Source organism: Nuphar pumila, chromosome 12, assembly GCF_984573655.1.
Source record: "Nuphar pumila chromosome 12, dmNupPumi1.hap1.1, whole genome shotgun sequence".
Taxonomy (NCBI): Eukaryota; Viridiplantae; Streptophyta; class Magnoliopsida; order Nymphaeales; family Nymphaeaceae; genus Nuphar; species Nuphar pumila.
The window spans coordinates 97,837,363-97,909,451 of NC_143260.1; the positions used below are offsets into that span (position 1 = coordinate 97,837,363).

At 36.7% G+C, this 72,089-nt stretch overlaps 2 protein-coding genes across 2 annotated transcripts; one reads left to right on the forward strand and one right to left on the reverse strand.

Annotated features, from left to right (window-relative positions):
• Positions 1-18,931: 18,931 nt before the first annotated feature.
• On the forward strand, positions 18,932-25,295 carry LOC149821266 (cation/H(+) antiporter 20-like). The gene is made up of 4 exons (XM_089982640.1): positions 18,932-19,120; positions 19,536-20,537; positions 21,265-21,826; positions 24,512-25,295. Exons 1-4 carry the CDS (start codon positions 18,941-18,943, stop codon positions 25,126-25,128), a joined length of 2,361 nt encoding a protein of 786 aa, XP_089838766.1. The 5' UTR covers positions 18,932-18,940; the 3' UTR covers positions 25,129-25,295.
• Positions 25,296-31,105: 5,810 nt separating this feature from the next.
• Positions 31,106-38,816, reverse strand: LOC149821267 (putative ADP-ribosylation factor GTPase-activating protein AGD6). Its single transcript, XM_089981692.1, has 3 exons — positions 37,660-38,816; positions 34,373-34,462; positions 31,106-31,799 (listed from the first exon to the last, which is right to left on the reverse strand). The coding sequence occupies exons 1-3, from the start codon at positions 38,431-38,433 to the stop codon at positions 31,302-31,304; spliced, it is 1,362 nt and encodes a 453-aa protein (XP_089837818.1). The 5' UTR covers positions 38,434-38,816; the 3' UTR covers positions 31,106-31,301.
• Positions 38,817-72,089: the final 33,273 nt, after the last annotated feature.

The following is a 72,089-nucleotide window of genomic DNA, read 5'->3' on the forward strand; positions in this document are numbered from 1 at the left end:
CGTTCTCTGGTGGACAATGATGAAGAAAGGTGTTTCTCTCAAGTACATTAGTATAATTAAGGATATGTATGAAGGAGTAGTAACTAATGTTCGCACTTGTGGAGGGGTGACAACCAATTTTCCTATAACGGTTAGGTTACATCAAGGATCTGCTTTAAGCCCTTTCCTATTTGCTATAGTGATGGATGAGCTTACAAGATCAATTCAAGAAAATGTACCGTGGTGTATGTTGTTTGCTGATGATATTGTTTTGATTGATGAGTCTAGAGCTGGGGTTAATGCTAAGTTAGAATTATGGAGACAGACATTGGAAGCAAGAGTTTTTAAGTTGAGTAAGTGTAAGACAGAATATATGGAATGTCGGTTTAGTAAGCAACGAAGTAGTGATGGGAGTGTAGTAAAGCTTGGTGAGCAAGAAATACCGATGGATGATTGTTTCAAATATTTGGGATATATCATTCAAAAGTATGGAGAAATTGATGGAGATGTAAATCATAGGATAAAGGTTGGGTGGATGAAATGGAAAAGTGCAACTGGAGTGTTGTGCGATCGTAGAATGCCATTGCGGTTGAAGGAAAAGTTTTATAGGACGACTATTAGGCCCGCTTTACTATATGGTACGGAATGTTGGGCTACCAAGAGACATCATATTCAAAAAATGAGTGTAGCTGAGATGCGTATGCTTAGATGGATGTGTGAAAATACAATAAAAGATAAGATTCGGAACGAGGAGATACGTAAGAAGGTAGGCGTTACACACAAGATGTGAGAGAATCGTTTACAGTGGTTTGGACATATTCGGTGAAGGCCTAATGATGCCCCAGTTAGAAGGATGGAGAAATGGGAAAATATATTAGTTAAAAGAGGTCGGGTAGGCCTAGGAAGACTTGGATGGAGATGATAGGAAAGAATATAAAGGCTTTGAACCTCACCGAGGACATGGCATTGGATAGAAATGATTGGAGGAGAAGGATTCATGTGGAAGACCCAGAATGATTTTCTTTGTTGGTTCATATCGCCGACTCCAATTGTTTTGGGATGAACGCGTAGTTTTTGTTGTTGTTGTTGCTTTATTTTATTCATGATTTGCTAAGTTTTTTGTTGGATAAAAGCGCGCACACACACACATATAATGCAATGGCTCTCCAGGAGCACCTACTAAAATTCATAGTTGTAGGTTGCATCTTCTCAATTAGACCTTATAGATGTACTTAACAGAGTTTATTTGATACGAATAATGCTTTTTATAATATTTTTTGGACATCAAAATAGGTTTTTTAGGTCATGAAATTTTGGTACATTGTAAGCTGTTGGTTTTTGAAGATCTTAAAAAACCTTGTTTTCCATTAAATAATTATTGTAGATCATATCTATAAGGTCTCATCAATGAAAAAAGCATTCAAATTTTGAAAATTTGAAGCTTCTATTATGTGGGAGTAGGGTCGTGGGAGCACTATATATATATATATATATATATATATATATATATATATATATATATAGAGAGAGAGAGAGAGAGAGAGAGAGTATTGGGTCCGTGCTAAATGGGGTTTTCAGCTTCTCTGGTGCTTTTTATGCTGTTTCGGCCTTATAAATGTGTTGGGCATGGTGAATTTTTTAAGAATCCACACCTGGATCATGTGTTTTGGATGAAAAAAATGATATTTGGAGCCTTGAAAATTTATAAAGATCCTGGACAGTTGATTTTTCAAACTTTATAACAACCCACCCATGTATTAAAATCAAATGCTTCAAGAGTTGATCCCTATAAAATAAGTACATTTGTACGATCAGAATTTAAAATAAAATGAAAAAGTCTGAAAAACCTATTTGGCGCACGGTTTAGCACCTACCCATTACTCTCTCCATATGTATAGACAGGTGTATATATATAGAGATAGAAATTGGTAGCTGCTCACACGTTAGCTGCAAAAAATGATACTTGCTAAATGAGTTTTTCTGCTCTATTTAGTGTTTTTTTTTTCAGTTTTGATCCCATAAATGTGTCAGCCATGATCGATTTAAGAGAAATCCACACCTACATCTTGTGTTTTTGATGAAAAAATTGATATTTGGAGCCTCAAAATTTTACAAAGATTTTAGATAGTTGATTTTTTTGAACCTTATAAAAACCCAGCCATCTGTAGGAATTGAATGCTTCAAGAGCTGATCCCTATAAAATCAAGTACATAGATCACATTTGTACGGTCAAAATTTAAAAATAAAATAAAATAAGATTGAAAAACCCATTTAGCACCTAACATGTGAGCAACTACCAATCTCTCTCTCTCTCTATATATATATATATATAGAGAGAGAGAGAGAGAGACTCAATATGCTCTTTCTTGTCAGCCTTTTCCTTAGTCTTTTGCTCTTCTGAAGTCTAGTACAGACTGAAACAAAATGGTGTTAATGAAACATGAGAGGCTTGGTTAGATGATCAGGCCCGAGTAGGGCCAAACAAAACACAGATACTCAAGTGAATCATTCTGGATCGGCCAGAAAATAATTAAAAAATATTATGTGTCAATCAGAACGACATGTGTTAAAGCCATTAAAAATAATATTAAAATAATATTAAAAGATAATTTTAAGTACTTTTACATTTATTAAAAGATAGCCGATTCAGGAGTGAAGCCTATCGATTTTCTGCCCGCTACAGACCAATACTGACAACACTGCACAAAACATGGAAAATTGCTTCCGTGTAGCAATTTTGTGTGTAAAACACAAAACACAGCGTTTTGTGTGTCCCGAGTATTTTGTTCAAGTACTCGGGCCGATCACTGGATCTGCTCCCTAAATATGAGACACTCTTATTTAAATATTGATCTTGTCCCTTGCTCTCAATAATGTTCACATATTCGATTCAACCTGTAGCAGCGCTAGAATTTCCATGAATCATATGGCTATTTTGTTGATGTTTTTGAAAATTTTGAAGCCATACGCATACCTCAGCACTTGACATAAAACAAATTAATGTCTATAATATGTATACCATATCTATAATACTTATTTAATTAATTTCCCGGTGTACTTACTAGGGGTATTGACTTTTTGATGTTAATAAATGCCCTAATAGTTGATTGTTTTATATCAATAATCACATGTTTGTGTATTTATTCAATATAAGAAAATGGTTACCTGCTTGATGACCTATTATGTTTGAAAAACATGACCCAAAGTTTTTTCCAAAATCTCCTTTCTTTTATTGTTAATTCCAGAAAGCATATTCCCTAAAAAAAAACTAGCATAGGTGACACAATATATTGTCAGCTCTTGCGCAAGCGGAAGCATAGCGACTCTCCAGGGGAAAGGGGTAAGCAGTCCATAGAGTTTTACGCTGCCAGGCCAGTGACCGTAAGTATGGTAGGCAAAGCCAGCACAGCTAGGTCTATGATCTTGGGAGTGGTTTCTCCGTATAAATATCAAAATTGTACTCTACATGTAGTAGACTTATCAAGAAGCACATTTTTTCCCCTTTTTCTGGCTAAGACAAGAGAAAAACCTTCCATCACAAACCACATGTTTGATCTCGAATTGGATCTAAATACCAAAAAATATTTAAAATTTAGGTAATTTGAGAAAAAAATAAGAATTGATATTTTTATATATAAATGCTTTAATTGGACCTAATTATGAAAGTCTATCAAAAACTTATGAATTTTAGCCCCAAATATGTATCTCAAACTATATCTAAGTGCCAAAAAATGTTTAGATTTTGAGTAATTAATTTGAAAAAACAGAATTCATATTTTTTTTATATACAAAAGTAAAAACCATAAGTAAATCATAAAACCCTAAGATGCAAAAAAATAAATCATAAATAAACCAAAAATCCTAAACAAAAGGAAAAACAAACCATAAATAAATCATAAATCAAAGAAACCATAAATAAACCATAAAATTAAATATAAAAAGTCTTAATTCTAACCCTTATAAAAAAATATAAGAAAAGAAACCCTAATCAAATACAAGAAAAACTCTAATCAAATTAACTATAAGAAGCTCTAATTAAAGAAATTTGATTTAAAACCCTAATCAAAGAAAAGAAGAAGAAGCTCAAAAGCCCTAGTTAAAGATATTTGATTCAAAACCCTAATCAAAGAAAAAATCCTAATCAAATCAAAGTAAAACCCTGATCAAATTAAATATCAAAAACTCTAATTAAATATATTTGATTCAAAGCCCCAATCAATGAAATTTAAAGAAAGAAAAAAACTAAACAAAGAAAAAAGCCTTAATCAAATTAAAGAAAAAACCTAATCAAACTAAATATAAAAAATCTTAATTAAAGAAATTTGATTCAAATCTCTAATCAATTTTTTTTTTATTCATAGCCTTAATCAGAGAAGAAGAAAGAAGGAAAGGAGAGACAAAGAGAAAGAAAGAGAGAGAAAAAGCTTTTTTGCAGCTGGCCTCTCGCTGCCCAGCCCACTGTATAGAGGAGAGAGAGAAAGGGTGGGGGAGAATGAAAGAGGGTTGGGGGTAGAACCCCCCGGCCCAGCTTTTTTTTTAAGTTGTGTACCTTGCATCTCTATTCCCAGGCAAACACACATCCAAGGTTTGATTGTGACGCCATTCTGCGTGTCTACAGTATCCCACGCAATGCGCTATCAAACACCCCCTAAATGAACATACATGAACACTTGGACCCATAAGCATGTAGGTGACAAAGGTAGCTAGTCACAAAGATACATGGACATAAGGAGAAGGGATGCGGGTTCAACTGACATACATGAATTTTTTTTATTGTTATTCAATAAAGACTATTTTTTATATTTTAATATTTAAAATTGTTTGTATTTAGATATTATTAAAAATAATAAAAAAATTTATTAAAATATTGAAATAATGGCCATACGAATCTGGGTCTACTCGAGTCACTAAGGACACCTATCCAAAATGGTTTGTCCCCGTGGGCTACTCTAAAATATGCATGTGAAACTTTTCTTCAAGTTTTTTTTTTAAATCTTCTCTAAAGGGTGGGGCCTCCTGTTGGGTCCAGCCCTATCCCTCATTAATGGTGTGGAGAAGTGGAATAGCCACCCACTACTTCCCATTAATGAAAGAGAAGTTGAGGGTGAGCCCTATCCCTCCATTAATGATGTTGGGAAGTGGAATAGTCACTCACTTTCAATTAATGCAGGAAGTTGAAGGGTCAAAACCCCTTTGGTTTTTGGAATGAGTCTAGAAGACTCTATGCCATCTATAAATAGGGGTGCAGAGGCTGTGTGTTGGTGGGAGAAGAGCAGAGTGTTGTGAGCAGAGTGGCTGTGTGCAGCGTGCAGAGATAGAAGAAGTAAGAGAGAGAGTAGAGAGAAGAAGAGGAAGGAAGAAGGTTCGTCACCACGCATTGATCCTCATAGAGAGGTATTGGTTGTGGTGTGGGTTTTGACTCGGGTTGTGCACCCGAGAGGTAATCTTGTATCTCTCTCTTACAGTGATTCCTTTGTTGTTATTCTCTTTAGCTTTGGGCAAGCTATTTGACATTGTACTCTCTACTCTTATTATAGTGAATTATTCTCTCTGTGCCCCATAGATGTAGGTCGTGTTGACCAAACCACGTAAACCCTTGTGTTGTGATTTGATTGTGCCTTTATTAGATCCTATATTGCTTTCGCGTGAATATTTTTGTTATCTTCATTTCTCTACACCTCCCCTATTTAAAGGATAGAATGAAGCACATGAAATTGAAATCATTAATCAAAGGATTACAAGACAAAGCACATGAAAATGAACGCATTAATCTTCCCTCAAAAAAACAAAGAAAATGAAACCATTAATCACACTGCCAAAAGATGCTATGACCTGATTGGTTTTCCTCAATCAATATAGGTTTCCCTAAACCTGGTGCAAATTTATAAAGTGAAAGGGTTGTCTTGTCAGTGACGTTCAGTGTTTCTGCTTTAGCCTTAATTATCACTACTTTGTGTTACTAGGAAATTATTATAATTTAAGGAGCCTCATGTATTTCTCCTTCAAGTAGGCAATCAAGATGACCTCATGTTGCACAAAATGTTGGGCTTTAGTTAACGGGTTGGATGTAACCTGACATCTGACCTAAATCCGATTAGTCGGTTTTATAACCAATCCAGGTTTGGTGTTGAATTTTACATTCAAACCCAAACCTCAATCCGACTAAAGACTCAAATCAATTAAGTATAAATATTGGGTTTTAAGCTAGTCGGATCCTGGTCTAGCTTTATCCTTTTCTATTTGAATCTGAATCTTAATCCAATTAGGTCAAACCCGATTAAGTTAGACTTGGTAATGCCTAGATCCAACCCGTTTACATCCCTATCTTTGGTACATCATAAGGAAGCTTTGCATTGATTATCTGCTAGTTTTTATTTACAATTGGACTTGGTATGCGTCTCACTTTTAAAATCCATGCTTACGTTTAGTGGTTGCAAGTCTTGTTCTTTTGTTTGATTTGATGGTTTATCACTCATATTTTGACTTTCACGTTTTCAAGGTAAGCATTCTGTGTTTGTTTCATATGTAAATTCAGGATGACTTAGGCCTAGAAAGCACCGCACACCTAGTTAGGTGGGTTGGCGTAAGCGTTCAAGTTGAAGGACCTCGCAAGTTCGATACCTGAGATGCACATTCCTTGGCCAAAACTAGCAAAAACCTATCCTCTATCAGTAGGGTACAGTATTCATAGAGTTTTATATTGCATACACCAAAACATGGCTACGGTCAACGTGGAACCTCTTGGTCTACAATGAGATATTCAAACCATGTCACTCATTTCTCCTTGTTGTGAAAAGGAAAAAATCCAGGATGACTTTTTTTTTTATAATCAAGTTGGGGTTAGTCAGATCCCCTACCAGTGTATTAAGAATACTTGTGCAATTACAAAAACCCCTCCATGAGGGGGTTCTAGTTAGGGGGGTGATCCTTCCACGCTAGGGATCGACCCCCTCTCGCTATTCTAACCAAAATTTTATACAAAAACTGAACTTTACAGTATAAATACCTGATTTGAAGATATTTGAAATTGTAACAATCTATCCAGGAGCTCCTTCTTTAAGCAACTCTTTTGTTGCCTGCCTTCCAAAGCCCGCTTCACTTTCACCACTACATCCACCCTCCCTGCTTTGATAATCACTCTTTCTTTCAGTCCTGCTCTCACTAACACATCTGCTCAAACTGTCCACTCACCTTCCTCTACACTCCCTATTGCAGGAAATCACCCTGCTTCTTTAATATCCCCAGTTGACCCTCTCACTGAGTACCCCACATGTCACCCCTTAGCATACATTGTGTTGTTATTCAGCTTTACACAGCCCCTCAGAGGAGGGGACCACTCCTGAAGAAATCGACACCACACTGTCACTTTCTTCTTTGAGTTCTGCAACACATCGCCCTCTCTCTCACCGTCCACAACACCTCTTGCATTAGTTGTTGTTTGTTAACTTCCTTTCCTTTGAATACTACTTCATTCCTCTTCTACCACACTACCCGGACTATTATATGGAATGCTAGATTCCAGCTCGTTTGCTCTTCCTTGAACTTGAATTTCCTGCCACACCAACGAATCAGATCATGCCTAACATTCATCCCAACCCCTCCACTTTACACCAAAGAATTGAGCTACTGATTGTCAAAGCTGCCTCACATACTTATAGGAAAGGAACAAGTGGCCAGTAAGTTCATCTGCTTCTTTACATAACTCACACATGCTAGGGAAATAAAACCCCAACGGATACAGCCTCTCCTGCATAAGTAGCTTGTTTTCTATCAAAAACCGCACAATGATGTTTGCCCTGGGAAGAGCTTTGCCATACCATGCCATCTTGTATACTCGATCCTCCTGACCCTTCTTTCTGCTCCTTTCCCGTGCACTCCGCATGGTAAATCCCTTCTCACCATACCACTGTCGTGCATCTGCCTTGGTCAGACCCTATTCCTACTCTTCAAGTTCTTCAGTTAGAACTGGAGGCAACTTTATTCGAGTATCAACTAGATGTATTCTCGACCATGTGGACTGCTTTAGCATCTCGCACACCCTTGACAGTGTCATATAGCACTTAAGGGAGTTAAATGGCAGTTGACTAATAATCGGTCTCCTCTCCATCCACAGATCAAACCAGAAATCAGTGTCTTTTTCCATTGCCCATAGCCCATTCTACTATGTCCAATATCGTTGTTATCCCCACTTGCATACAGGAACCATACCGATACTAAACTCAGGATTCATGCCCAATTCTAGCCTGGATTATCTTATCCTAGTTAAGAGGTTGTTTAAGGTGGTTCGTGTCAAGGTTATCGGTCTCACCTAATGCAGGGTGTGGACCAATTTTTTGTGAGTAGGAGAAAGCTCGGTTGTATCCTGAAAGCATAGTTGCACAAGTACCCATTACACCAAGGACTAGATCTTAAGTGGGGCAACTATCACTTGAAAGATAGTGCGTGTACATGTGTGCCTCTAAGAGTACTTGGTTCAAGCTTAGTTGCCTGACCCACTAAGTGAAGCATATTTTCCAATAATTTTCAAGAGATAGACCTATATATGGCGATTGTGAATGTAGGAAACCAGAAGCTGCCCAAGTTGTCCCAGTTCGATGACATCAATTTCAAAAGGTAACAACACAAGTTTCTCATTAGTACATGCTCATGGAAGAGTTTCCTGAAGAACGGGATGACGAAACCACTACTGAAAACTAAAAGAGATGAAAGTATATGCTAAATAACTTTGTGTGTCATAAACATATATTGAATGCTCTCTCAGACACCTTGTTCAACCTTTACTCGAAAGTCAGTATGACAAAAAAGTTATGGGAAACCCTTGAAAGCAAGTACAAAATAAAGGATGTAGAAAATCGAAGTTTTTGGTTAATAAGTATATGAATTTTAAATTCTTTGATGATAAGCCATTGTTGCCACAAGTCTATAAGATGCAGATCTTGGCTAATCAGATCAAGTTTGAAGGTATGAACCTTTATGAATCATTCAAAGTTGTTGCAATCATTGATAGATTATCTCCATCTTGAAAAGATTGTAGAAATAAGTTAAAACATAAGAATAAAGAGTTTATCATAGAATAACTTCTTCAACATCTTAATCGAGGAGGAAGCTCAATCTCGAGACAAGAAAGATGGAGTAAAAGAAGTTTGTGCTAAGGTAAACATGGTTGAATGAAAACCAATGTTCAAACTCGAACACAGGAACAAGAATAAGAAATTCAAATTCATTGCTAAGAAGCAGGATTTTGTTTCTTGCTATACTTACGATAAACTGGGTTACTATGGGAGAGAATGTTGATACAAGAAGAAATTTCAAAGCAATAAAGCTAGTAAACCCAATGATGACTTGGTTGTTGTAGTTAGTAAGATATTCATGATTAATTCGGATAAAGGGTGGTATATGAATTTTAGATCAACGATTCATTTTTGCAATGATAGAAGAATGTTCAAAATATATAAAACTATGAGGAAAGACTATAAGATTTATGTGGGAGATAAACATGAAGCTAAGGTTTATGAAAAAGGAATTGTAGAGCTTCACTTTACCTCTAAGAAATGTTTAACCCTTCAAAATATGTATCATGTACCTACCATCATGAAAAATCTTGTATTTGCTTAATTGCTTACAACTCATGGTTTCAAAGTTCTAATAAAATCTAACAGTATTATAATGTAGAAGATCTATAAGTTTGTAGGCAAATGTTACTCCACCAATAGATTTTTTAAACTTAATATGATTAATAGAGTTGATTTTGCTTCTGTTTATATGTTTGACTTGTATGATTTATGGCATGATAGATTAGAACATGTTAGTTATAAGTCTTTGAGAAGCATGGGTAACTTATGACGTATTCCTAAATACAAAACTAAGCAAATGTGATGTTTGTATTCAAGTAAAGTTTTTGAAAAAAAAAAATCTTAGTACTGAAAGAACTTCCAAACTACTAGATTCAAAATACATAGTAATATATGGGATTTGAAAAATATTTCAATTTATAGGGATAATAAATATTTTATAACTTTTATTGACAATTTTTCAAAATATGCTTATATTTATCTCATAAAAATAAAAGATAAATCATTTGAAAATTTGAAGATTTTCAAAGCAGAAGTTGAAATTTTTCATAATTGCAAAGTCCTTTAGATCTGATTGAGGTGGTGAATACCTTTTAAATGAGTTCATTGAATTTTGTGAGATTCATGAAATACATAAACAAAATATTGGTCCATATACTCCTCAACATAATGGTGTAATCCAACCATGTGGATGTGCTTGGCATGATGAATTTGCTAGGAATCAACAACTAAATCATGTATTTTTGATAAAAGAATATGATTTTTGAACGCTTGAATATTTATGAAGAATATGGGCTGTTGATTTTAAAGCCTTAAAAATTCTCATTTATGCATCAAAATCTGATGATTCAAGAGTGTGTTAGTATAAAACCAAGCATGAAGATCACATCTGCATGGTTAGATTCAAGAGAAAAGAATAAAAAATTCATGAAAATTGCAGTTCACATGTTAGTTCTCATATTTTCAGTTCTCATATTCTAGTGACTATATATATATATTTGAGAAGTGTATGTTTTGATTTCTAAACTCTTTACTACAATTACTATAATTAAATTTTGATTTATGTGAATATTAGAAGTGTATATGTTTGTTGAAGGCTTGGAGAGGATATAGGGAGTGTAAAGGGTTTGTATTTGAAGTGTATATTGCAGATTTGGAAATAATATAGTGGGTTTGTATTTTTGAAGTGTGTTTATTTTTTGAAGTGTATATTTGAAGTTGTTATTGAATGTATGTCAATAGTTTAAAGTGTGTTGAATGTTTAAGGATGTATGTTTGAGGTGAATGTTTGTGGATGTACGTGTAAAGTGAATGTTTGAGGTTAAATGTTTGATGATGTATGTTTGAAGTTGAATGTTATTCAGTCTCAGTTTGAGGATTTATGTTTGAAGTTGAATGCTAGAGGATGTATGTTTGAAGTGTATATTTGAAGTATATTTAAAGTTTTTGTTGAATGTATGTTTCAGTTGCAAGTTTTTTAATGTAAAAATAATTTTTTAAAACTAATTTTTAGTTTTCAATTTGTAAGTTTATAACCCATAAATATGACATTCTCGTCTCACAGTTATAGGTGAGATCTCTGTCTCATTATTATAGCCAGCCCATAACTATGAGTTAATTCTCTCTGTTATAGCCTACAACAGCGAGCTAATGCTCGCCGTTATAGGCTATAATGGCGAGATAGAAATGTTATAACTTATAAGTAGCCTATAATGATGAACCAGAAATGTCATTGTTATAGGGTATCTCGTCGTTAAACAACCGCACCATTATAGGCTACTTCGCCGCTATTAATGTTCCCAATTCCCGTAACCTATCTCGCTAGTGTTGGGTCACCGTTTAACGATGACCTATAAATATCGTTGTTATTTGTCAACAAAAGTTATTTCTCAACGGTGACTTATTGACGAGAAATATCCCTCTTATAGGCCAATAGCGGTGATAAATAGAACAATAGCAGCGAAAAAATTGCCGATATTGACTTGCATCCTTGTAGTGTCTAGTTCTCATATTCTAGTGACTATATATATATATAGAGAGAGAGAGAGAGAGGATATCGTCAAACTCAAAATCAGACTCTCATTATGAGGATCACCACTAAAGGGAGTAAACATATTAACAATGCATGATCAGCAATGTACACATGTTTAAAGTAGTGTCAAACTTTTTGTAAGTTTGACACTACGCCCCTCTAGAGAGAGAGAGAGAGAGAGAGTGTGGTGGTTGCCTACTACCTCAGCAAGACATGAGTGGACACATGCTCGTGCAATGCCCATCCCTTGTGTCATTAATTTTTTTTCCAAGATGCCTTTAGCGATAAAGGCTATTTTCATGACTTTTGAGCACATGTGCATTGCTGAGAAGGTGATAGTCATCTCTCTCTCTCTCTCTCTCTCTCTCTCTCTCTCTCTCTCTCTCTCTATATATATATATATATATATATATATATATATATATATATATATGAGATTCGCTAGAATATGAGAAGTACCATGTGAACTGGGCATTTCTAACACTTTTTTGCAAATCCAACTATATATGTGTTAGGCTGGTTAATTTGCTAGGAATTATATGTTGGATTGTGTATTTTTGATAAAAAAATAAAAAAAAAAATTGGATGCTTGAATATTTATGAAGATTATGAGCCATTAATTTTAAAATCTTAAAAAATCTTTTTTATGCATTATAATTGGATGATTCAAGAGCTAATCCTTATAAGACCACGCTTGTGCATCACATCCTTATAAAAATAATACAAAATCCATAAAAATTATGGTTCATATGATAGTTCTCATATCGAAAAATGATCGTACTATACGATCAAAATGATGCATTTTCTGAAATACCCTACACTTTTTTAAATCTACATGATGTCCAAATTTACAATTTTTGACATTAAAAGACTTTTTTACCCTTCACACAAGCAAATTTTTTCAAATTTGCACGATATATTGGTACACTCTTCGGGTATTGCAAACTCTCACTAAAAGGAAGATTGACATGTTTTTTTAGATGTTCACGTAACCAAACTTGCGAACTTTATGTAACCAAAACATGTCGTAACTTTGCAAGTATTTTACTAAATTCACATATATTATATGAAGTTCGCATGACCAAATATGCAAACTTTCTCTAATTAAAACCTCTCAAAACTTCACATACATAGTACAAAATTCACATAACCAAATATATAAACTTCCAGTAACTTAAACCTAAAAACTTCATAAATTTTCTACTAAATTTGCATATATAGTAGTTTTGTACATCAAACACGTGCATCTTCTCAGTTTCGCAACACTTATGTGAATTTTCTCTCCTAAAAATGTTGTATAATGCTTTGTATCTTCTCTGTTTCTCAACCTCCATGCGAAAGGGGTTGAAGACCACAAACAAAGCCCTAAAATGTGAACTGTCATGTTTTAAATATCAAAGAGTCATATTTAATGCATAGTATGAAGTTCACATAATTAAATTTGCAAACTTCTTGTAACTAAAATCTGTCAAAACTTTACAAATATTCTATTAAATTCATATACATAGTACGAAGTTTACATAGAATTATGAAGATCTCTTTAAAGTAATTGATCCTCAAAGAAATATACAAATATATGGCTATTTGCCTAAATTTTTTTAACATTTGTGTGCTTGCTGAATGATGTATATAATTGTTTTTGTTTATTTTGTTTATTTTTCTCGTTTGTTTCTCGAAATAACTCTAACCCTTTTCCTATAGAATTCTCAGTATTTTTTCTCTCCCTTGTGACACTTTTCATGAAAGTTATTTGTTGCATTCCAACGGGATTGTTGTATCTTTCACATAGACTTTCTAGGTTAGGTCAAAAGGTTAGTTTCATACAAACTATATATATTATTTTATTTTATTCCAAACTTTTTCCTTTGTTTGTAGGGATAAGCATTTATGATATCTCATGCATATTTGTGTTTGGTTTTTGTTGTGAATGTTTTTTTAATGTTTTTCTATATTTTATTTAATATTTGCCATTGAATTTACTGTTTATGGTTTACTATGTTTATGGTTTTTTATAGATATATATTTATTGATGTTGTAACATATTTATGTTTGTTCGTTTGTCTAATGTCTTGTCTTCTATGTGTATCTTCTGGATGCTCCTACTTGTACTCAGCTAGTGTTCATTTTTTGATATTTTTTTGTCGAAGTTTGATAGATATGACATATAAAAAAACTTCTTGTTTTTTTTTATTATTATTCTTTCTTGCCCTCACTCAAGGGACCTCTTCATCTTCTGGATGCTCTTACATGTACTCAGTTGTTACCCTTTTTATTTTTTATTTTTTATTTTTTCTTTCAAGTTTGATAAATCTGAAATAAAAAAGAAAATAAAAAAACCTTTTTTGGTTAGGCCTTTTTTATTTATTCTTCTTTTTTGTTTTTTTCTTGAATTCACACAGTTTTGGGATTTAAAGAGATGGATGGTTATGTTATTTTGGGATTTAATTGGTGAGAGTTATGCTGTTTTGGGCTTTAACTGAAGGGACAATAATTTTGGCTTAAAAGATGAGTATTTTTTTTTATATTTACACGGAGAAACCACCCTTAGGACCTGGGACCTAGCCATGCTGGCTCTGCCTGCCATACTTACGATCACTGTCCTGGCAACGTAAAACTCTGTGGGCTTATCCCTTGCCCTCGGAGAGTCGCTGCGCTTTGGCTTTCGAAATGAGAGTATTTTAGTAATTCTATTTTTGAAGGGAGAAAATCAGAGGCAGGAGAGGTGGTGCAATTATGGTAGAATCCAAATATGAAGACATTGGGCGCATGTTGACATTTGAATACCATTTATGTCAATGCATCTGAAAAGGGCCCAAATGGCAGTTGGATCTGAATATGGTAAGGGGTTTTTCTATCCATGTTTGGTTCCAATTCGACTGTAGTGAATCAAGTGGCACTCGAATCTACCTCTCCAACACTTTGAACAAGTTAGATATAGGTTTGATCCAATTGGGTTCCAGATCCCCATCCAACCACTAGCAAAGCCTTTTGGATCTTGGGGAGATTGGATCATATCCAGAAGATTAAACCATAGATTGATTGACCTCTCTAATAAACTATTTGGCTAAATTAACCACTCATGGACTTTGTGTCTGGCTTGTAAAGAGCTCATTGAAACTCTCTTTTACAGAGAAAGTTGGGGTTAGGCAGACCCCTACCATTTATACAACCATATACCATCGGGATTCAACTTGCAATGTCCCGACACAAGGTGACATGCACTAACTGCTCCTGCCAGGCAAGCTGAGTAGCTCATTCAAACTCTTGGAATATGCTTAGTAAGCCAAACACAAACTCCTCGGCTAGGCTCAACTCGTATAAACTCCTTAATTAATAATATATATATATAGAGAGAGAGAGAGAGAGCTGCGCAACCCTTAGCTATGCAACTACCAGCGAAATCATACTGGCTATCCATACGGCCAACACAAAAAACATGAAAAAATGCTGGAAAACAGCATTTTTTGCTTTTTTTAGGCTTTAGTGGCGCTCAAAAGCATCAGTAAAACACTTAAAGGACACATGACTTTTTTAAAAAGCATTTTAACGACGCTTTTGAGCACGCTAAAGCCTAAAAAGCGGGAAAAAAACTCATTTTTTAGCGAGTAGCAAGTTTTTTCACGTTTTTTGCGCTAGCTCTCTCTCTCTCTCTCTCTCTCTCTCTCTCTCTCTCTCTCTCTCTATATATATATATATATATATATATATATATATATATAGAGAGAGAGAGAGAGAGAGAGATAGATATAGATATATGGAGTGTAGATGGTTGAATTGTTTGGCTTTCAATATATACGTTTAGAGTTAAAATCCTATTGCTTACCGCATTGAAACAATGTATTTATTTTGTAAACGATAGTTTGAGCTTGGGTCAATATAGGTATGGTGACCACATTTTATTATTTTCAGTTTTGAAAATTGTATTTTTTTATAAACAAGCTAACTCAAACTCGATCGTTTAAGCACTAATGTGCAGTTCATTTTAGACGATTAACCAGCCTTACTCCACTGAGATTGGATAAAAGAAGAGTCTACACTTTGTCGTAGGCCAAATCTAGGCGAAGTGCTAGGCGGAGCGCTGTTCCCCTAGTTAGGGGTGTCAATCCGTAGGGTTTACCTGGACCCGACCCGGACCAAACATATAGGGTCCGGGTATGGTGATAAATAAAAAGACCCGATTATGACCTGGGTCTGGACCCAAAGGTCTGATTAATGAATGAATCAAGGTATAGTTTGTGAAATTTTATACCAGACCCGGGTCCGACCTGCAATTATTTTTCAATGTAAAAATGATAAAAGTAGTATTTTATAGTGTATGATCCGAATCTGGTTCATGTAGGTCTTATCGGGTCTAGGTATGGTTTCTCTTATAGTGGACCAGATTAGACCTGGGTCCAGACCCGATACTCTGAGTCCGAACTAAACCCCAGCCGTTAACACTCCTACCCCTAGTTGAATTAATCATTAAACCCCCAAAGAGGCGAGGCATTCATGGAACAGGTCTGTCTGTTGTAAATATCGAGCTCATTTTGGCCCATTAGTTAAATACCTGTCTGAAGAGTAGGGAAGCAAACGGTTCAGATTGGGGTCAGTATGGTCAATCCTAGATCCAACCAATTCGTTATTGGCTAAACAGATTCAGATTGGAATGATGAAAAACACATATCAAATCCATTTTTTTACATGCAATAGGATTGAATATCTTTCAAATCTGGATATCAGTTGCATTCAGTAGCTAAAAAACAAAACTACATCAGCATCCAGTTATAATCAGATAAAGCTTTGGCTTACTAAATCCACCTGAACAGAGTTGGATTCAGTTGAATATTGGATAAAATCCAATCCATTGACATCTCTAGTGAAAAGTTTCCTCTTCATTGAAGAACCTTCTTGCATGTATTGAGTCTGAATATTTGTTTTGATATTTTCATGGAGAAACCGCTCATAGGATTAGGGGTGTAAACGGGTCGGTTTAGTTTGGACCCAGGTGGAACCAGACCTGGCCCCGATTTTGGGGTATGGTATCAGGTGTGGACCTAAGTTTAATCGGACCCACCATAAAAGAATCCATACCGATACCCGATAAGAACCACATAAACCAGACCCAGATCATACTCGGTAAAACAATATCATTTTTACATTGAAAATTTATGGGTCTTAATCGTAACTCAGGTCAGGCCTGAGTTTGGTATAAAATTTCACAAATTATACTCAGTTCATGTATTAATCGGACCTTCGAGTCTGGACCTAGGGCTTAATCGGGTCTTCTTATTTATCACCATACCCGGACCCTATAGAGTTTGGTTAGGGTCAGGTCTGGGTAAACCTGACCCATTGACACCCCTACATAGGACCAGAGACCTGCGCTGACTCTGCCTGCTGTACTTATGGGTCACTGTCCAGGCAGCGTAAAACTTTGGAGGCTTACCCTTTGCCCCCAAGGCGTCACCACCCTTCAGCTTGCACAAAGGGTGGCATTCATGGGATTTGAACCTAAATGGCCCACCTAGCAGTCTAGGCCCCATCCCACTAAGCTATATATATATATATATATATATATATATATATATATATATATATATATATATATATATATATTGGTAGAATACAAAATGTGCAAATGACTCCGGCACCCTCACAAACCACCTCTAAGCCCATCAAAGTCAAAGGCATGTCAATCTCAAGCTAGTGGCAATCTCAAGCTATTTGATAGATGAACTCAAACATTGAAGAAAATTGAGTCTTGAAAGGCCACTTAAGGAAGGGTCAGCTATGAAAGTTTATGGTCCATGTGATCCTTGACTGCTTTTATATTTTTTGAGGCTTCCTTTTCATTATGGGCCTCTCTTTCTTGATCCAATTGAATATAAAGTAATTGGGAATCTCGTGAACCAAGATGGATCTTGATCTCAGAAGACATTGACACGGGTTTAATATGAGCCTTCTCTCGTAGTTTGGCCCTATGGATAAAATGCTTACTACCTAAAAGGGCACTTTACACTAACACTTGTAGACTTTTCATTAATGCTACCTACCTCCCTAGTTTTACTATCAGCCTCACATTTATCATTCATTTGTTAAATGCATGAATAAATATTGTTTTCATCTTGGATATAGGAATCAGACCTGTATTGTTTGGCTAACCATTCAGGTGAATTGGCCGATACTGATTCTCAAGTGAATCGGCTAAAAAAACAATTAAAAAATATTATGTGTCAATCAAAAGTTATTAAACTAATATTAAAAAATTAAATTTAAGTTATTTTTATATTTATTAAAAAGTAGTCAGGTCAGTATTGTATTGATTTTATGATGATAAGATGTTTATCTGTCGATTAGGCTGATATGCACCGATAACATTAGTTTTTTCCATTACCTACCACTTTTTATGTGCAAATTTTTCAATACCTCATGAAAACCATTTCACAGAAAAACTATTCAGACTGGATTTTTTTTTAAGAAATCTATGCTCATCGCTGTCAAAGCCCTTCCCTTCCATGGGAATGAAACAAATGGGTTAAGGCCAGTTTGTTGCAAGGGAAAATCATGCAATGTTGGATTTCCTATGAAATTCGTTCTCAGAGGGAAAGGTGTGAATGGGCTTTCACGCGAAAGATCGGAAAAGCTGGGCCGCCATTTTGAAAAGACTTCACAATATATGCAGCATCGCTGCATGGTGGGCATGCAGCAAGCTTCCTGACAGCCATCTGGCATTTCTCGAGATGGGTGTGGTGTCCATCTCCAAAAATGCTAGTCAGCGGTAGTGGAGCTGCATGCAGCATCGTTGCATAAAAGACGACCTCATATTATTTATAAACTTGTCCGGGAAAATTTTTTCTTTTGAAAAAGTTGGTCAGGAAAATATCCTTTACATTGTAGAGTACCATACTCTCTAGAAAAACTCGCAGTGCATTTGGATCAAGTTGTTTGGATGTGAAAACCTGATCCCTTTTTGAAATTCTAGACCATTGATTCTTGAAGCTTTAAAAAATATACTTAAAACAAGCAGTCACGATCTAAAACATGTTTCTGACTCAATAAACCTTGTAAATCATGTTCATAGAATTTAATAAAAAAATGAAGAGAATGTGAAAAAATAGGCCATTTTTCACTAGAGGGTACGGTACAGCCGAGTATAGCCAATAAATTTTCCAGTGTTATTGTTTGATTTGCTATTCTCAAGCATTTTGCAGTTTGAATAGAATGAAACTTCATACGGCAGTTAACTGCTCTTCCATGTCAACATCTCCCTTTTCATCATCACCACCATCCACCACCAATACCGCCACCACAATCTCCTCTTATAAATTCATAGTTTTTCCTATCATTTCAGAGAAAACACAAAAGAGAGAGAGAGATGGGGATCAATGTCACCTCTGTCCATACCTCATCCAATGGTGTATGGCAAGGTGATAACCCACTCCACTTCTCATTCCCTCTCCTCATTGTCCAAAGTATACTCGTCTTGTGTGTCACTCGATTTTTTGCTTTCCTGCTCAAACCTATGCGCCAGCCCAAAGTCATAGCAGAAATTCTGGTTAGTATTTATGATTTTTATTTTTTCGTTTATTACATGAAGAATCTGCACCTAGGATCAAGACCTTGCCGCCCTGGTCTTAGTCTGCCATACCAATGGTTATCATAAAAAAAACTTGGGGTAAGTGGAGACCTTCCTATCCACAGGATCAAGATCATGTGTACGACACCTTAGGGTCACTGGTTAGTACTTAATTTCTCCTGCTTACCTAAAATGGCTGTCTCATCACTTGAAATATGAGCAAGTTCTTGAACTCTAATTTTCCAAAAACTTGAAATGCCTTTCAGTTCATAAACATGGTCACAAAGTTGTTAAAGTTTATGAATTAGATTGCTCTTCATAAGTTTAAAGTGTATCAATATTGTTTACTGATGACCCTCTTTGTTGTTTGAATTTCTCTTTGCTTCTTTTTTAGGGAGGAATTGTATTAGGACCCTCTGCGCTAGGCCGCAACCATGCATATCTCAAGACTATATTCCCAACATGGAGCACCCCAACTCTTGAGACTATTGCCAACATTGGTCTCCTCTTCTTCCTCTTCCTTGTAGGCCTTGAGCTGGACCTGGCCTCGATTCGCCGGAGTGGACGGAAGGCGCTTGCCGTTGCTGCTGCCGGCATTTCCCTTCCTTTCATCCTCGGCATAGGCGTCGCCTACGTGCTCCGCCGTGCTGTATACCCGACTGTAGCCTTTGGACAGTTTGTCATCTTTATTGGAGTTGCACTCTCCATTACCGCCTTTCCTGTCTTGGCACGCATCCTTGCCGAGCTAAAGCTCCTAACCACAACTGTAGGCGAGACCGCCATGGCTGCAGCTGCCTTCAATGATGTCGCTGCATGGATCCTTCTCGCGCTCGCAGTCGCGCTCTCCGGCAACCACAAGTCACCAATTGTATCTATATGGATTCTCCTATCAGGCATGGCCTTTGTGGCACTCATGATGCTTGTCATGAAGCCATGCATGGAATGGATCTCAAACAGATCACCTAAGGACTCACCTGTTAGAGAGATCTACATAGGCCTCACACTCGCCGGCGTCTTCGCTGCTGGGTTTTGTACGGACCTAATCGGAATCCATGCCATATTTGGTGCATTTGTGTTTGGACTGACAGTGCCCAAGGATGGAGAGCTTGCAAGGATGCTGATAGAGAGGATAGAGGACTTTGTTGGTGGCCTGATGCTGCCTCTTTACTTTGCCTCTAGTGGTTTGAAGACTAATGTGGCTGCCATTCATGGAGGGAAGTCTTGGGCCTTGTTGGTGTTGGTGATAGCCACAGCCTGCACTGGGAAGATAGTTGGGACCTTTGTAGTTGCTGTGATCAACAAGGTTCCTGTGAGAGAGGCAGTCACTCTGGGTTTCCTGATGAATACCAAAGGGTTGGTAGAGCTCATAGTGTTGAATATTGGCAGAGAAAGAAGGGTAAATATTCCACTTTGGGTTGCTAACGATATGGAAGGAATGATTGATTAACATCCCTTTGTGTTTCAAAAACAAGCCATCAATTGGTCTGCTGCCATGTGGGGCAACATTTTTTTTATCTAATTTTGTGGTATTTATATTGTTAGCTCTTGAAGCAACACATGGAAGCAAGCAATGTGGTATTCTGGCTCAAGTTCTATCAATGGTCACCATATCCTTGGAAAAATAATAGTGATAAGGTGACAGAGAATAGAACATGGAAACCAGACCTGCATCTGCAGGGTGTCATATCAATAGGTGCTCTAGAATTTAACAAAAGATGGAGACGGTGGGAAAAAAGTTAGTGTACTTTTTCTAAAGGGCAGTAAACTTGTCATGGCTTGTTTTCCAAATCAAACAACTGGGTCATTAAAAAAAAATCAACTGAAAAAAATTGTTGGTGACAGCATTGTTTCACTCTAAGATCAAGCCATCATTCCTTGCCAACTAAAACTTTGGGGCAGCAGCTGCTTTTCCAATGTATCTTGCATACTAGCTTCAAAAGTTGTACATGCTCTTATGCAGTTGGCAGCTTGCTTTTAAATTGAATTGGTTTTCATGTATATATCATTGACCTAACAAATTTTGCTGCCACAAACTTTATCTCTCATCAAATTACATTGCACAAGTTTAGCTTGGTAATTTATTATATATCATTCTCAACATGAGACTTGGTGTTTACTCTCAGGTCTTGAATGATGAATCGTTTGCAATTTTAGTTGTGATGGCACTCTTCACTACTTTCATAACAACACCAGTGGTGATGGCACTCTATAGACCAGCCAGAAGATCAACTCCGTACAAACATAGGAAGATTGAGCGTGATGAACCAAGTAAAGATGACCAACTAAGGGTTATAGCATGTTTGTATGGCTCTCAAAACATACCCTCCATCATCACCATCATAGAGGCAACCAGAGGGGCCAAGCAATCCCCCATGAAGCTGTACATCATGCACCTTGAGGAGCTCTCTGAGAGATCCTCTTCCATCATGGCTGTCCTGAGAGCTCGAAAGAACGGCATCCCGTTTCGGAACCGGAATAGCCGCGAGACCGATGGGGTTGTCGTCGCCTTTGAAGCTTATGAGCAGTTAAGCCATGTCTCTGTGAGGGCCATGAGGGCAATCTCTTCTCTGTCTACAATGGATGAGGATATATGTGGAGTTGCTAGAGCCAAGCGGGCAAGTTTGATCATTCTTCCATTTCACAAGCAGCACAGGTCAAATGGAGTTTTTGAGTCACTAGGCCAAGGTAAGCTTCTTCCTTCTTTTTTTATGACAAGGAATCCTCGCATAAGCGAGGAAAACCCCAGGTGGGGCACAACTTCCCTGCCTTGCTTAGCCCACCTCTGAAAGCTAAGGATACACCTTGCAGCAGTGAGGTTTGATCTGGTGCCTTCTCAGCACCCTCACAACCAACCCCTGACCACGCGGCAACATGCAGTGGTTGAGCTTCTTTAAATACTATTTGTAGGGTATCTTACTTATAAGTGCTTAATGTATGGCAAATTTATGTTTAGCTGTCTCAAGTTTAAAATATTTAAGATAAATTGCTTGCTTTTTAAGAACTTTCTTAGGCAATTGCCTGAGTTTTTTTTTTTTACTTCTCTTAAAAAAAAGATAGTTTTCTTTTTTGAATAACCTTAGAAAACCACCACATTCACTTGCAAGCTCATTAGTGAAAGAACCCCTGGTCTTGCTTGCCCACCAGGGCCAGCTCAGCCTCATCAATCTAGGGTTGTAACTGGGTCCGGTATACCTAAACTGGATTGATGTCTTGAACCAATTAGACCCAAACCAACCTGATTTTTATAGCCCATGGGTTTAAAATCAGGTCTCAAATCTAGAACAATTTATGAAATGGGTCAGTTCTGGGTATGAAAAATGTAGGCCCAATTAAAACCGATTAGATTTAACCTGTTTTATACACGACCCTAACGGTTCCATGTAATTTATACCTGAACTGACCCATATCCAAAACCATTCCATTCTCGACCTGAGTCCGAACTCATCTTAGACCGACACCCAAACCAATCTTAACCTGAATATAATGCATATTAATTATGAGAAATTTAAATATAATTATCATTAATCAAATATAACTATCATTAATCCAATAGGGTTGCTTTTGTGGTAACTTTTCTAACTCTAAAAAGTTAAAAGCCCTAATGGAAACCCACTTATATTCGGCCTAATTGATACCTGAACTGAGTAGCCCATACAAGTCTACTATATTAGTAATATCTAGATCCAACCCCAACATGAATCAAATTAAGACCCAACCCATATAGGTCTATAATTTTCAGCCATACCCGAACCCAAATCCAGACCTGAATCATACCGAGTCAGGTTTGGGTCTATTGGTTACATCTGATTAAAAAATGGGTCAACTTAAGACCCAAACCGCTTTGCACTTGAATTATTAACCCATATGGGTCTCCAATTCTGGTCATGCCCAATCCTGAATCAAATTGGATTTGGATTGGATCTAAAGTTTAAACCCAATTCAAAAAGAGATCTAACAAGACCCAACCCGAACTCCGAATAGAACCGGACCCAATTACACCCCTATCGTATACATGGGTTTCAAACTCATGATGGCCCATCAGCTTGATTAAAAATGACAGTTTTAACCATTTTAACGATTCCTTTCTTTGAATTATTGAATGTCACTTTTATATCTCCCCTATTTTGTAGCTACATTTAAGGGCAGATGAGTAATTCATAAAGTAAAAGTAACATAAAGGTGGTTGATCGAGAAATTGTTTAGAAACTGAGGCAGTTTCTTTAAATATTTGAAACCTGAGGTCACTAAACATAAATCTATCATAGTTAGGTGCCTATCTGTAAATAAACCCCATTTTTTGCTTTACCAAAGAACATAAGTGGCCTAAAGTTTAGTGCTATGGTGTTAAACTAAAACCATGGCCTTTAGTGGTCAATGGGTCGGGTTTGGTTCGGGACCCAGATCTGATTTGAAGATGGTACTGGGTCCAGACTCGAGTTTAGTCTGACTCACAATAAGAGAAACCATACCCGGATCCTATAAGGATTATATGAATCAGACCTGGACAATACCTGGAAAAATTATATTTTTTGTCGTCTTTTACATTAAAAAATATAAATCATAGTCGAACTCAGGTCAGGCCCAGGTTTGGTCTGGTATAAAATTTCACAAACCATACCCGGCTCCATATATTAATCAGACCCTTCGGGTCCAACCTAGATTCTAATCAGACCTTATTTATCTCCAAACTGTGACCCTATAGGGTTTGGTATGGGTCAGGTCCGGGTCAAACCTGACCCATTGACACCGCTAATGACCTTGCTTGATGTGTCCTCATAGGTCATGGTTTTGTCTACAGTGGAACAGGTCCAGGTATATGGTTGAAGTTGATTGATCCTATACGTGCCCGGAGCATGACACTGACACCCATTTCCATCTAGCATGAGATGCTTGCTACCTTGCCTAGGTTCAAGCAGGGGGGCGTTGTCCTAACCCAGCTGCCACTTTTGGAATCAGGCTTAAGCCTTGGTACCATCCCAATACTTACAATGGCTGATCTTACACACAAAAAATGATACTTTCAAAATATCACTTATGTTGAAAATCTCATCTTTTTATGATGATATTAGCACAATAAAAACACTCTACAAGAGTTTTTATATTGTTCATATTTTATTTAAATCGTTATACACACCAATACTTTTTCAAGATTTTCTCAAAAAAAAAAAGAATTTTCATAGTATTGCGAGATTTTTCCTTGCCAATATTTTCCTGAGAACAAGATTCCTAATATAGTTTGTATTGGTGACTTTGTGATGCGTCGAGAGATTATTGTGAAAAAACAAGTATTTTACATAAAAATAAACAGATAAAAATTCAACTAACATACTTTTTTGTGTGCATTTGTATGAATACTATGTATACACAAAGACTGGAGGGCTGTGAACCAGAGAGTTCTTCAAGAAGCTCCATGCTCAGTTGCAATTCTGGTCGACCGTGGCCTTGGTCTTGCATCCCAGCTAACCCCTGAGAGCAATGACCACAATGTGTGCATGCTCTTTTTCGGCGGCCCCGACGATCGCGAGGCGCTAGCGCTTGCCGCTCGGATGGCCGAGCACCCTGGGCTCAAGCTCACTGTCATTCATATCATCTTCCAAAGAAGGCATAGTGGCACACTAATGGATCACAACCCGAAGCTCAAAAGTCCGGCCATCGCTAGAGAAGAAGCGGAATTGGACCAAGCAGTGCTCAATGAGCTCCGGGCGCAGAGTGAGTCATTGGTTTATGAAGAAAGGGTGGTGGAGGACATTGTGGGGAGTGTGCTTGCCATTGGAAAGAGTGGAAAATATGGGCTGATAGCGGTTGGCAAAGAGCAAGTTCCATTGTTGCAAGTGCTGGGATTAACTGACAGAGCAATGGATTGTGGGGAGTTGGGGCCAATTGGAGACATACTAGCTGCATCAAGCCTAGGCATTAGGGCTTCTGTGTTGGTTGTTCAGCAGTATAACACTGCAATTGCTAGTGCTGAAGAAGGTATAGCTGAATAAATAAATAAAGTAATTCACTTGGAGGAATTAGTCTACTTTGATGGGGTTGTAGGCAGTAGCAATATATAGTCTCATTCATATTATTAACTCAGTGTTGCTAATAACAATGTATTTGGCATGTGTAAAATCAATCAATACTATTTGTATAAGGAAATTGGCATCTTTTACTCAGTGCATGTGATGGCACTTCATTGGTAGCTTCACTTTAGGAATCATGTTAAAAGAGCCAACTGAATACTAGTATTTAAATGAATAATAACGATTCATTTCTTTTTTGAAAAAGAATAGAAACGATTCATTTCTCTTTAGCATAATTTGGACGTGTTTGGATTGTAAGAATAAAAACTTTTCTGAGAATTCTGTTCTTTTTGGAAAGATCTTGCTCGGGACTAGATGTAACAACATATCCAGAGTCAGACTTGGTGACCAAGAGCTGGTCTTTAGTGCACTCACATACAGGATAACTGTTTGTTACAGTGTACTATATGTAGAAGGTAGTGAAAAGAAAAAAAATCATGGTTTTCAACTTTTTGGTTTTTTTAACCTAACCTTACAAAATGTGATTTACATGGTTTGATTAGTGGAGAACATATTTTGGATCATGCAAGTCGTGTAGGTAGGCTTTGCAAGGACTTAAAAAAATGAACAGCTCACAATGCCATCCAAATTGACAAATCCAAGATTACTAACAAACAAATTGTGCTGAATGCATCTAGACAAAGCTTGCACCTATGGTTTTTAATTATATAATATGCTACAGTAGACCATCGAAAATGTATGCCCTACGTGTGTGTAGAGAGAGAGAGAGAGAGAGTAGAGTAGAGTGTAGGTGATTGCAATAAGTGCTTCATGGGGTTTTCAGGTTTTTTTTGTTTTTTTTTTTATCTTGACAGTACATATGTGATCTATGTACTTGATTTTATAAGGATCAGCTCTTGAAGCGTTTGATTCCGACAACACATGGGTGGGTTTTTATAAGATTTGAAAAATCAACAGTCCAAAATCTTTGTAAATTTTTTAGGCTCCAAATATCATTTTTTCGTCAAAAAATGCATGATCGAGGTGTGTATTCCTCATAAATCGATCATGCCTATTACATTTATGGAGTCGAAACTGCCAAAAAAACACCAGAAGGGCAGAAAACCCCATCAAGCACGTATCACAAGTACCTACGCTTTAGTATATATCTATATGGCTAGGGTTAATATTTGGTGTTGTTGAAGGCACAGAATTATATGGAAGATTTCTTTACATTAAATCCTATGGATGTTTTGTTTAGTGGAAAATGAATTTTGAATCATATGATTGCTACACATAAACAGGTTTTTTAAGGGCTACAAAAATTATTAGTCCACAATGTACTAAAATTGCAAAAAAACATATTTTTTGGATCAAAGTAGCATGATCCGAGGTTTGATCTTTAGCAAATAAACCGTTTGAAATACATCTATGTGGTCTGATTGAGTTGATAAAGCTTGAACATGTGATTTCCACCTCAAAAGTTCCATATAATTTTGTGCCTTCAATAGTACCAAAAATATAACCTGTTTTTTAAAGATATATATTTGATATTAACTACTATACATGTAAAATCTAGTTGTATATAGGTGCAAGTTGTATCAATTCAATCTCACCTCATAGATGTGTTAAAAATAGTTTGTTTGCTAGGGATTGAACTTTAGATCATCTTTTTCTGATGTAAGAATATGATTTTGAGTAATGAAATTTTTGGTACATTGGTGGCTGTTGATTTTTTAAGCCCCTAGAAAACCAAGTTACATGTTGCAAAAACATGACGCCGAAAATGCTTTCTACTAAAGAAACTATATACAACGCATTTATAAGTAGGGATGGCAGTGGGGCCGGGCGGGGGACAAGGTCTCCACCCCTGCCCCGCCTCAAAATTTTATCCTCCATCCCCGGTTCAAACGGGGATGAGGCGGGGCGGGCGGGGATATTGCGGGAAAAAGTGATCGGGGAGGCTGGGATGAGGCGGGGACGGGGCGGGGCGGAGAAAAGTGCACGTCCATCCCCACCTCCACCCCCGGATGGGGATGGATTTTAACCTTCGTCCCCGTCTCCATCCCCGTTTCATACCCTTCATCCCCGGTCCAAACGGGGCGGGGCCCCGCTTTCCCCCGGTCCACTGCCATCCCTATTTATAAGGTTAGATCTAACAAAAGATGAAGATTGTAAAAAAAACAGTGTTTTCTACTGGAGTACATGTACAAACTACTATAGCAAATTTGTATCCTTTTTTTTTAATTCATAATATAGTGCTAATAAATATGCTGCATGCTCTTTGTAGAATTATTTTGACGTCCTTGGAGGTACCAACTAGGGGTGGCAATCGGGTCGGGTTGGCGGGTCGGGTTGGCGGGTCAGCATACCTCAACCCGAACCCGACCCGTTTATTAAACGGGTCGGCTGTGGCAAACACGAACCCGACCCGTTTAATAAACGGGTAACCCGACACGACCCGCCAACCCATTTAATAAATGGGTTGGGTCGGGTAAACGGGTTTTCAGGTTCGCGGGTCAGGTTGGCAGGTCGGGTTGACGGGTTGACGGATCGGGTTGGCAGGTAGACAGGTTGGCGGGTCGGGTTGGCGGGTTGACCCACCCGCCTAACCCGTTTATTAAACGGGTCAGCCGGGTTGGCGGGTTGGCATACCCCCAACCTGAACCCGACCTGTTTAATAAACGGGTTACACGGGTCGACCCGTTTATTAAACGGGTTGACTTAAGCCCAACCCGAACCCGCCTAAGAGGCAGGTTGGCGGGTCGGGTTGGCGGGTCGTGTCAGAAATTGCCACCCCTAGTGCCAACCAGTACAAAGCAAACTGTGCTGAAAGCCTGAAAACCTCTCCAATAAATCAACAATTTAAGACCAAGCCACCTAGCATTTTCGTTATTTACGCTCAACTCCTACTTTTTTTTACTTTGTTTCAAAGACACGGTTGGCCTTTAAAAATCACTCGGTTAACCTCAATTCAACTCATCTTGTTGGTGCCTACAACAACTCGACCTTCCTGGTTAGGGTCATCTGTAGTTTTTACGACACCAGATGATCATCACAGTTTTTTTTTTCGACAGAGAAAGCTGGGGTTAGGCAGACCCCTACCATTTATACAACCACACCATTGGGATTCGAACTTGCAACGTCCCAAAACTAACTGCTCCTGCCAGACAAGAGGAGCCCCCGTTGGTAGATGATCACCACAGTTTGAAACCTACAGGGGGCAACCCTCACTGCGAGGTTGAAGCTGGTTGTAGTTCACAATGGGCAAAGGGAGACCTCAAGGATCTTACCAATTGGAGGCCTGCCAATATGTGATCGGTGATGAGGAGATTTTCCCTTAATCTAGCCTTCCCCCCCAAAAAAAAAAAACTCATGTTGTTGGCTTGTCAAACTAGATGGTGGGTAAACCAAGTCAACATTTTGAATTAGTGACTTGAATTAAGTTGGGTGAATTCAGTTTGACAATAGTAAGTTTATCCTAGTTTGAGTTAACACCATTGTCTAAACCCTAATTAGCAAACACGTCCATTAGGCCATATTTATACAAGGAAATTTGAAGAAAAGAGAAATTTCACATTATAGCTTTTCCTAATCTTTAGCATCACCCAGGTGCAACAGCACACCAAAAGTGTGACCTTATCTTCCCTCCTGCAGAAGTGGTAGATAAAATATAAGCATTAAAATGTGGCCATCGATGACTTTGGAATAAAACCTACTCCCTGAAAATGGAATTCTTACTTTTATGTAAGAATCGTTTTTCATTCATCCACTTTACTTGGATGACCTAATGACATTGTGCTCTTGGTGACAACTAATTAAGCATGGTTCCCTAGCCAGCTTCACGAACCCCATTTTGGAAAAATATTCATGTGGGGTAGATAGAAAGTAAAATAAAATAGATAATGTATGTGACTTTCGACTAGGGATGGCAGTGGACCCGGGCGGGGGGCGGGGGACAAGGTCTCCACCCCCGCCCCGTTTCAAAATCCGAACTTCCATCCCCACACGGGGATGGATTTTAACCTCCATCCCCGTTTCATGTCCTCCATCCCCGGTTCAAACAGGGGTGAGGCGGGGCGGGGCCCCATTTTCCCTTGGTCTATAGTCATCCTTTGAAGGATATGGAATGGGACCGGGTGGGACGTGGGAAAGTATAAGTCCATCCCCGCCTCCATCGCCGCACAAGGATAGATTTTAACCTTCATCCCCGTTTCATGCCCTTTATCCCCGGTCCAAACAGGGCGAGGCGGGGCCCCATTGTCCCCCCGGTCCACTGCCATCCCTACTTTCGACGTGCTCACATGTGTGCATGGGATCATGTGCATGTGTGTATATGCTTGGATGCACACATAAGATTGCATGTGCATGTAAGATCAATCCCATATCATTGACCATGTGTGAGAATGTATGCACATAAGACTGCATGTGCATGCGCTCGCAAGATGAAGTTCGTATCGATTGTCTCTAAGGCTGTCAATGGGTTGGGTTTGTATGGGGGTATTCGGCCCGACCCTGCCCCAATTTTCAGGTATGAGCATAAAAATTACTGACCCGGATAATATTTTGGCCAACCCGAACTGACCCCGGTAAGGTAACCAAGTTTCTCGAACTCAAACCTGACATTTTGTTATTTGTGCAGGTTCAGGTACACCCTGATGCCGGACCCATTGGCAGCCCTAATTGTTTCAATCTCTTAGGCGCAGTCAACATACTTTGTGTTTGGCGCATCCCCAATTAAACTATCAATCTTTAAACAAAACTCTCGGTTACATAAAGAAAATCTTCCAAGTTCTCTTTTCTCCCTTGAATTCACCACAGTGGATTCCCTTTTTATCTTCACTAAATAAATCATTTAGGATATATATATTGAAAAAACATGCTAAATAGGTTTTTCAGGGTTTTCCTGTTCTGTTTTTAAAATTTGACCATACAAATGTGATTTGTGTGTTTAATTTGATAGGAATCAGCTTTTGGAATGTAAGATTCCAACACAGGTAGGTTTTTAAAGAATCAATCGACCTTAGATCATATATTTTAAACGTAGAAATATAACTTTTTATATGTACAAAATTTGGCATATCATAGCAGTTGATTTTCAATCCCTCGAAATTCTGTCATTCCTTGGGCCAGCTTCTCAAATTGCCAACAACGCCAATAAAATAATCCAAACCATCATATTCATTTCAAAGTTCAATTATTGTTGCACACAGCACCTAAACACAATGTCAATGAAAAATTTTGTAACTTCGTAGTTCACTGTGGTTGGTTGGTGCATATGCACATATCCCTTGGAAGGAGGGAGGCAGCCACTAGATCGATTAGTGGAAACCCCACCGATAGCTTCGACCAAGAGATCCGGCACCCAAAACTCAAAGCCAATATCCATTCATCTCATTAGTTATACCAAAAGATGCCAATGTGATGCGGAGAGAAGGTGAATGGGATTTATTAGTGATTCAAAAAGATGGGAGTTAGAGGCATGAAATTGGCTAAGCATTTTCTCCGTAGCACAAGATGAACCAGAACGGTTTTCTTCCTGTTACCAGTTCTTCCTCTAGAGATTGAGGACAATCATTCAGATTGATGGGGTTAGCAATGGCATCGTACCGAAACCAAACAATAGACAATTTCTCAAGTTGGTTTTAGGCACCATCTTCTTTGCCTGTAAATTGTAATAACATTCACCAACGATTGGGACCACTTAGACAATGTGCCTCACAAAGGCCCAACTTGTTCCTAATTCACCTGAAGTAGGTTGGGTCAGAATCAACCGTATTCAATCTATCTAGTTTCAGACATATTTTGGTTCTGTTTCTCTGCGTCGTCAACAGTTTATTTTGGTATGAACATATTCATCTGTTCTGTGAGGTCAATGAAGTAATCCCTAGTGAGACCAAGGTGCTACTTGGGGAAGGCATGTAATGGCATAAAGAAAATCAATTAGTAGAATCTGTGAGGCATGGAAATTCCACACTATTCAAACAATATGTTTACACTGACGCATTACATTTCTGTTTATTAGCCGAATGGTTTCTCACCACCACATATATATATATATATATACCTGAAAATTTTATAGGAAAAGAGGATAATAAGAAAACTAAAGGACTCACCTTAACAGATCAAATCCCTAACATTGTTCTTGAAAAGAACTAATGGAAGCCACCACCTGTCCATGATGACCCAGAAGATGCCCCATTCATGCCAGAACTCTTAGTTGATCCGCAGTAGAAGCCATCATCATCTTTCACATCGTCCCACCCACCCCAGCTATCCCCGCCTTGGGAAACCTTTGGAGAAACTTCCTTTGTTGGTTTTTTTCTGCCCAAATCGTCCCAAGAATCAGACGACATACTGGAATGGTTGCTAGTATGTCCACCTGAATATCTGGTACCTTTGTTCTCCTGCTCAAATTGTTGATAGTATCCAGCATTTCCTTCACCATTTGTACCATTCTCATTTGAATGCCAACTATCGGAGTTCCAGCTGGAACTGATTCCACTCTCATTGGCATACGCCTCAACCTTCTGAGACGCCATTGCCATGACACCCTTCATGATTCCCCAGGTCCTCTGACCAATTTCAGATGTCTTAGATGCAACAACACTCACTGTTTCGTTAACCTTTTGATCATAGCCACCTTCTCTTACCTGTGAGAAACCACATAAAGCAGGCAAAGGGAGATTAATTTACCAGAACAATCAACGTTAGTACCAGAACTTCAACAGAAAGAAATTAAGAATGTCACAGATTAATACTACACAAAAAGTGAAACTGGATATATGTTAACTACATTAACAAAAAATTCAACAAGTTCCAGGAAGAAAAGCACCAGCACAGTGCATGAGGATAACATACAAAATGTGAGCTGAAGATGTTTTCCAAGTTCAGTAGCAGTTCAACAGTTCCATGTTGAATACTACTTTAATTGTTAAATTGTAGTGCAGGTATCATTCTAGATATTTCAAGTCAACCTCATACTTCTCAATTCTTCCAACTCAAAAATATCTTGAAACAGAAACCTTTAGCTTCAGAGCCAGCAATCCACCTCTGTGAACATCCAAGTGAAACTTTCCCGAATGAACAGAAACCTACATACTCAACCCAGGAATCTTGACCAGCAATCAGTTTACCATTAAGGAAACAAAAGAACAGCTCCTTTTTATAATTCATAACCATGCCAGAGCTCTTACCATTTGGTAACCGCTTCCAATGTGATAACATTTACTAGCACATCGTTTTAGAGTACAGGAACTCTTAACACTGTTGGTATAGGGATTGGTGAGAATTCAGGTTCAAAGTTAGTAGTGTTCACTGAACCAGTTTAATCTTGGGAGCTAAGAAGAGGATAAGGATTAATGCAGATGAGGGGTCAGAATATATATCGCTTGAAAGCATCTATGTAAAGATATTTAGATAACAAGTGGATAGCCATGATTTAAGTATTTTGAACATGAATATCTGAATGATAATCACAGGCACAAAGATATCTATGTAAATAAATAGATAACCGTAAATTATTTAAATGCATGCAGGCCTGAATATGTGCATGGAAGCAAGCAAGAAACCAGAAGCCTAGGGTCTGTTAACCCCAGCCAAACTGAGAAATTTCGAAACTTTCTGTTTCTTCATTTTGGGAGAGAGAGAGAGAGGTCTCACAGACCACCCTCATGAGCAAACTGCCCCACTCCCAACTCAATTGCATGGCTTTCATAAACTCAGACGACATGTCATCAAGGTAGTATATTTATCATCTTACATAACTTAAAAATCAATTATTGGTTAGATAAGCAAGATTGAAGGAGATTACAAGAGCAACAGTCCATATAACTGACAGGAGGGAGCTAAATTCAAGAGATTAATTTATCAAATAACCGACTTCCGTGCCAAGAGTTGTGTGTGTAATAAATATGTCATTCAAGGAAAAACTTTAAAGTACAAACCAAAACAACTACAATAGTACCCTTAATATCAATTAAAAACCTTAAAATACATCCGACCTTACAGCATCTATGACCAAAAGCATCCATAATTTTACCTGATCTAAGGGGGGGGAAGTTGTATTATTGAAGGGATCTTTTAAACCATCTTTCTAGGTCAATCAAAATGAGCTAATCATATTCAAATGCAACTAAAAAAATGTTATGTACAAGTTTTTTTTTGTGTGTGTGTGTGTCCTATGGCACAGTTGGTCTTCAAGTATACTGAAAGAATTGAATTCAGATCCAACTCCCTTTTCATCTTTGGCCACATAAGATATGGGGAAGGCCCCCATTGGATTTGAATGAGCAACTCCTCTTTTCTGTAACAATGTGGAGTTGAATGCATGCATAGAAAAGGGTAAAGTAGAAAAGTATAACCCAGGAAACCTCAAACAATGTTTTAAGCCAGCCTACAGCAATTTGAAAAGGTGCCTACTAGAACTAACCATAGTCACAAATACCGGTATCAGCTATATCTCGGTGAGGCTATTTCTCGTGATATTATCAGTTTGGTGATAGATCTCGGAAAAATCTCAGGACTTAAAAAATAACAAAAATAAGAAAAAATCATGTTTAGACAAAAAGTACATAAATAATAAAATAAAAAAGTAAAATATGTAAAAGAAAGAAGAAAAACATATTTAAAATGTAAAAACTAAATAAAAATTGAAACTAATTGATAATATCAAGATAATATCATGATAATATAGCGATAATATTATGATATATATAAATTTCCAATATTTTGAAAATATCACAATATTTTACCTTTAATATTGTTTTTCCATCATATCACGATACTATTGCGACATTTTCAAAATATCGCTGATATCTGTGACACAGCAGATTGATATTTTTGATGAGGGAGAGATTGCCATGCTGTAAAAGCCGCATTGAGAAACGTTGCAACCTATTTTTTTGTGCCACAAGTTATAGGGGACTTTTCCAAGAATCACCTTCACCTTGACAGAGAGAGAGGAGAAGGGCTAGTAAGCAACAAAATGAAACAAAAGATGCATGCCCCAATTCCAGTGCAACTCAAGTTGTCTGCTTATCAGAATTGGACTTATCATCACATATATCATTAGTATTTCATACTTGTATAAGAGTAAAACTCTTAAGAAACAAAGGAAATTAAGCTAGAAAGGAAAAAAATCTCATCTGCGTCACATATGTACGCATGATAGTGGGTAGAGAGAGAGAACCATACTGAATACAGTTAGGCTGCATTTGATCGTTACCTTAGAAGTCAGCTCCTTTGTGCCTGCTTGAACTACAGTGGCAGCAGACTGTGCAGCAGAAGCAGCAACCAATGATAATCGACCAATACCCTAAACAACAAGAGCAAATAAGATATATTGCTTGTTATGTATGGAATACTTTTCAAACATATTAAATTCTATTTCAAGTGCTAAGCAGGAGTGACTGGAATTTTATAAAGGGATATATATATATATACATATATATATACATATATATATATATATATATTACATTTGCAGTGGATAAAACCAAATAAAATGAAAATTAGCTCTATTCTCTACAGGGAACTCATAGTTACACAAGGTTAGTTTTCATTATTTATGCCTGAAATATGAGATAATAAGAGGGTCCTGGTTGGCGAGTCAGGCTACCTCCATATATTACATATTTCCTGGATATTGAGAACCCCTTCACACCTTCAACTTGGCACTCCAAACAGAACATGATCTGCCAGATGTATGGGCTAAGTATGTATGAACACAAAGCACGAATCTAAAGGAAAGTTTGATGCTGAATTTCAACAGGAAATCAAAAGGACAGCATCACATTCATGTATTAAAATTATGCCACGTAATTAGAAAGAAGAAAGGAATTATGATGAATATTGGTAGGACCACTCAAGGTTTTAAAACCCGTGACTCGGAACTCGACTCGTTCTTTATTGACTCGTGACTCGGCGGGTCAACTCGGTGACTCGGACCAGGTTTTGTTAACTTTTGATTTTAAAAGAAAAACAATATATAAATTGTCAGTCCATGGGAAAGATGTATTATTCAGTACAAGAGTGATTCATCACGCCAACACCTTCATAGCCCTTGGGAACTACATGATCCCAATGGCACTGGTATCCTGTGTGATTATGGATTGCAGTCACTTGGATCATGCAATATACAGAGAATGGCAGGTCGAGTTAAGAGATGCATTATTTTGGACAAACAAAGAACACATAATGGAGTTGGACAGATTTTCTGCACCATGCATCACCTTGAAAGAATTCAAACAGCTATTAGCAGCTCGAAAGAAGATAGAATAAAATTTTCAATGCCTAAGATTAGAGGTTAGGAAAAGTGAAATTGCTGCAGGCCTTAGATTCATGATGCCCAGCTCTTAAATAAAAAAGATTCCAATTAGACAAAGGGCAGAAACAGAGACAGATGATGTTGGTAAAATGGCTCAGAAGCTGCACCAAATGCTACAGACTGGGGAAAAGTATCACTGTATAAGATAAACTATCATTTACAAGAACATAAAGTGGAAAACTAGAAGTTGCCTTGGACTTCTAGTGGTCCACGAAAGGGTGGTGATGGGGCAATGTTAGTTATAGAGGCAGAGTTTTTTTATGAAGTTGTATCATCATGTATGTAAAGTAATATGTGATATTCAGATAAGGAATCCTTAGGTCCTAACTCTCCAATCTACATGTGTCTTGAAAGAAATCCCTGCTTTTAGATGCATAGAATTCTTTGTTGATTGGGTTTATAGACTAGAATGCTTTGTTGTTTGATTTATATACTATAACAGTTATTTGTTCAAAAAGATCTTTCCTGACAGTCCATGGGAAAGATGTATTATTCAGTACAAAAGTGAATATGTGTGTGTGAAATACCCAAAAAAACAAATTTCAAACATCCCAGAACTCGCCCGAGTCAGGCCGAGTCAGCAGCAGCCGAGTTTTCGCAGCCCGAGTTAAGCTTGCCGGGTTGACTCGCTGGAGGGCCGAGCCGAGTCACCAAGTTGACTCGGCGAGTTTTAAAACACTGGGACCACTTCATCAAGCAGATGCAACGTCGTAAAAAAGATAAAAAAGATGCAATAGCAAACTGGTGTCTTTCAGCCAAAACTACAGACATGCAATGGATCATGGCAATATTCAGTACACCACATGCTCAAGCAGATGCAATGCTTATTCACAACTTTATTATTGGTAGATATGTTTGGAAGCAGATGCAGTTAATTCACCAAGGAAGTCATACAAAGGCTTATAACCCACATGAATTTTGAAAGAAAAAATATGCAGATGGTTCACAATCGCACCCCTTGTTTGGATCACTTTATAAATTGATCCTTGCCATTTCTGCTTATTTTAAATAGCAAGTTTTGTTGTTTGGAACTTTTACTTTTTGTAATGACTTTTTATAAATTTCACCCTTTTTCAGAAAATTGGGGGACCTACTTTTTTTTACAACGCATTTACTTCTATTCCACCCCAATCATCCCCATCACCACCACCACTTCTCAGACATCACCATCACCACCACCACTTCACCATTACCACCACTACCATTACAATCACCACCATTACTAGCATCACCATTGCAATCACCACCATTACTATCACCATTGCCATTACCACCATCATCACTACTATCATTACCACCACCACCATCACCATTGCCACCACCTTCATCTACCATCACAATCACCATTACCACCATCACTATCATCATAACACCACCACCACTACTACCATTGCCATCATCACCATTCCCACCACCACTGCCATCACCACCATCATCTATGATCACCATTGTCACCACTACCCACTAATCTTTTTTTTCATTGTAATTTAAACAGTTGGTGATCAAAACATTCACATAATTAAAAGTAAAGGTAAGATTCTTCTTTATAAACTGTGCTTAAATTTACCCCTTATTTGGATCACTTTATAAACTGCTCCTTGCTATTTATACTTGTTTTAAATAGCAATTTTTGGTGTTTGGATCATTTAATTTTGCTTTTTTAATGATATTTTATAAATTTCACCTTTTTCAAAAATAAGGGGAGACCTACTTATTTTTTCGTAAGTGCATATTTTCTTCCATTGCACCCCCATCACCATTACTACCATCATCACCACCACCATTTCTCCACCGTCACCATCATCACTTCTACACCACCACCATTACCATTGCAACTACCATCATCACCATTGCAACCACCACCACAGGGATCCTTTCCTCCCATTAGACAAAGTGATCAAAATGAGAAGCACTAAAAAAGAGTTCTCCAAGAGTCTGAACATCACTTACAATTTTGTAACCAGAAAAAATGTTTAGAAACTATCCATAGATGCAAACCCGTTAAATCAAACAAATGTTCTTCCTCATTTTGAAGAAAGAACATACCTCATACGATCATTTCTAAATCTACCACTACTACATAATTAAAAGAATTCATACAAAAAGCCACACAAGATACAAGATACCAACCAAAATCGCCCGAAAAAATCAAAATCAAATAGATCTACGGATCTGATCATCCTTACCTGAGAAACTACAGAAACGGTATCCCGGAAGACATCACCCTGAGGATTACTCCTCTGAGGCGCTGCACCTGGCGACGATCCAAACCCGACATACTTACCCCCCTGCGAAGGTGGAATACCCTCCGGCCTCCCATCATTCTCCGCCATCTTCCTGGCGAAGAAGGTCTCCTTGTTCGCAGCGGAGGCCTCCAGCTGCGTCCGCGTATAAATATCGTCGGACGATCTGGAGCGCGCGGGGCCTCCTCTCGCCCCGCTGCCCCTGAAGTCATCAACCGAGTGGTTCCTCCTCATATCCACCGGCTCCCTGCGATCATCCTCATTGTCCCAGCTATCCCACCCACCGTTCTGCGCGGCCCTCGCCGGCTTCGGCCTTAGCGGCGGCTTCCCCATCTCCTTCACCACCGGCGGGTCCGTCCACGGCTTCCCCTCGGAGATCGCCTGGATCCGGTTGCGATAGATCGCGGCCGCCCGCGAATTGTATTTGGAGACGATGTCGGTCTCCTTGGCGATCCCGTACTGCGCGAAGAACGCGTTGAGCCTGTCGTTCCCGCCGGCTTCCATCTTCCTCAGCTGGATCTCTGACCACGAGTCCATCGTGACGGAGCGGACGAAACTGATGTGCACGCCGAGGCCGCGGTGCTTGCCGGAGCACTCGAGGCACATGAAAATCCCGTACGAGACGGAGGCCCATTGAGGGTTCTTCTGCGAGCAGTCGACGCAGTCCTTGTTGCCCGGCTGAGCTTGAAGATCCCTCAGCCTTCTCGACGCCGCCATCGGAAACAAATTCCAGGAACACCAAAGATCTCCACCCTCGAAGGAGGACTCAACGAATAAAAAAAAGCGAAAGAAACCCAAGAGTTTTTAGGATAAATTGAGAATAGGGGAGGTCGAATTGATTCAAAATGTCAAGAAAAAACGAGATCCCGGTCGGTAAAGATCGGGAAGCAAAGAAATGAGGAAAAAGAAAGAAGGGGAAACCTTCGATTTGTGGGGGGGGAATGGGATTTTTCTGGACGAGTTAGGGCAAGAGAGGGATCGGATTTTAGGGTTTTCCGTGGGTGGGAGCGGAGGGAATGGGGGAAAGGGAGAGAGAGAAAGGAGGGAAGGGGAGGAAGCGAAAAGTGCTCTCTCTCTCTCTCTCTCTCTCCTCTTTCTGCAATATGGGGTTGAACGGATCCATAAATACGAGGGCGGACCGGACCCGTTTGGATTTTTGCGCCACAATTCGCGGGTTCATTTTGGTTTGTGAGGGCAAGAAAATGGATTCCTTTTCTGGCCTCGCCTGTTTTTTTAAAAAAAAATTTTGTTAACGCGTTAAAAAATGAGTCCGGTAAAAGCATTCAGGGTGGGAAAAAGGGAAAATGCTTTCCCATTTTGCAATTTTTTTCCACCAGAGAAGGGCAAAAATGGAGAGGCATTTTCCACATTTTTCCCACCCTGAATATTGGACACGTAAGAAAGATAAGATCCTGTCAAACGTTGGGTGAGATTAGCAATCTCACCTAGCGTTTACAAGTTGCTAATCTCACCCAGCGTTTGACGGGATCCGCTCTTATATAGGAATGGGTGTCAATGGATCGTGTTTGATTCAGACTCAACAAGTATTAGACCTTATAAGATCAGTGATATATAAAAAGGCTTCATTAGAATTTTGGTCGGACTGAATTAATATATTGAGGCAGGCATGGTTTGTAATGTTTCATAGTAGACCCGGACTCGACCTGAGTATCAATTAAGATCCATAATTTTTCAATGTAAAAATGATACAAAAATATTATTTTATCGGGTATGAAGTCCGATTAAATCCCAATACCATCAGCTCAAGTCAGGTTTGAGTCTGGTTCTACTTAGGTCCAAACCAAACCCCGACTATTGACACCCCTATTTAGGAAGTATAAGGAAAAGCCAGTAAAAAACATTAATAAAAGCATATGAGAAACAACATAATATATATATATATATACTGTTAAAACTTGTTTATTTTGCTTAAAGAAGCCATTTTTTTTTATGCAGCAGCGCTTAGCATATGAAGCTCCACACATTTCTTGACATGGACAATGTGTAGGGATGTGCCCACAAGAGAGATGTTGAGAGGCCACCCAACGGTTACTCACATAAAAACACATAAACATTAAGACTAATTAATAAACTAGAAAATATTAGTTACAAAACATTAACATCAAGAGTTGTAACTCTTGGGGTTGAAGGGATTTCATCAGGAGGCATGTCTAATCCAACCCCTTTCAGGCTTACAAAAGGATTCAATGGTGTCAGACAAATGACATAAAAATCATTCATAGAGAATGTAAAAATTTATTTTTTGGGGTTTACATAAAATACCTGAAAGTAAAGGAGTTGTGAAGAGGACAGCACTTGGCAATTCATTGCATAACAGTGTAGGCTTCGACCTCGGGTTCGCTCTTTCGCACACGCACAACATTTTACACTGGTATCAAAGCACATAGATTGGTCTCTTTTGCGGAAGTACAAATCAAAGGAAGCCTTAGAAAAAATCAAACAAAGGATTTAAGCAAAAAAGTTAATAAATTTTCTTTTTTAACAAACAGTGATAAAATCAGATAAATCATGTTTGTGTGAGGATAGCATACCCAATTTCGAGGGCCTCAACAGTGCCTGAAAATCGATAAATCATGTTTGTTTGGGTTATAGTATAATCAATCATCATAGCTGAATTAAAATATAAATAACATTTAGTAATAAAATTTAATTCAGTTTCAATAATTTAAAATTTACATCAGAGTCTTTTTAATCTCAAATAACAAAATTATTTTTCCAAACCTATTTCCGAGAAAGAAAAAGACTGGCTCTCAATGCAGCCCAAGCATTCTGCATCCACTCTCCAGTTGCATATCATACTTCACCTAAAACCCATAAAATGGGTCAGACTTGTAAAAGTCTAGTAGAAAATGTTAGTCATTACTTATAAATTAAAACAAGCATGTAAAAAGATATTCCTACAACTCACACATATATACATCAATCATCAATTTCAGGATGTATACATTACAATGCCTCACAAGAATATAAATCATACACTTAGAATTTTTTCAATCATAAGCAATCAAATATCTATAAACATTTAAATATGAATGAGCAACTAAGAATGCATGCATTTACCCTTGCAAAACAGTCAGTCATTTATGCATGAGTAACATTATTATCTTTAATTAGATTTTCTTTTTAAATGATGCATGCAATGACTAATTAAATGCATAATCAATTTAGGTTTCATTTGTCAGCCATGTGAGTACGAATAACGGCAAAAACCTGGATCATGGCCATGGTGCAAGCAGTATATTCATGCAATTAAGGCTTTGGCTTGGCCAGATACCTTTCAACAGTCTTGGGTGAAGGACTATCGCATCGAGAAAGCGCTCCCAACACCTTCATCCTGATGCAGTAGACTTTCACTCATGAGTTTCATATTCTCCACGTTGCAGTCTAATATGAAGACTTCCCCTATCTTCGTGATTAGGGAGGAACAACCTTTCATGCTAAAAAAAATAATATCTACGAAGTTAGATGAACTACTTACCCTCTCCTTGTAAGCATCAATATTTAGTATTATATGGTTAACCTTTTTAATTAATTAAGTCCATGCAACTCACACTTCGAATCTAATTTAAAGATTCAGGCCTCTTCCGAGCTCATGAATGCATATAATTCAAATGCAATTTAATAGTCATACATCATTACACATTTATACAATTTTTTGACTTTAACATTCATTTATTAATGAACAATGATTATAAACAAATAGATGCATCTACGTTCAATCGCATTTCATGCATAATTCGTTCAATTTGATAGCAATTAGCAATAAAAGCCATGTTGTGTAACAAGTACCTTATTCAATTTGTGCCCTTAATTGGACACTCAATTCCTCAATAAAATTAGTATAGAATTATTTATGAAATATCATTCATTTCAAAATAAAATCATATTTGAACACCGGTGATGTATCGCATATAATGATCTGGTCCTTAACTAGTTCAGGATCTGTTGGACCCCCAACTATCTTACTATCACAACTGTCATAGAACTATATACATTTTGTAGATAGAGTTGAATTTCTAACAGATTATATAAAATTCTATCAATTTTTTGATGACACAAACCTTCATAAGAATTTCTTTGTATGAGGGAGATACGACATGTTTAGTATTCGCTTGTTCTTTTTTGTTCTAACTATCATTATTCTATGCACAATCTAGGAACATAGCCCAAAATTTCATAGATTATGTGAAATTTCGTTATTTTTCTAACGCAACAAACCGTTCATAAAAACTCCTCCAAACGAAAGATACTAATATGCGTAATAACAGAAAATGTACATTCGGGTGAGCAAAATTTGGCCACCCAAATTGAATTTTTCATAAATTTTCAATAATATCATATCATACACAATTCCAAAAATCTCAACTCATAACAATACATCTTTTTTTACAAACAAATCCCATTTTCATAGCTATTAAACTGGAAAATTGATTTGTCTTCCATCAAACTATTTAATCAGAAAAGTTTTCAATATTTTTCCTAATTTCATGTATTTACATTATTTTTTTTTCCACAAAAAAAAAATCATATTTTTATTTTTTTTATATTGACAACATATGCCACGAATAAGAGAATTAAATCAAGTGCACTTAATTATTTTACAAAAAAATTGATTATATATCTCCCTATTGAAGTCGAAAGCTATTTTTTTTTTTAGAAATCCATCTTACATGGTTGGCATAAATCTTAGGCATTTCTATCTATTTTTTTTCTAGGGACTAAACTAACCCTCACCATGGGACCTGATCACTCCCTACTTCTCTAACATACCTTTGGATCCATGAAGGGTTTTTGAAAACCCTTTATGCCTCGAATTCACACTAGTCATTTATGTTTGATTTGCCTTATTCGGCTAAAACACATAAACTGGTACATGTTTTCTTTTTTTGTTAGCTTAGACTCTAGACCAGATTCTTTATCACACGTATATGTGTGTCTACATATCTGATTTGATATGCATACATGTATATGTGTACACAACCTAATTTTAATTTAAATCCCTAAACTAGATTCAAGTAGAATTTGATTTATCACTTAATAAACATGATTACATGACTAAATCGCATAGACATGTAAATTTTAAATTATTGAAACTGAATTAAATTTTATTAGTGAATGTTATAAACATTTTAATTTAGTTGTGATTATTGATTGTATTGTAACCTGCTCAAAATGTGTAACCCAAAGAAAAATTTTGTTTTCACTGTTTAAAAAAAAACTCTTGAAATTTTCTTGTTAAAATTTTGGGGCATTACAAATTGGAATCAGAGCGGGATGAAAACATTGGCTTAATGCTCGTCCAATAGTTCGACATCGCTTGGTAAGTAGGTTTAATTGTTTATTTGATTTACTTATGGTGTTATTGTTTGATAGAATTTTATTTTCGTAATTGTGAACCTAGAAAATGAACGTAGGACATCACATGTGTGATAAGTTAAAATAGGTACTCTGTTGGTAATTGCCAATTAAATCTTTTTTATATTGTAGTAATCATAGTAGTCCAGTGAAAGCGTGATAACTTTTTTTTTATAATTTGATATTAAATTTCGAGGACGAAATTTCTTTTTGAGAAAAATAATATAATACCCATAAATTTTTTTACAGTTATTAAGCAAATAAAAGATAAAAATAAAATATCTATTTTTTTTATAACTAACCTTAGTTAAATTTTGAGGACAAAATTTCTTTAAGGAGGGAAGGATGTAGAACCCATAATTTTTTGATATTTTACGAGAAATAAAGGTGAATCTTAAAAATATTGTTTGAAATTAAGACAAAATATAAATTTTAATTCGAGCTTTAAATATGATTTAGAATGAATTTCTATTAGAAATTTATTCTGAATTATGTTTTGAGTTTTAATCTAATTTAATTTAAAGTTTTATCAAATTTGGATTTCGATTGGAAATTTGAATTCAGATGAGATTTGGATTTGAAAATGGATTTAATATATATCTTGAATATTATAATTGGATTTGGGTTTGATTCAAACCTAAATTAAGGCTTAATTAAATGTCAATTCAAGTTTTAATTATACAATAATTTGAATCTTTATTGAATTTAAATTAAATTTGGATATAATATCTACTTTTCTTCAGAGTATTTTTAATAAATAAAACAATATTAATAATAAATTTTATGATAAATGAGTGCAAAAGTGTAAATTCCTTTTTGCGTGTGTACATTGTCTTTCATTACAGTATAAAAAGGACAAAATTCCTTTTTGCGGGTATACATTGTCTTTCATTACACATTCAACATGATTATTTCTCAATGGCTTTTATCACACGTCCCACATTGAATTATGTATGACAACTCTTCTTAGAGGACTTTGATCTATTTAGTGAATGCAAATTTAGACCCATACTACCATCTAATGATTTGTTGTACCTCTTATCAAAGAAGCGTTCAATGTATTAAATTTACCTTTTAAATTTACTTTCCTTACAAGAGGACATATTGATCTGACCAAGGGTCCTCTCCTTGTTAACTTTCCCATAAGGTGATGATGTGAGATTGACAATAGAAGAATCAACTTTGGAAGTTGGCCTTCCTTTCCTTACCTAGGTCATACACCATGTAGGTCCTCTATACACAAAATCGTGTGAGTGAGAAATAAGCTCAAACTTTACTTTAACCCAGTCCTAGTTCAAGTAGGTTATTCACCTAAATGTACATCTATTTAGATAAATCCTTTCAGAACGTGTGGGAGAGATTTTTCACACCTACTTTTTATCAAATCCACTTTTAAGTAAGATTTTTTTTATGCATTACATTTTATTTTATTTTTTCTACTTAGCTAACCTAAGTTTAGGTACCTATATGATGTACATATGTACATCATATGATTAGAATGCCATGCAAGGGGGTCCACAAGGCTGGACATCCACCCTTGTGTAGCTTCTTTCCATTTTTCAATCTAGTGAAACTTGCTTGGCAAGCAAGTTGACTTTGTCTTTATATTTTTTTCTTTCCCTCTTTCAAACTTTTCATATAATTTTTTTTTCTTCTTTGGCTTGTTAGCCCATCCTAGATCCTTCTAGGATGGGACACCCTCTTGGGAGGGTTTTCATGTGATTTGAAAACTTTTTGACATTAACCTCTATGTTTTGGTTTTTTGGAAACTTAAACCTTATTTTTAAAGTTTTAAATTATTTTTTCTCAATTTGACTTTGAGATGCCATATAGGATGGGCCCCATAGAGGACGCCCCACCTATAGACCTCTATTGCCTTATACAATTTAGTTAAATTTAAATTTTTATTTTATATTAATTAATTTACTAATTGACTTTTTTGGTATTTTAAATTTTAAAATGCCTAAACTAAAATTTATTTTTTTGTAATTTGGATTTCAAACTCATAAAGCTAAATTCAAATTTATTAAAATTACATTACATAAGTATCAAATTATTCTAAGTTCATCTAAAATTATATTCAACTTTATTTCGATAAAATTTATTAATTATTTTATTAAATTCTATCTTTTTTAAAATTTTGATTCTGAATGCGAATTTCACTAAAACTAACTTGAATCAACTTTAATTTTTCATAGGATCTTACTTATAATTAATCTTATGCTAATTTATATTTTTTCACCCCTTTCTCATAAAATTTATCATTAATATTATTTTATTCATTAAAAATACCTTGAAGAATTACAAATATTACATCCAAAATTCAATTTAAATTCCAAATTAAAGTTTGATGAACATTCAAATTATTATATAATCCAAACTTAAATTGATATTCAATTAAACCTTGATTTAGGGTTGAATCAAACACAAATCCAATTATAATATTTGAAACATATATTAAATCTAAATTCAAATCCAAATATGATCCAAATTCAAGATTTCAATCAAAATTCAAATTCGATAAAACTCTAAATTAAATCTTGATTAAAACGTAGAACACGATTCAGAATAAATTTCTAATTGAAATTCCTTTATAATCCTATTTAAATCTCAAATTATAATTTAAATCCTATCTTATTTTCAAATAATATTTTTAAGATTCACCTTTATTTCTCATAAAATATAAAAATTTTATGGGTTTTACATCATTCCATCTTTAAAAAAATTTCATCCTCGAAATTTAACTAAGGTTACTTATCAATAAAATTCTGGATATTTTATTTTTATCATTTGTTTTCTTAATAACTATAAAAAAAATTATGAAAATTATATTATTTCCCCAAAAAATTAATTTCATCCTCAAAATTCAATATCCAATCATCAAACTTGAGAACTTAAAAAAAAAGACACATTGCACTACTCTGGTTACTATAGTAAAAAAAAGGGTTTAACTAGCAATTACCGACATAGTACCTATTTTAACTTATCATATCTGTGATGTCTTATGATCATTTTCTAGGCTCATAATTATGAAAATAAATTTCTATCAAACAATAACACCATAAGTAAATCAAATAAACAATTAAACCTACTAATCGACCGATGTCAGACTGTTGGACGAGTCTTGAAAATAATGTTTTCATCCCGTTTTGATACCAATTTGTAATACCCCTAAAATTTCAACCTGAAAATTTCAAGAGATTTTTTTTTAAATAGCGAAAATAACCTTTTTTTGTTAAATATTTTGAGCAGATTGCATTACAATCAATCATCATAACTAAATTAAAATATGAATAACATTCACTAATAAAATTTAATTCAGTTTTAATAATTTAAATTTTACATTAGTCTTTTCAATCCAAAATAACAAAATTACTTTTTCAAAACTATCCCCAAGAAAGGAAAAGATTGACTCTCGACGCTGCCCAAGCTGCCCAAGCATTTTGCATTTGCTCTGCAATTGCATGTCATATTTCACCAGAAACCCATAAATGGGTCAGACTCGTGAAAGCCTGGTAGAAAATGTTATTCAGTACTCATAAATTAAAATGCGCATGCAAAAGAATATTTGTATAACTCACACATGTAGACATCAATAATCAATTTCATGATGCATATATTGTGATGCCTCACACAAATTTCAATCATACATACTTGTAATTTTTTTAATCATAAGCAGTCAAATATCCATGAACATTTAAATATGCATGAGCAGTTAAGAATGCATGTATTGCAGAACGGTTAGCCATTTATGCATGAGTAACTTTATTATCTTTAATTAGATTTTCTTTTTAAATAATGCATACCATGACTAACTAAATGCACAATCAATTTAGGTTTCACTTCTTAGACCTGTGTATACGAACACTAGCAGAAACCTAGATTAGGGCCATGTTGAAGGTGGTATATTCATATAATTATGACTTTCGCCTGGCCAGACACCATTCATCAGTCTTGGGCGAGGGACGACCACATCAAGAGAGCGCATCCAATACCTTCATCCTGATGTATCAAACTACAACTTATGAGTTTCTTACCTTTCACGCTATAGACTAATAGGGAGGTTGACCCTATCTTCATGGCTGGAGAGAAGCAACCTTCTGTGCTAAAAAAATTTGTGTTCACGAAGTCATACGTATTGCTTACTCTCTCATTATAAGCATCAATATTTAGTGTTACATGGTTAACCTTTTTAATTCATCCATACAACTCATACTTTGAATTCAATTTAAAGATTCAGGTCTCTTTCAGGCTCATGGATGCACATATTAGAAATGCAATTTAATAGTCATGCCTCATTACATATTTATATAATTTTGTTGTCTTTAACATTCATTTATCAATGGGCAATGATTATAGACAAATAGATGCATCCATATTCAATCACATTTCATGCACAATTCATTTAGTTCGATAGTAATTGATAATAAAAGACATGTTGTGCAATAAACACCTTATTCAATTTGTGCTCTTAATTGCACACTCAATCCCTATATAAAATTAGTATAGAATTACATATGCAATATCATTTATTTTAAAATAAAATCACATTTGAACACTGATGAGGTATTGCATATATTGATAACTCGGTTCTTAGCCGATTCGGGATCCGTCAAAACCTCAAACTGTCTTATTGTTATGACTATCACAAAACCATGTACAATCTGTGGACATAGTTTAGTTTTTAATAGATTATAGAAATTTTTGTTAGCTTTCCAATGCCATAAACCATTCGTAAAAATTTCTTCGTATGAGGGAGACACAATAGGTTTAGTGTATGCCTATACTTTTTCTGTTTCAACTATCATTGTTCATAAAAACTCCTCTGGATGAGCGAGATATGAACGATTTACCAGACAAATGTTAGGTCAAATATACGTAATAACAGAAAATATGCATTTAGGTGAGCAAAATTAGGCCACCTGAATTGATTTTTTTTATAAATTTTCATTAACTTGTCATACACTATTCCAAAAAAGTTAACTCATAACAATACATATTTTTTTATAGACAAATATCGTTTTCATAGCTATTAAACTGAAATCGATTCGTCTTCCTGAAAACTATTTTCTCAAAAAAGATTTTGGTATTTTTCTTAATTTTATACATTTTTAATATTTTTTTTTCATAAAAAATATTGCATGTTTTCATTTTTTCTATATTGACAGCATATACCATGAATGAGAGAATTAAATCAAGCACACTTACTTATTTTACAAAAAAAATGATTGCATATCTCCCTATTGAAGTCGAAAACCATTTTTTTTTTAAATCCATCATACACAGTTGGCATAAATTTTATGCATTTATATCAATTTTTTTCTCTAAGGACTGAACTGGCCCCCTCTATGGGATCTGATTAGTCCCTACTTCTATAACATACATTTGAATCCATGAAGGGTTTTGATTCACAAACATTTTGTGCCTCGAATTCAGACTAATCAAATATGCCTGATTTGCTTGTATTCGACTAAAACACAGACATGTACATATTTTTTTTCTTTTTGTTGGCTAAGACTCTAGACCAGAGTCGTTTTCACAAGTATGTGCATATGCACATATATGATTTGATATGTATACATGCATATGTGTGCACAACCCGATTTTAATTTAAATCCCTAAAACCGATTCTAGTAGAAATCGATTTCGATCTCGAAAAACACCTCTACTCTAAATATGATAGTTTCGACATTGAATCCTCACATAAGAGGTTCAATGCAAGGTTTATCTATTTAGAATTGTAATAAAACTCATGCGTATGAGTTTCGATCTATAGGTATAGAATAGAACCCCTACCTCGTTAAGATGAAACTGAGCGCCAAGTCGTAAGGTACATGATTCGTAGGGCCTGTCGGATCATTCAGTTGACCCTTCTCCTTTGCAACTACGCCTCCACTTTAATGTAGGTCACCACCTTGAAGAATAGATAAGGAGTACTGGACCAAAATTGGGAGAAGAAGATCAAGGGAGAAAGAGGGAGAATTTAGAGAGAAGAGAGAGTATAGAGAAAGAGGAAAAGCAAAATAGAAAAGGGGCGTGAGCTCCCCTTTTTTATATGTTTTAACTCTCTTTTTTAATTTAATTATTATGGCAATGTAGGGGACGTCCCACCCACATTGAGAGGCATCCCATCTTGATTTCAACCACCAAATAAGTTAAAAAAAAACTCTTTAAAACTTTTGTTGTTAATGCATGTCACCTTGTGTGGTTGTGTTTCATGTTATACCTCTCTTTCATTACACATTCAACATGATTATTCTCAACGGCCTTTATCACATGTCCCACATTAGATTGTGTAAGGCATCTTGTGAGACCCTCCTTAAAATTTCATGAAAAATTTAGCCATTTTTTTTCTTTTAAATAGAGCATATCGCGAAAAATTAAATATGTATTTCTTTTAAATGTTTTCTCAACTCTTTTTGTAAATGTTTCTAGCACTAATGAAGAACAAACATTTTTACAAAAAAATTTATTTCATTCATGTATTCATCACTGATTGTAAAATTCAGGACTGAGTTTCATAAAATTATATTCAATTATATTTCTGATAAAATCCCAAAATACAGAGCACTCCCAGGAAGAGAAGGGTTCATGATCCAACTCCAAAGATACTCCAGTTACGCATAATTGTCGCAGTCAAGCTTGCCTACTCATGGATGCCTGAAAAAAGAGAAAATAAGCAGGGGTGAGACAAACCACATGTTTTATTAGATAACATGACCAACAACTATGCAATAGCGAACATGGGTAGGTCACTAGGCCAAACTGGACTCTAGTTATGTCCATGGCTAACAATGAGTCTCAAATTCTGACTCGGCAAGATTTGACTCAACAAGACCTCTATCTCGAGAGGTCAAACAAACAACTAAACATAATCTAAATGTATGCATGTATTTTTTTTTATTATTATTTAGGTTCATCTATTGTTCTCTACCAATGCACATTACAATTTTTCTTAGTTCTCACTTTCATTATTATCTCCACGAGGGCACCACTGTCTCGGGTCACTATAGGCTTGCCAGTCTATATGGGGGTGTACATTCATGAGTGATTTAATATTTTATTTTAAAGCCTATAAGAACACGGTTCACCAACACCAAGATACATAAATCATTTGTCAATGAGTTTCTTGCCTTGAAAAAGAGTCATAATGCACTACCGCTGATGTACGCAGTTGTGCTTTCACAATAAAAAGAATTCATCATCCCTTAAGCTACCGTGGTCAGGGACTGGTCCACTTTAGTGACCAAAGCGGGGCCCATAAAAGTGACATGCCACCACCAGCTGAGAAAGAGTCTGTTGACAACTCGACACAATTCCAAGGGATTGGTGCAAGCTCGCTCTCAAGGTGAGTAAAGAGTCACTCAAGGTGACAAGTTACCTTATCTTTCAGGGCATAACCAAAATATGTGTATCTTGTTTAGTTTAATTTTTTATTCATTATCAAATTCTTAATTTCTCAAAGTACCCTTTAGGTACTCATAGCCTTGCCAAACAAGACACACTAAAATTTATTTTGAAAATGAGAATTCATTTTTTTGAAATAGTGCAAACATCTCATTGCGCTCTAAATGAGTTGTTATTGTGCCTAACCACTAAGCTCTCACTTGGAAAAATCATTTCCTAAAGTCCAAACCTAGACAAATTAAAAAAATTTGTGGATATTCATAAATCCAAATTTTATGAATCTCAAACCTTATACACGACCCCCAGGGCCCATGTAAAAGTTAAATGTTCTTTTTTTTATACCTTTTTTTAGGTTTAATTTATTGTTGAAGGCTTTAGAACAACTAAAAATACAATTTTTAGTTTTCTATCTCTCCTCTTTTTTTTCTTACTTTCTTTCTCTTCTTTTTTTTCCTCAAAAGCCCTAGGGGCTGATATGATATTTTTCTAAGATTTTCTATTTTATTTTTCTCATGCTACACAAACAAGTAAATTTTTTCATTTAAAAAATTTATCATATCAAAACTTTTTATAGACAAAATTTCCTTTTTCTATGAGATTTTTTTTTGCTTCCAAACATGCCTAAAATGACTCAGTCAAAATTTGTGTCTACAACCGCCGATTACACTTCTTTATAAATTACAAGTATTGGAGATTTCAAAAAATGATTTCAAAAAATTCTTTGTCAAAAAAGTTTTATTCATAAATTGAATTTAAACTTATTGGCCATAGATATGAAATCTTTTTATCATCCAAGAGTTGATTCGTGCAGGATCGCCAGTCAGGAAAGTTGATTGGGAAGACCATAGATGAGGAGATTTGTACTACATGAATATTTTGTATATTTCAAGATTTTTTTTATAATTATGCCTCAAAAATATATATAAAAACTTGGCATAGAAGATTAAGAGATCCAAGTGTATTTAAAATTTCTTTTTTTCCTTTTCTTTTTTAAAAACAAAATGAGAAATAATTTGTATGCAAAGATTGTGTTCTTCAAAAAATAAAAACTCTTCATTTTTATTTTAGATCTCATGAAACCAAGACATCTTTTGAATTGGTGCACTCAGATGTATGTGACCTGTTCTGATCATGTCTAATGGAGGATTTTCCAATTATGTCATGTTTATTGATGACTATACTAGGTATACTTGGAATTATTTTTTAAGCAAAAATCAAAAACTTTATCTTGTTTTAAAGAATTTCATAACTTAATAAAAAATCAATTTCAAACCAAGATACAAATCTTTTGTTCAGATTTGAGAAGAGAATTTGTATCAAAAGTCTTTAAGAGTTATCTAAAAATAATAATATTTTTCATCAAAGTTCTTGCCCAAAACCCCACAACAAAATGGTTTTGTCGAAAGAAATCATAGACATATCATCAAGACTACTGAAACACTGTTTATTTGAGAAAATATTCTAAAACTATTTTGTGCCAAAGTCGCTCTCATCGTTGGCACTTAGTCATTTGGTGGTGGTGGAATAGGACTTGGATCGTTCATTTTTATGTTTTAACCGTGAAAAATCGATCGTAGACATGTAAGATTTACGTAGCCAATGTTTTGTATACAATTGGAGCATTTATGATTTGATTATTTTAATTTTCAACAACTTTGAATATATTCTTGATATGTTCTTTATGTTTTTATAGTTGAAAAAGTTGTTTCTTGGACCAAAAAATCAAACAATGAATTTTCCCTAAAAACGATTTTGAGAAACATGCGAAATTAGGGCTTTGCTATTATTTCGTATTACATCTAATCATAATATGATTCTTTATTATGTTGTTCACGTATTAATCTGTATTAAGTTAGATCAAACAAAACAATAATCAAATTCTAAAGGTTGTATAAATCTTAAAAGGATTTTTATAAAATCATTTTCTGATAAACCTAAAGCTATGATGTCAAATACATTTTTTCCAACCAATTTTAGAAAGAAAAAAAATCAATAATTCTATGAATACATGTCCGAAAAATCTAAATAAAATCATGATTATGTGCACATCTTGATCTTGAATTTAGAATGTTGTTTCGATTATTTTGGATCTATATTGATACAAATATGCCTATTTTAAAAGAGCCCCAATTTTTTGCTCTGTTTACATAATGATTTTGACCCATCTTTATTAAACATTGTAAACACCTATAGAAAATGATTACAAATATTTTATAAAAATTTTGGGTAAATTTTAATACCTAATATCAGACTGTGTAAAAAGGGTTTTGTCAAAAACGTTCTGCAAAAATTTCAAGAAATACCTTAATCTGATTAAAATCCTGCAGATTACAGATTCTAGACAGAAACTCTATTATAATAGGGTTTCATAAAAGATTTTTAATTATTTATGTATTTATTATTTTTGTAAACGGTTTGTTGGGTTGTATTCTTGACAGGTAACCACGATAAAAATCTCATGATTTTATCAGTGTTCTGCTATTCTCGACAAATTTTATAAAATTGGGTTACTAGAGATCCAAATTTATTTTAATAATTATACTTATTTTTTATTAACAACATATTAGATACTTATGATTTTAATATATTTTTGACATATATTGAATATTACCAGTGATTATATGTTACATTGCACCAAGATCAATGAGTTAGACATATGATAAGATCTTATTGTGATGTTTATGTAAATCGTATGTATAATACATGACTCTTTTTGCATTATCCTGCAAATATATTATTCTAATTGATTCTAAAGGCATACTTAAATGAGATATAAATTGTTTGGACTCGTATGTCTTATTTGCTTGAGAAACATATGTGTATAATGTATGCTGAGATGATCAATAAGATTTTGACGTACCTTTCTTATGCAATTATATCTAAGGTGATATATTGATTTATTTGGTGAAATAATGTATATACGACTTTCATCTTGTGTGCATAACTCAAACTACGTAGGAGTTATGTATGTTGAGGTTTAGTTGCTTCGTATTATGAAATATGCATGTTCATGTATGCATGCATATAACTCGTGTTTTGTTTACACATGCTTCGAGGTTCAATTTACAAAAATACAATGTTCATTTTGGCAATGATTGATATGTAAGATAATATTCTTCTATATGATATGATTTAAATGTCACATGATGTAAAAATTTGAATACATGCAATAAATGTTTAAGTTCAATAGTGAACTATGGTTTATGAAACCTTATTTGGTTAAATGTATGATTTCATAATTTTAGTACCATATAAAATGATGTATGATGCGATGTTTATTGATTGTATATATGTGTGTGCCCGTGTTGGTGGTTGTAGACCCTGAGAGTGATCAATTGTATTGATGCATGTATGATAATAGTTTTCACTAGATATTGTACCCGTTGAGGAACTGTTCTCAAAGGACTCTATGTGAGGGTGTGTATGACCAGATCAAGTAATACGCTAGAACGGTAAGTCTTTATGAGAAAGTCATTGTCCAACAGCGGGTAGCCCGCGAAGACGGTATGAGTGCAGAAGTGAGTGATCATGATCATCATTGTAACACTGGTGTCAGTCTCCGAGTAGAGTTCTCTCAGAGTGACCATTTTTTCTCACGATTTTGGACTCCGTCCTTGAGGGATACAACTCAGGGGGTTACTCGAGCATAATAAAATACATAGCATAATAAACATCCGAGCTAGTCAGCCTATTTTGGGTTGGTCTATGTCATACCCAAGTAGACCAAGAAATTAAGATGAAACATAAATTACTTGCTCACATTACTTTATTGCATTTTACTTTATTTTATTTTATATTACTGTAAATTATTTTTATTCCTGAAAGTTGGTAAATTCATGCTCATTGATATATGTCTTGTTCTCATTTGAAGTTTGATGTTAGCATATTTAAGATTGTTATTTCATACTTATAAATTTTGAATTTATGAATAGCTTATAGAAATTTAATATTTGCCTTGTTGATAGTTGATTCAAATTCTGAGATACTTATATCACACAAGCTTTGTGTGTTGTACATTGCATTAGCTATATGAATTTTATTAGGACTTTTTAAAGTCTCATTCTTTCAAAATAAAATATTTTTCAGGAGACATGTGACGGCCAGAGCGAGTGCAAGAAGCTGAAAGGGGTTGTGTACACTAATGTTTTCGATGATCCCAAGGGATTCTTATTTTATTTAAATTTCAATACTTTCTAAATTGTTAAAGTACTATTTAATTGGATATTTGATTATTAGTTAAATTACTTTGTGCATGGTCAATTTCTATTCAGGTATGTGAGGGTAGTACTTCTCATAATGTAATGTGTCTGGAGATTTAACCAAGAACCCAATTTATAAATTTGATTTCAAAAATCAATACTTTTTCACTGTGTTTACTTACCTAATAATAAAATAAAGATTTTTTCATTTGGATGCCTTAACTTCGAACCTTATTCTATGGAGCTATTAAATGTTGTTGCATGCTTTGGCTAACTCCTAAAAGCTTGATTCGATTAAGGTGAAACCAATGATGAAAAACTTGGTATATTAATAATTTCTTTTATGTAATGGTTTAATCAGATTCATTAATGGATGATTTCATACTAGATCTGGTACTAGGAGGCTAAGACATGCTTGCGCTTGCGCTCAGGTGGGTCGTCTAGTACTTGATACGGTTAGAACGAGTCTGTTGATAAGACTGTTGCATTATTACATTTATAATATTTTTTTTTAGTATTTTTTGTTTGAAATCGTTCGAGCCGTTACACCACACCTAGTCATTTGGATGCGTAACTAGAGAAGAATGGGATATTCCTTGTTGGACTATAAACAAATATCGCTCATTCAAACTCATAAAATAAGATCGACAAACTTAACATGCATGAACATTAAGTACTCAATTCTTGTCAACTCATATAAACTTCTTAGGTAGTAAACAATATATTTTGGAAATAATTACATATTTTAGTGGTAAAATCTTATTACTTCTAACTATGAAGTAATGCATTTTTTTAATCTTATTTCTTTCATTTCTAAAACAAGCCAACTCAAACTCGGCTGGTCTTCCAACCCTATCTATAAGAGGTGCATCGATTTTAGTTACAATAGTATATTCAATATATCACCGCAATCAATGAATTGGTTAGTAAAGTACGCCACAAAGAATGCTTCAATTACTACCACATTCTATTCCCTTATATGCTTGGAAATTTCACAAGAATAGTGTACCAAACCATGCCTTGTGTCATGAGTCCATTTGACATAGTTGTTTTATATATATATATATATATATATATATATATAGAGAGAGAGAGAGAGAGTTGAACATATTAAGCTGCATTTTCTTGTTTTGCCCCATAGTTTGAAGTGTTTTATGATAAATCTGAACAGTTATAAGAATCAACTCTTGGATCATATTTTTTTAATGAAATTTTGTATTTTTATGAGCCGGGATAAATTGATGCCTTCATAGCCATTGATTTTGGATCACTAAAAAAACATGTATACATGTCAAATTCTAGTGATCCACAAGCCGGTCCTTACTAAGCAAAACCTATAGATCACATCTATGGTGTTAGATGTGAGAAAAATACCAAAAAAACTATGATTTTGCAAGGGTGGAGCAAAACAAGAAAATGGGTAGAACCAGCACATTACTCACTCTCTCTCTCTCTCTCTCACACACACACACACACACACACACACACACACACACACACATATATATATATATATATATATATATATATATATATATATATATATATATATATAGAGAGAGAGAGAGAGAGAGAGAGAGAGAGAGAGAGAGAGAGAGAGAGAGAGAGAGAGAGAGTTGAACATATTAGGCCCCATTTCTCGTTATGCTCTATAGGTTTTTAAGTGTTTTATGATAGATCTAAACCGTTAGATGTGTTTAGCATGCTCGATTTAGTGGGAATCGACTATTGAATCACATTTTTATGACGAAAAAATATATTTTTATGAGCTAAAAAACTAGTACCTTTATAGTCATTGATTTTGGATCACCAGAAAACCTGTATACATGTCAAATGGCTATCCAAAAGTCTGTTCCCAATAAACAAAACCTATAGATCACATTTACAGTATCCGATGCGTGAAAAAATACTTAAAAGTATAACTTTTGAAAGAGCTTATTGAGAGCTAACGAAAAAAGTGGCCTAAGGAACACATTACTCATATATATATATATATATATATATATATATATATATATATAATTGAACATATTAGGCCCCATTTCTCGTTGTGCCCTGGTTTGCTTTATAGGTTTTAAGTGTTTTATGTTAGATCTGAACTCTTAGATGTGTTTAGCATGATCAATTTAGTGGGAATCGACTCTTGGATCATGTTTTTTCGATGAAAAAATATGTTTTTATGAGCTGGAAAAAACTGCTACCTTCATAACCATTGATTTTGGATCACCAGAAAAACCTGTATACATATCAGATTCTAGCGATCCAAAAGCTAGCTCCCACTAAATAAAACCTATAGATCACATCTATGATGTTAGATGTGAGAAAAAATAAAATCTACAATTTTTTAAGGGATCTAAGTAAACCTAATGAAAAAAGGGCCTAAGGAATGCATTAATCTCTCTCTCTCTCTCTCTATATATATATATATATATATATATATATATATAAAATCCTGCCACCCAACCCCCCTTCGGCCTCCCTGTCATTTCACCCTTAGAACAATGCCCACACTCTAATGCTCTATTTGGGAGTTGCTGTTGAAACCGTAGATGAGGATTTTGGGAATTTCGGCTCGCCTCTGTCGATTGGTTCGGTGTAATTGGAAGGGGAGATCAGAGCGGAGTTGGGACACTCCACTTCAGTGTTGTGAGAGGCGTACGCCTCAGTACCTGAAGCGTACGCCTCAGAGGCGAGGCGCACGCTCAAGGTACTGAGGCGTTGCTGTGATGCGCCCCTCATCAACCTCCGACCAGTTGTGACCACCGACCACCGGAGTTGCTGTGCTGCAGCTGCTGCTCAGTCTTCTCCGACCACCGGACGACCGGCATATCCCTCGCTTCCGTACCAGCTGGGCGGTGGTCCTTCTCTTACTGCCTCCCCTCCCACCGCTTCACTTCCATTCCAGTTGTGAGAGGCGTACGCCTCAGTACCTGAGGCGTACGCCTCAGAGGTGAAGCGCAGGCTCAACGCCTCGCTTCGCCTCATCGCATTTAACAACCTTGCTCCACTTGTTCAATTTGTCGAAGTTCAATAACATCCTTCCGAGGATGTTGCGAACTCCATCTTTGGGATACAGATTAGCAGCTGTGGGGCCCAAGTGATCACGTGATGCTAGGGTTGCAAACAGGTCAAATTCAAGATGGGCTTTTGCAAATTTTGACTGTTTTAGATCTGATTCCACATGACTACTCAATGTATTTTGTGATCTTAAATCTGAACCGATTACATCCCTAGATGATGCAGCAACACACTAAAAGTGTGCAATTGCATTGCACATGATCCTCCCACTACAAACACACCCCAAAAGACACGGTTCTTATTTATACATATTTGGATCAATGTTGTCCGAATCCACATTGGGTTTGGACCGATCTTCAAAATGATTTAGAGAATTGGCTGATTCAGACTCTGAACCAAATCGAGTTGAATCGATCAAGCTTTCACCATCAGATGACATGTGTCATTACCAAAATAAAATAATAAAAAGAATTAAATAAATCTTTAAACCCCTTAAAAAATATTCAAAATAATTAATCCAATCGGCCCACTTTAGAATCAATTTTTGGGTCGATTTGATCCGAAATGTTTCTAACAACATTGATGTGTGAACCCTTTATCCATACCCGAAAATTAATGTTTGATCACTGTTACTGTTCGGACCCTTCGACCCCACCATAGTGATAAAAGTTAAAAACGGAAAAATATCGGCAGCCAAAAAACTCGTGAGAAATTGAAAAAGATCTTGAAATCTCACATTTGATGGCAAAATCTTTGCAATAAAAATTAATTTTTATAAAGAAATATATAAAAATATTAAAAACACATGGTTTAAATTGCGAGTTTTTTGTTTTTGACGAAAAACTCGCAAGAAATTACCGTTTTTAACTTTTAGTTAATTTCTCGCGAGTTTTGTCACCATGCGGTCCCCCATCCCACACACGAGCGGTCTTTCTTATACGCCCTCTCGAGCGCGCCGTTCTCTCTCTCCTGCAAAACAGGGTTCCCGCCCCCGGGGACCCTCCCTCCCTACCTCCCAGAGATGAAGAACCTGAAGCTCTACGCCGAGTACGGTGCGAAGATCGAACTTCCGTCCGATGGGGAACGCCTGACGCTCTCGGACGTCGACCCCGAGCTCAGCCGACTGTTCTTCGCTACCTCCGCGAACTCCATCTACGTCCTCAATCTCTCTCCTTCTCAGGTAAGAATCTTCTCCAACACTTCATCCCTTCTTTCCATTTTAATTTGAAATTAGAGGAGTTGTTGTTGTTATTATTATTAGTTTGAAATTAGAGTAGTTACTTGCTCATGATTTAGGTCAGTCATAGGGGCAACTCGATCTTTCGAGTAACCTGAGTTTGGAAGAATCGATTCATTGTCGACCACCGTGGGAAAATTCTCATATGTACTGCTTACGTGATTCTAGAAACACTGGATTGTTTGGATGAGCTTCCGTTCTGAACTCAATGTCCATGATTTGATTCATTTGGTGGTTTGGTTGGCACGATAATGAGCTTCGAGCTTGTATTGAACCAAAACTAGCCGAGCTTCGGAAGGCAAGCTCGGCTTGCTTGACTCGTTTGCTAGACTTTGAAAGTTCAAGCTGGCCTGCATAGTAGAAAAAAGATCCATGATGGATTGTCTATCTTGAAAGATCTAAGTAACATGAGTACTTCAAAATGCTCTGGGTGTTGCCACACATAGACAATGTAATATTACAAAATACATTGTATGTTTCGATAAATTTTCTATATTTTCGTACGTTTTCTTTATATTTTATTGGAACTTTCTATTTCTAGTGTATGTAGTATATGTGGGTATGTGCGAAACATACACAATTTAGCCGCACCCTTGTGACCCTCTTCTTGGAAACAACTGTGATGTACCAAGCTGCACCAGTGTCACACCCACACCCACACCCACACCCACACCCACACCCATGTGACATAGGAAGATCTATTTAGATGTTTCTAGCAATTGCCTAGATTTATGGAGTCCAAAGGCCGTCATGCAAGTTTATCTACTTTTTTCTTGATTGTGTATTTAGTATTTCATGGTTTATATGTAGGAAAGCTATCTCATGTTGTGCATGAATTATTTTTATTTCCTTTTATTAATGCACTGATGTTCATATAGTAGGAAAGTTAGTGGCGCCAATTTTGGGTGGCTGATGTGCCCCTCACTCCAATCTTGGAGCCAGATGACTGCATTACGGCTTTGGATTATCTCATGGAGAAGGAAGCACTGATAATGGGAACTTTGGATGGTTTTCTATTACTACACCCCCTGGACGGAGATGCAACTGAAGTTGTGGGCAGAGTGGAGGGAGGTGTCAAAAGCATTTCTACGAGTCCAGATGGTGGCCTTCTTGCTGTGGCAACATGTCTAGGACAATTAATAATTATGACTCAAGATTGGGATGTTTTGTACGAAATCATGCTCGAACCTCCTGCATCAGAACATGTATGTTAGATACTTCCTTCTCATTACATATTTTGTAATACGGATTCCACCAGTTATTCTGTGATTCACTTATGAAGTTATGAACTCTCTTATGAGTTTCCTATTGGTTGTGCCTTCTTTTTGTCACATTGTTCTAAAGGATCACAAATAGGAAGGCCACTCATAGGATCTAGAAGTAGCACTTTCAACACACATACTGCCATGTGTGCAAAGTCAATGGTATTTTGATAAAAAAGTGAAAGCAGATTTTGTAAAAACTGCTGTCACACCTTTGGAAGTGGCAGCATATTGTTGGGAGCTTGATTTTTAAATTGAATCTGTTTCCACATATAATGCTCATAAGTCATGATGTTAATGCTGTGTGTCTTTGTGTGCAGGAAATGAATGTAAAGTGCAAAGATTCCCATGTAACTGAAGTTGAAGTTTCCTGGCGAGGTGATGACAAATATTTTGCTACATTAGTTTCTGCAGGGGATTCTTTGTCATTAAGCCGGATCAGAATTTGGGATCGTGAAACTGGGGCATCACTTTCTTCTTCTGAGTACAAGATCTTTATGGAAGGATCGCTGGATTGGATGCCCAGTGGTTCGAAATTGGTGGCTGCATATAATAGATCAACTGAGCAGAAGTGCCCTTTGATTGTCTGTTTTGAGAGGAATGGGTTGGAGCGAAGCTCATTTAGCACTGATGATGGAGTCGGAACAACAGTTGATATGCTGAACTGAAACTGTAGCTCAGAACTTCTTGCTACTTTATCCAGATGTGAAGGACATGACAGTATAAAAATCTGGTCTTTCAGTAATCACCACTGGTACTTAAAACATGAAATGAGACATTCAAAGACAGACTATGTAAAGTTCTGCTGGGACCCGGTGAAGCCTTTACACTTGATTTCCTGGATGCAGGGTGGTAAGTTCAGGAGTATGAATTTTGCGTGGGTGACAGCTGTGACTGAGAACTCAACAGCATTGGTGATTGATAATTGCAACATACTTGTGTCTCCACTTTCTTTGTCACTTCTCCCACCTCCTCTTTCTCTCTTTAATCTGAAGTTTCAAAGTGCTGTTCAGGATATTGCTGTTTTGTCTAAGAACTCAATGAACCGCCTGGTAGTGGCTTCATCAAATGGCCATTTAAGTATTGTAGAACTTCCGGTATTGGATAGTTGGGAAAATCTAGAAGGTAAAGATTTCACCATTGAGTCTTGTCTTTCTGATACCAACTTTGGTTCCATTGGACATCTTACATGGCTCGACCGTCATGTTTGTCTTGCGATTGGGCTTTGTGAATCTGCTGAGGGCCATGCTTTTCTTGAACGATCTTCCAGAAATAATAAACTTTTTATAAAGAGGACACAAGAAAAGCTTGTGGTTATTTTTTTGGTGGAAATTGAGCTTATTTGCTCAGAGGATTGTGTGACAGACACAGTGACTTCTTCAGGTTGGCATGCTAAGGTTTCCAAGAGGATACACTTACAAAAGCCAGTTCTTAGTATAGTTCAAAATCCTGTTGAAGAAGGGTCTGCCTTCATTCAATTTGCTGGAGGATCTGTGGTAGAATATACTTTGAAGTCCGGCATGAGAATGTCACCTCCAGATATTGGACAGAAGAACCTAAATTTCTGTGCTGGTTTTCCTACATCATGCCCTTGGATGAAGGTTGTTCCTATTTATGATGATGGCATGTCTAAGCCTTTGCTTTTTTGGGATGGATGAAAGTGGTAGGTTGCATACTTGTAATAGGGTAATCTGTAATGATTGCAATAGTTTCTCATTTTATTCTAACAGCACTGGTTTGACACAGCAAGTTTTTACACATCATTCTTATTACTAAGCAGGATTTTCTGCATATTATAAGTTTTGAGGATATACTACATAGAAAGCATGAAGTTGATCTTGAAAAATATGATGGAGTTGGCAGCAAAATCAGCAGCAGAGAAAGTAGAGATGCTTTGAAGGTTTGGGAAAGAGGTGCAAGATTTATTGGTGTAATTCATGGAGATGAAGCGGCTGTAATTCTACAGACACTACGTGGTAGCCTAGAGTGTATTTATCCACGAAAATTGGTTCTCATGTCAATTTTCAATGCATTGGTTCAAGGCTGTTTCAAAGATGCCATCTATGTCACATGGGTGCGGGTGCGACATGGGTGCGGCGCAATTTCAAAAATTTTGGACACGGGAACTCGGCTATATATATATTTAATGTATATATATATATATGTATATATATCCACAAAAATGGGTTCTCATGTCAATTTTCAGTGCATTGGTTCAAGGCTGTTTCAAAGATGCCATCTATGTCACATGGGTGCGGGTGCGACACAGGTGCGGCGCAATTTCAAAAATTTTGGACACGGGAACTCGGCTATATATATATTTAATATATATATATATAAGACTTGGTCAAAGTTGTGCCCATTAGGGGACAAGTGATGATTTGTGAAGCCTGATTCAGGGTTTTTTTCCTTACAGGAGGGGGGGGGGGGGGGTTCCCCCGGCGGGGGTCCCGCTGAGCGGTCAACGGGCGGGGGGTTATAGGGGGGCCGACCCCCAAGATTTTTAATTTTTTTTTCCAAAAAATGGACCAAAATGACCCTGGGTGCGTTGACCGCACCCAGGGTCGGGTTGACCGAGTCCGAGCCGCACCCGTGTCCGTGCGTGTCGACGCGGGTGCGTCGACCTTGGAGCCGAGTCCGTGTGACATAGGATGCCATGCTTATGGTTAGACGGAAGAGGATATACTACAATATTATTGTTGACTACTGTGGTTGGCCAGCTTTTGTCCAAGTTACTCCCGAGTTTGTTAAGCAAATAAAAAATCTTAGCCATATTACAGATTTTGTGTGTTCCATAAAAAATGAAAATGTCATGGAGACAATGTACACAAACTTTGTCACTCTACCTTTGATTGGGAAGGAAGGCACTGGCATGCATGTGGGGAGATTTGAAGGTTCTGAAATAAAAAACAAGGTTTCTTCTTGTTAAAATGTTCAATATTAATATTCATAATCCTTGGGGTGGTCATACGTAATTTTGTATAATTACGTATACCTATTTGTAATTTCGTTCCACCTAATCATCTATTTAAATAGGTGATTAGGGTTAATGAATAATACGCTCTCTCTCTCTCTCGTCCATCTCTCTTTCTCTCGTCTCTCTAAAATACAATCTAGGGTTGACTAAAATCAACATGGTATCAGAGCGGGTCTCCCTTCTGGGATGACGTTGCTGCTGCTGTTGCTCGAGGATGCTGCTGGTCGTGAAGGGTGAAGAAGTGGATGATCGGCTCGAAAAAAAATTCTGATCGTGGATCGTGATCAGGCTGCCAATCGTGAAGGGTGAAGTAGAATGCAGGTCATGCGTGCTGGTGTTGTGACCATTACTGTGCTGCCGTGACCAGTGGTGTTTGCGTGTTCCTCCCTGCTGGTGTTGAGGTCACTTGCCGACCGTGATCGTGTGCTGGTGTTTATCATGGTGACGAGGCTGCCGCTGATTGTGAAGAAGGACAGGATGCCATGGAGCTGATGACGCTCCTGTTGATCAGGAAGCGTGAAGAAGGTATGGATGCTATGGATCACGATCGGCTTGTGGGTCTGTGTATGATCATCGTGTTGCATAAGAAAAACATCGGTGATCAGATCATTATTGTGAAGATTAACTGGTAGGTGTTCCAGTCTTGAAGTTGGTTGTCTTTGCTGAATTTTTTTTCAATCTTGAAGTCGATAGCCATTGCAACAAAATATTTTCAGTTTGTGGTTGGGGTGATGATCTGATCGCCATTCAAATTTGGAAGAACCATTCAGATTTGGAAGAAGATTACACAGGCAGGTGACCCTTGTTGCGAGAAATTTTTTTTTATTTCTGGTAGTGTCATGTTGCGGCTCTTGGTGAGCAATTTTTTTTTGTCGTTATGGCTGATTCACGTGCTCTAAATAACGACCAAAAAACAGAGGTCATTGGTGAATATAAGGCCTTTGCGAATCCCTTTTCATATGGATCCTCAGTTAAGCTAGATGACACTAATTATGCAAGGTGGTCTCGCACCTTCATGATGTCTGTTTCGGGTCATCGAAAAAAGCATATCCTGTTGGAATTGGAGCTTACTGAAAGAACAGGAAAATATGTCTCCTGGGATGAAGACAATGACATTGTGATGTCATGGATAATGAACAATATACAACCTCATATAGTTGATGGACTGATTTATTACACCTCAGCTAAACAAATGTGGGACAATCTCTGTGATACATATTCTCATGAAACCAATGTGAGTCGTATTCTACAAGTTGAGCAGAAGATTTATCAGTTGCAGCAAGGAAATCAGACTTTGGCCCAATACTATGCCTCTGTTAAATATGCTTTTGAGAGGCTAAATGCACACAGACCCTTATGTTGCACCAAACAACAAACCCATCAAGAGCAGACTATGGTTGCCCGGTTTCTTACAGGGTTATCATCTGATTTTTCAGTTGCCAAAGTTCAAATGCTAACTAATTCTGATATTCCTACTCTTGCAGAAGCCTATAATCGTCTGAGTAGGCTTGCCATTACTCTTCCTCAAACTCAATCTGAATCACAGGCATCAGCCCTAGCAATCATCTCAAGTCGTGGAAGAGGTACTTTCTTGAATTTTCGAGGAAGAGGTCGCGGACGCAGTACTGGAGGAAGAGGAAGGCTTCAATGTACATATTGTGGTAAACTTGGACATCTTGAAGATAGGTGCTGGGATAAGATTGGTTGATCTCCTATTCCATCATCTAAACCGAATGTGTCCAAGGCTCAAGTTGCTAAACTCGAGGTAGAGACCCCCACTACCTCCTCTAGCGATTCGGTTATTCTAAGTCGTGCAGAGTACGATGAATTGGTGTCTCACCGGCTTCCTAGTTTGAGCGTTCCTATGCCGGTTGCTGATGTGGCATGCTCTACAGGTGATAGCCTAAGTTATCAAGGTAGTAGATGGATCATTGATTCGGGTGCCTCTAGACACTTGTGTGGAACTTCCCATAATTTTTCTAAGCTACACCCTATTGCTGAACCTCGTAATGTTATACTTGTTGATGGGCGATCTTCTCCTGTTGTAGGCCAGGGAAACATTCCTATATCCCCACACTTCAATTGAGTAATGTCCTTCATGCTCCTTCATTTCCTCAGAACTTACTATCTGTTAGTTGTATTGCTAAGGAGAATAACTGTAGAGTGATATTTGATCCCGTGTGTTGTATTTTTCAGGACTTGCTGACGGGGAAGAGGATTGGTGGAGGCCATGAGGAGGGTGGTGTCTATTATCTTCATCAGCCAGTTGGATCCATGAATTCTGTGTCTGAGCCATCTTCCAATACCTATCAGTGGCATCTCCGTCTTGGTCATGTTCTTTTGCCAAATCTTCGTAAACTTATTCCTCAGATTTCTCCATCTGACTCATTTCAGTGTAACGCTTGTCAATTGAGCAAACATCACAGAAGCTCCTTTCCTTCTCATCAGAGCCCATCGAGTCAAGCAATGTTTGAGATTTTGCATGTTGATGTATGGGGACCTAGTAGAGTACCTAGTCGATCTTAGTGTCGTTATTACTTAATTATTGTTGATGATTTTTCCAGATTGTCATGGGTTTTCTTAATAAAAGAAAGGTCGGAGGTTGCCTCCATTCTTATGTCTTTTGTCATTGAAATAAAGCTCAGTTTCATTCTCTTGTCAAGATTATCTGCACTGATAATGCTCTCGAGTTCAAATCCAATGAATTGTTACAATTTTATCGTAATCGTGGCATCCGCCCTCAAACTACTTATGCTCATACATCTCAGCAAAATGGTGTTACAGAGAGAAAACATAGGCATCTACTCGATATTGCTCGTACTCTTATGTTGCAATCAAATATGCCACCCTCATACTGGGGGGATGCTATTCTCACTGCTTGTTATCTCATTAATCGTATGACGTCTTCATCCTTGGAAGAACAAATCCCTTTTCAAATTCTCTATCCTAATGCTCCACTGTTCTCGATTTCTCCAAAAGTATTTGGATGTGTTTCCTTTGTTCATAAATTGGACCTAACCGTGATAAATTATCTGTCCAAGCCATCAAGTGTGTCTTCCTTGGATATCCAAAAAATCAAAAAGGCTACCGGTGTTATGATCCCATCTCTCGTCGAGAGTATATTAGTGCGGATGTATCTTTCTTTGAATCTGTTCCTTTTTTTTCTACCACTGCATCCAGACTACATGTTGAACATGGTGATACCCTTCCTCTTCCTATTCCTCCTTTTCCCTTGGAGTCGTTTTCTCAGACTATCTCTTAGTCTTCTTCAATTGCTAAGTATCATGATCCTCCTCTGGTGTACACTCGCAGATCACCAACTGAATCAACACCTACATCACCACCTTCTTCAGAAGTAAGTTCTCCTGAAAATATTGAGATGTCTAATGTTGATGATGATAGACCTATTGCTTTTAGAAAAGGTAAAAGACAATGCACCTTACATCTTATTTCCAAGTTTGTTACTAAGGCACGACTTGGTGTTCACATGAAAATTTTTATCTCTGCTTTATCTGCCACTTTTTTCCCACTTAATCATCATCAAGCATTATTAGATCCTAAGTGAAAGCAAGCGATGCAGGTTGAGATGGATGCCTTGCTCACATGTGACACATGGGAGTTGGTTGTTCCTCCTACTGATGCAGATATTGTTGGATGTAAGTGGGTCTACACCATTAAGTATAACTCGGATGGCTCAATCGAAAGATACAAGGCCTGGTTAGTCGCAAAAGGATATACTCAAACATATGGAGTTGACTTCTTTGAGACTTTTTCTCCAGTAGCCCGTCTTGGGACTATTCGGTTGGTCATATCTGTAGATGTTCATTATGGGTAGAGTTTATGTCAGTTAGATGTGAAAAACGCCTTCTTATATGGGGATCTGTCTGAGACTGTGTACATGCAGCAACCTTCCGGGTTTGAGATTAGGGGGAGTGTAGCAAGGTGTGCAAACTAAAGAAGGTCATATATGGTCTTAAACAAAGTCCCCATGCATGGTTTCATAAGTTATTTGAAATTATGTCTGCATTTGGCTTCAACAAGTCATCTTCAGATCACTCATTGTTTATCAAGAAAACCTCCGCTGGTTTTGTGGTTATGGTTGTATATGTAGATGATATTATTCTTACAGGGAGCAGTACAAAGGACATCTCAGACACAAAGATTTATCTTCAGAAGCACTTTGTCATAAAAGATCTCGGATCTCTTAGATATTTCTTGGGCATAGAGGTGGCCAGAAATAGTGAGGGGTTAGTTCTATCACAGAGAAAGTATGTACTTGACCTATGTACTTGACCTACTGCAGGAGACAGGGATGTTAGGCGCCAAACCAGCCAATATACCCATGGATCCTAAACTGCATATGTATGATGAAAAAGTAGAACCTATTGACAGTAGAAGTTTTAGATCCTTGGTTGGTAAACTTTTATATGTCACTGTAACAAGGCCAGATATCTCCTTAGCCGTGAGCAAGATAAGCCAATTCTTGGACAAACCTACTCGAGTGCATTGGCAGGCAGCTATGATGATTCTCAGGTATTTGAAATCCTCCCTTGGAAAGAGATTGCTATATAAACAAAGCTCCAACCTTGATATAATTGCGTACTCAGATGCAGACTATGCAGGAGCCATCGATGATAGAAAGTCCACCACAGGGTTCTGTGTGTTTGTCGGAGGAAACTTAATTACTTGGAGAACTAAAAAATAAACTGTGGTAGCTCGTTCCTGAATCAGAATATAGAGCTATGACTCAAACAGTGGCTGAAATGATGTGGGTTCGGTCCATTCTAAAGGATCTACAAGTGATGATTCCATCCCCAATGTTGATGATGTGTGATAATCGAGCAACTACCTATATAGCTAACAATCCAGTTTTTCATGAGAGAACAAAGCACATTGAAGTTGATTGTCACTATATACGTGACTTAGTGCAGGCAGGGCATATTTCTACTAGTCATGTGACTTCTAAAAACCAAGTGGCAGACGTCTTCACCAAGCCTCTCGCAAGTGCCGGTTTCTCAAGATGTTGCAGCAAGCTGAGCATGATAGATATATATGCTCCGGCTTGAGGGGGAGTGTTAAAATTTTCAATATTAATATTCATAATCCTTGGGGTGGTCATACGTAATTTTGTATAATTACGTATACCTATTTGTAATTTTGTTCCACCTAATCACCTATTTCAATAGGTGATTAGGGTTAATGAATAATACTCTCTCTCTGTCGTCCATCTCTCTTTCTCTCGTCTCTCTAAAATACAATCTAGGGTTGACTGAAATCAACACTTCTGTCTTGCTCTTGATCTGGAGGGCCCTTGAAGAACATGTTCCTGAAAGCCCTGCAAGAGAGCTCTGTATATTGACTACACTAGCTCGTAGTGAGCCTCCTGCTTTGGAGGAGGCATTGGAAAGGATAAAAAGGATCTGAGAATTGGAACTATCAGGAATCATCAACAGGAAGGACCCTATGCAGGTTAAATTATGTCCTTCTGCAGAAGAAGCGCTGAAGCATCTTTTGTGGCTATCAGATTCTGAGGCTGTTTATGAAAGTGCATTGGGATTGTATGATCTCAATCTTGCAGCCATTGTTGCCCTGAACTCTCAGAAGGACCCAAAGGAGTTTATTCCCTTTCTACAGAAACTAGAGCTGATGCCACCCTCTGTTATGCGGTACACAATAGATCTTAGGCTGCAGAGGTTTGAAAGTGCTCTTCTAAATATGGTAGCAGTAGGTGATCATTGTTTTGAGGATTCTTTGAGCCTCATGGAGAAAAACCCTCAACTTTTCCCTTTGGATCTTCAATTATTTAGTGATTCTGCCAAGAGGAACCAAGTATTTGAAGCCTGGGGTGATCATCTTGTTGGAGAAGAATGCTTTGGTGATGCAGCTTCTGCGTACCTGTGCTGTTCTTCTTTGGAGAAAGCTTTGAAGGCCTATCGTTCGTGCTACAATTTGAAAGGTGTGCTTACAGTTGCTGGACTTCTGAACTTTAGCAAAGAGAAGGTTCTGCAATTGGCGCATGAGCTCTGTGAGGAACTCCAAGCTCTTGGTAAGCCTGCAGAAGCAGCTAGAATTGCTCTCGAGTATTGCCATGATGTTTGTGGTGGGATCACACATTTCATAACTGCACGCGAATGGGAAGAGGCTCTAAGATTTTGGTTTTTACATGGAAGAGGGGATTTGATATCTGAGGTTAAGAATGCAGCTGCAGAATGGGCAAGCACATTTATATCTGAATATGGAGTGGAGAAAGTGGTGAAGTAGTTGGCTGTTCGCCAGAAGAGACTGGTTCTTGCTGCCAAACTATAATCAGAGGAAAAATTAGCAAATGATGATGAAGATGATGACAATGCTTCATGTTAAAATGTAAAACTGTACATATATGTATATATAATAATATTATATTATTATATATATAAATACATTTTTCATTTCTTTCATTTCTGTAATTTTTTTCCTTTATTTTTATTTTTTGTCTTTATGTCATCTAGTTCAGTTTGAACTAGAATGACTGTTGCTAGTCAAGTCCTGTCCAGACTTGACTAGCAATAGAGCTGTTGGACTGACACATTCCAACAGCTCTAAATAGAGCTGTTGGATTGTGCCCAACAGCTCTATTGAGTCCTCTTTCAGCTGTGTATATAAAGGGGTGCAGCCCCTCTTGTATTTTACTCCAATGCTTCTTAAGCAATTGGTTTTTCATATCAATAAAGAATACATTTTTATTTTTATTTTGTTTCCAGTTATACCCTTTTTAAGGGTTATGCTTTAGTGTCATTCTTGACACTTGCTCTTGTTAATCTAAGCTCGTGTTTCGAAGATCCCCATTTCATTTCATGGTAGCAAAGCCGCAGAAGTACTAAATCTTGAGGAAAAGCTGCCTCGGTTTCCGTGCCCGTTTGCAAAAGTGTTCGCCACTTGAAGAGAAGTGTTTTATCACTTCATTGGAGAGGATTTCACATCTTGTTGTATTGTTTTTTTTCTTTCTTTTTCATTTTCCTTCTTGTTTCTCTTTTATCCCTATTCTTTCTCTCCTTGTAATCGATGGATGACAATGATAAAGTCACCATCATGCCTATGAAACTAAGTGATACGAACTATGTAACATGGGCTTCAATCATGAAGCACCATATATGGGGAAAAGGCTTATGGGGGATTGTGGATGGTTCCGATTCGGAACCTAAGCTATCTCTTACTAAAAAGGAGGGAGATAAAGAGGTCCCTCTATCGGAAGAAGAGAAAATCAAGGCTATTGCCTCATACGAGAAGAAATGGAAAGAATGGAGAATATCTCATGCGAAGATAATGTCATGGCTTATCAATAGCGTTGACATTAAAAAATGCTCAAGTCTTGCCAAATTTGATCATGCTGATAAGGCATGGGAATACCTTAAGAATATGTATTTCCTTAAAGATATTGCACACGTGTGCAACCTCCAAGAAAAAGTTCGAATGATGACACAAGGAGACAAAACTATTCGTGAATATTACAATGGGTTGTCCGAACTTTGGGAAGAACTTTCCCTTTTAGAACCAAAGTAGCATTGTGCCGAAGACATCGAGCTTCGTCAGAAACAACTCGATGCTGAACATTTTTACCAGTTTATCACTGGATTAAGGCCGGAATTTGAAACCACTAAATCGGCCCTACTTCACCGGGGAAAAATTCCTTCTATTGTTGAAACTATTGAAGAGTTAACAATGGAAGAAAATCGTCTATGGAAAGGTTCTTTAAAAATTGAAGATGATTCCGTTTTAGCCGTGTCTAGACCAGAGAATCATGTTCGATCATATAGGCCTCCTCACTTTAACCGACAAAATGGTGACTATGATAAGAAAGTTATTTGTCATCACTGTCATGAACCGGGACACTACAGGCCACAATGTCCCAAACTTAAGGAGCTGAGAGAAAAAAGAGCTGCAATTGCTGGATCGGAGCCTAAAGATCAGGATGCACCAGTTTCCCTGGCCCAACTAATGGAGATTCTTCAGCCTCTCATCAAAGGTGCCTCTTCCTCATCTGAAGCTTCAACCGGCGCAGCAGCCTCATCTTTTTCTGATCTAGGTAAAATTTCTTGGCTTCTTGACTCTAGTGCATCTTTTCATATGACCCCAAATAATCAAAGTCTATCCAAATGTGTTAAAAATAAAACAAGTGTGTCAAAGGTCTTTACTGCTGATGGGACTTCTCTTGAAATAGAAGGAATAGGAAATTTTGAAAAAATTTATAAAACAAATTTTTTTTTATTCCAGAAATTAGACATGTTCCCAAATTAAATTTAAATCTTTTATCTGTATCTCAAATTTCTGATTATGGGTGTAATATTTCTTTTTCTTCTCATGGTTGTTGGGTACAGGATCGCCAGTCAGGCAAGTTGATTGGGGAAGGCCATAGAGAAGGAGGACTCTATTACATGGATTTTTTGAAAATGCCGAAGAAAGCTTTTTGTTATAATATTCAAAAAATAGAGTTGGAACTGTGGCATAAGAGACTTGGTCACCCACATATAGCCAAAATCCAACATTTTCCAAATCTAGGGAAATTTTGTAACTCTGAATCATTTGATTGTAAAGATTGTATTCTCGGCAAAATGAAAAGATTACCATTTCAGAACAGAACCTTTTTCTCTTCAAGACCACTTGAATTAATACACTCGGATGTTTGGGGTCCTGCACCAGTAATTTCTAAAGGAGGATTTGTTTACTATGTTATTTTTGTCGATGATTTCTCCCGACATACGTGGATGTACTTTCTCAAACATAAGTCTGAAGTATTTTCATACTTTCAAACTTTTCATAATATGGTTAAAACAAGTTTCAAAATGATATTACTATTTTTCGCACAGATTCAGGGGGAGAGTTTTTATCCACAGATTTTCAAAATTATCTTAAATTGCATG

Coding starts and splice junctions, on each gene's coding strand:
- LOC149821266 (XM_089982640.1), top strand. CDS start 18,941: ATGGGGATCAATGTCACCTCTGTCCATACCTCATCCAATGGTGTATGG. Junction 19,121..19,535: donor AAGTCATAGCAGAAATTCTG/GTTAGTATTTAT, acceptor CTTCTTTTTTAG/GGAGGAATTGTATTAGGACC. Junction 21,827..24,511: donor TTTTGAGTCACTAGGCCAAG/GTAAGCTTCTTC, acceptor GTATACACAAAG/ACTGGAGGGCTGTGAACCAG.
- LOC149821267 (XM_089981692.1), bottom strand. CDS start 38,433: ATGGCGGCGTCGAGAAGGCTGAGGGATCTTCAAGCTCAGCCGGGCAAC. Junction 34,463..37,659: donor CCGTTTCTGTAGTTTCTCAG/GTAAGGATGATC, acceptor CTTGTTGTTTAG/GGTATTGGTCGATTATCATT. Junction 31,800..34,372: donor CAAAGGAGCTGACTTCTAAG/GTAACGATCAAA, acceptor GGTTTCTCACAG/GTAAGAGAAGGTGGCTATGA.